The 72,089-nt window shown below is 38.2% G+C and overlaps 1 protein-coding gene across 1 annotated transcript; it reads left to right on the top strand.

Annotated features, from left to right (window-relative positions):
* Positions 1–47,197: 47,197 nt before the first annotated feature.
* parm1 (prostate androgen-regulated mucin-like protein 1) lies at positions 47,198–57,860 on the top strand. The gene is made up of 4 exons (XM_085411197.1): positions 47,198–47,310; positions 50,594–51,214; positions 56,056–56,134; positions 56,534–57,860. Exons 1-4 carry the CDS (start codon positions 47,277–47,279, stop codon positions 56,622–56,624), a joined length of 825 nt encoding a protein of 274 aa, XP_085267323.1. The 5' UTR covers positions 47,198–47,276; the 3' UTR covers positions 56,625–57,860.
* Positions 57,861–72,089: the final 14,229 nt, after the last annotated feature.

Here is a 72,089-nt window from a genome sequence, read left to right as displayed (position 1 = left end):
ATCCATGTCATATATCTCTAAAAATTCATATTTGAATGATAAATTGTCAACACTTGAAGATTCCCCAATCACTTCTGAACAAAACGGTGTAAGAATGACCGCTCTAGCCCCTACAGTTAGGAAATTATGGTCATTTGTTTGAGGGGAGTCCTCACTATGAGAAATAGGCTGCAATAATCCTGTGCCTCTCTGTGCTGCGTGTGTAAAAAGATGCACCTGTTTTGGCGGGAAAACGTAAACAGCCACTCTGATTGGTGGATTTAAATTCGGCAGCTCTCTCCCTCTGTGTGTGTGTGTGTGTGTGTGTGTGTGTGTGTGTGTGTGTGTTTAGTGGGAGAGAGAGGACCCTGCCCTTATTTGGCAGCATGTCATTGAAGGATTTAAATTGAATATAGTTAGACTGGTTGACTGAATTGGATCTTGTGTGTGTGTCTCTCTGTGCATGTGTGTTTCCTCATGTGTACATATTTGTAATTGTGTGGCTGTCATAAAATTTTTTTCAGATTTTTGTCATTTAACAAGTATATTTGAGGGACCCTCAGCATGTTCAGCATTTTTTCAGCTGTCCATTTTGCTTTTCCAATTTTTCTGTTTAACTTATTACTATTGTGCTAAATCATACTATTTCTGCTATTTTATAAGATTTGTGCTTAATATACTACTTCTGCTTTTATAGGATTTGTGCTTAATATAGTATTTCTGCTTTTTATAAGATTTGTGCTTAATATAGTATTTCTGCTAAATGTAGTATTTATGCTTAATCATATTATTTCTGCTTTTCATAGGATTTGTGCTTAATATAGTATTTCTGCTAAATTTAGTATTTCTGATTAATTATAGTTTTTCTACTAAATCATAGTACAGTATTTCTGCTTTTTATGGGATTTGTGCTAAAACAAAGTATTTCTACTAAATGTAGTATTTATGCTTAATCATACCATTTCTGCTTTTTATAGGATTTGTGCTTAATATAGTATTTCTGCTAAATTATAGTATTTCTGCCAAATTATAATATTTGTGCTAAAACATAGTCTCAATTTAAAATTACAATATTCATAGTTCATCACAGTGTCTCTGGTAAATCACAATATTTCTGCTCTGTTGTACTATTTTTCTAAATCATAGTGTTTCTGTAATGTTTAAGTATTTTTGGCTAAATATATTCTTTCTGTTATCTTATACTATTTCTCCTAAATTCTTGTATTTTTGAGAAGTTATCATGTTTCTGGTAAGTTACAATATTTCTGCTAAATTCTGCTATGCTATTGTATTTCTGCCAAGTATTATGTTTCCTCTAAGATATTGCAGTTCTGCTAAGTTATTCCATTTTAGCAAACTTCTTTTGCTTCTGCAAAGTTTTTACAATTTCTGCAACTTTTCAGCTTTTTCAGCTACTTTTTGCATACAGCTTCAGCTTTAAGCATCCACACTGCATTTTCGCAGGAAATGCAAATTTTTCTAGTTATTATTATTATTCTTAGGACTTCCGTACACTTTTCGCCGTAGAACTACTTCCACAATTTTCAGCCGATTTTCACCGTTCAAATTTTAAACTATTCTGCTATTTTTGCTCTTTCCGGCTATGACTTTTGCTATTTTTAACTATTATACTTTTTAAAATATTCCACTTTTTTCCTTTAATTTGTCCCATTGAAATGAATGGGAAACTTCAGCAATTCTGCTAAAATTTGCTTGTTTTTGAAACTTAACTACTTCCTCATACTTTCACCTAGAACAACCATTCAAATTTTAAAATGTTCACAAATTATTGGGCTATTCAGGTATGATTCAGCTTTTTCAAATGTTTTACTGTTTTACTTTTATGCCTCTTAAAGTTTTCAGTTGCAAAATTGTGATTTTTCACAAAATACATGCGTTGTTATGGTTGCTATGCTCTTGGCTTCCAGTGTGCCACTGAAGCTTTTGCAGTCTTCTCTTCATGTCCGAACAACTGTTTGCTACTTGCTCAATATTCACTCAACTTCCACAAATTATACATCAAAACGTAGGTATTTTTTCTGGCTTTCAGAAAATGTCACTATCATTGTTGTGGTATTCATAGAACTTTCGCAAATCTCCTCAGACTAACACAAGGTCAGAAAACTCTCCATATAAAGTCAATGGAGAGTTTGTTCAAAATCACCGCTGCATTTCTGTAATGAGAGGCATATTCGAATCGTCATATCTCCTTAACGAAGCAAAGTTAAGACATGAGGCTTGTCCCGGCATATCTTCAGACACTCCTGACGCTCACAATTCAAGAATTTCTTTCTCAACTATTACCGTTCTGAAATGAGTTGGACTTGTTTGAGGGTAGGAAATTCGTCCTTCGCTCAGATTTCTTCAGATTTCAAAGTCTGGAAATGAACCACTTTTTTCTCTCGTCATAACTTTTTGTTGGATTTCCACAGAGACCTGAAAATTTCCATGATTGTTCACCAAAGCCTGCTGTCTCTTACGGTGAAAGAATGATATCGATACTCCAAATAGATTTCAAGTTACAAAGCGTTGTTTGAGGGCAAGTCAAGGCAGTTTTTGCTTCGCTCTACTCAGTTATGGTGCATTAGAAGTCAAATATCTTTAATAATTCATATTTTAATGATAAATTGTAAACACTGGAAGATTCCCCCATGTCTTCTGAACAAAACGGTGTAAGAATGACCGTTCTAGCCCCTACGGTTAGGAAATTATGGTCATTTGTTTGAGGGGAGTCGTCACTATGAGAAATAGACTGCAATAATCCTGTGCCTCTCTCTGCTGCGTGTGTAAAAAGATGCACCTGTTTTGGCGGGAAAACGTAAACAGCCACTCTGATTGGTGGATTTAAATTCGGCAGCTCTCTCCCTCTGTGTGTGTGTGTGTGTGTGTGTGTGTGTGTGTGTGTGTGTGTGTGTTTAGTGGGAGAGAGAGAACCCTACCCTTATTTGGCAGCATGTCATTGTAGGATTTAAATTGAATATAGTTAGACTGGTTGACTGGATTAGAGCCTGTGTTTGTGTGTCCCTCTCTGCATTTCTGTTTCAATATGCCTCCATATTTGTAATTTTGTAAGTTATTGCTATTCTGCTAAATCATAGTATTTCTGGTACTTTTCGGTACTTGTGCTAAATACAGTATTTCTGCTAAATTATAGTATTTCTGCTTTATTATACTATTTGTGCTAAAACATAGTATTTCTACTAAATGTAGTATTTCTGCTTTTTATACTATTTGTGCTAAATTATAATATTTCTGCTTTTTATACTATTTGTGCTAAAACATAGTATTTCTACTAAATGTAGTATTTATGCTTAATCATACTATTTCTGCTTTTTATAGGATTTGTGCTTAATATAGTATTTCTGCTTTTTATAGAATTTGTGCTTAATATAGTATTTCTGCTAAATTATAGTATTTCTGCTTTTTATAGTATTTGTGCTAAAACATAGTATTTCTACTAAATGTAGTATTTATGCTTAATCATACTATTTCTGCTTTTTATAGGATTTGTGCTTAATATAGTATTTCTGCTTTTTGTAGGATTTGTGCTTAATATAGTATTTCTGCTAAATTATAGTATTTCTGCTTTTTATAGTATTTGTGCTAAAACAATGTATTTCTACTAAATGTAGTATTTATGCTTAATCATAATATTTCTATATATTTCTGCCAGGTCCCCAGGCAGCCAATCCTCTGTGAGGACTGAGACATTCAAATTTTCAAATCAGGGCCTGCACGGCTTCCCAGCCAATCATATATGTGTCCTGAGGCATTCAAATTTGCATATTGGGGCCTTCATGGCTTCTAAGCCAGCCAATCATATCTGAGGGCTGAGGAATTCAAATCCACAAATCAGGGCCTGCACGGCTTCCCAGCCAGCCAATCATATATGTGGTCTGAGGCATTCAAATTTGTATATTTGGGAATTCGTGGCTTCTAAGTCAACAAGTCATCCATGTCATATATCTCTAAAAATTCATATTTTAATGATAAATTGTCAACACTTGAAGATTCCCCCATCTCTTCTGAACAAAACGGTGTAAGAATGACCGTTCTAGCCCCTACGGTTAGGAAATTACGGTCATTTGTTTGAGGGGAGTCGTCACTATGAGAAATAGACTGCAAAAATCCTGTGTCTCTCTGTGCTGCTGCGTGTGTAAACAGATGCACCTGTTTTGGTGGGGAAAAGTGCACAGCCTCTCTGATTGGTGGATTCAAATTCACCAGCTCCCAGGCTGACCTAGAAACTTACTTCTCTCTCCCTGTGTGTGTGTGTGTGTATGTGTGTGTGTGTGTGTGTGTGTGTGTTTGTGTGTGTGTGTGACAGAGAGAGAGAGAGAGAGAGAGAGAGAAAGCCTTTTAATGGGATGATCCCATTGTAAGATTCAAATTCAATATATTTAGACTGGTTGACTGAATTGGATCTTGTGTGTGTGTCTCTCTGTGCATGTGTGTTTCCTCATGTGTACATATTTGTAATTGTGTGGCTGTCATAAATTTTTTTGCTGATTTTTGTCATTTAACAAGTATATTTGAGGGAACCTCAGCATGTTCAGCATTTTTTCAGCTGTCCATTTTGCTTTTCCAATTTTTCTGTTTAACTTATTACTATTGTGCTAAATCATACTATTTCTGCTATTTTATAAGATTTGTGCTTAATATACTATTTCTGCTTTTATAGGATTTGTGCTTAATATAGTATTTCTGCTTTTCATAGGATTTGTGCTTAATATAGTATTTCTGCTAAATTTAGTATTTCTGATTAATTATAGTCTTTCTACTAAATCATAGTACAGTATTTCTGCTTTTTATGGGATTTGTGCTAAAACAAAGTATTTCTACTAAATGTAGTATTTATGCTTAATCATACCATTTCTGCTTTTTATAGGATTTGTGCTTAATATAGTATTTCTGCCAAATTATAATATTTGTGCTAAAACATAGTCTTAATTTAAAATTACAATATTCATAGTTCATCACAGTGTCTCTGGTAAATCACAATATTTCTGCTCTGTTGTACTATTTTTCTAAATCATAGTGTTTCTGTAATGTTTAAGTATTTTTGGCTAAATATATTCTTTCTGTTATCTTATACTATTTCTCCTAAGTTCTTGTATTTTTGAGAAGTTATCATGTTTCTGGTAAGTTACAATATTTCTGCTAAATTCTGCTATGCTATTGTATTTCTGCCAAGTATTATGTTTCCTCTAAGATATTGCAGTTCTGCTAAGTTATTCCATTTTAGCAAACTTCTTTTGCTTCTGCAAAGTTTTTACAATTTCTGCAACTTTTCAGCTTTTTCAGCTACTTTTTGCATACAGCTTCAGCTTTAAGCATCCACACTGCATTTTCGCAGGAAATGCAAATTTTTCTAGTTATTATTATTCTTAGGACTTCCGTACACTTTTCGCCGTAGAACTACTTCCACAATTTTCAGCCGATTTTCACCGTTCAAATTTTAAACTATTCTGCTATTTTTGCTCTTTCCGGCTATGACTTTTGCTATTTTTAACTATTATACTTTTTAAAATATTCCACTTTTTTCCTTTAATTTGTCCCATTGAAATGAATGGGAAACTTCTGCAATTCTGCTAAAATTTGCTTGTTTTTGAAACTTAACTACTTCCTCATACTTTCACCTAGAACAACCATTCAAATTTTAAAATGTTCACAAATTATTGGGCTATTCAGGTATGATTCAGCTTTTTCAAATCTTCTACTGTTTTACTTTTATGCCTCTTAAAGTTTTGAGTTGCAAAATTGTCATTTTTCACAAAATACATGCGTTGTTATGGTTGCTATGCTCTTGGCTTCCAGTGTGACACTGAAGCTTTTGCAGTCTTCTCTTCATGTCCGAACAACTGTTTGCTACTTGCTCAATATTCACTCAACTTCCACAAATTATACATCAAAACGTAGGTATTTTTTCTGGCTTTCAGAAAATGTCACTATCATTGTTGTGGTATTCATAGAACTTTCGCAAATCTCCTCAGACTAACACAAGGTCAGAAAACTCTCCATATAAAGTCAATGGAGAGTTTGTTCAAAATCACCGCTGCATTTCTGTAATGAGAGGCATATTCGAATCGTCATATCTCCTTAACGAAGCAAAGTTAAGACATGAGGCTTGTCCCGGCATATCTTCAGACACTCCTGACGCTCACAATTCAAGAATTTCTTTCTCAACTATTACCGTTCTGAAATGAGTTGGACTTGTTTGAGGGTAGGAAATTCGTCCTTCGCTCAGATTTCTTCAGATTTCAAAGTCTGGAAATGAACCACTTTTTTCTCTCGTCATAACTTTTTGTTGGATTTCCACAGAGACCTGAAAATTTCCATGATTGTTCACCAAAGCCTGCTGTCTCTTACGGTGAAAGAATGATATCGATACTCCAAATAGATTTCAAGTTACAAAGCGTTGTTTGAGGGCAAGTCAAGGCAGTTTTTGCTTCGCTCTACTCAGTTATGGTGCATTAGAAGTCAAATATCTTTAATAATTCATATTTTAATGATAAATTGTAAACACTGGAAGATTCCCCCATGTCTTCTGAACAAAACGGTGTAAGAATGACCATTCTAGCCCCTACGGTTAGGAAATTATGGTCATTTGTTTGAGGGGAGTCGTCACTATGAGAAATAGACTGCAATAATCCTGTGCCTCTCTCTGCTGCGTGTGTAAAAAGATGCACCTTTTTTGGCGGGAAAACGTAAACAGCCACTCTGATTGGTGGATTTAAATTCGGCAGCTCTCTCCCTCTGTGTCTGTCTGTCTGTGTGTGTGTGTGTGTGTGTGTGTGTGTGTGTGTGTGTGTGTGTGTGTGTGTGTGTGTGTGTGTTTAGTGGGAGAGAGAGAACCCTACCCTTATTTGGCAGCATGTCATTGTAGGATTTAAATTGAATATAGTTAGACTGGTTGACTGGATTAGAGCCTGTGTTTGTGTGTCCCTCTCTGCATTTCTGTTTCAATATGCCTCCATATTTGTAATTTTGTAAGTTATTGCTATTCTGCTAAATCATAGTATTTCTGGTACTTTTCGGTACTTGTGCTAAATACAGTATTTCTGCTAAATTATAGTATTTCTGCTTTATTATACTATTTGTGCTAAAACATAGTATTTCTACTAAATGTAGTATTTCTGCTTTTTATACTATTTGTGCTAAATTATAATATTTCTGCTTTTTATACTATTTGTGCTAAATTATAATATTTCTGCTTTTTATACTATTTGTGCTAAATTATAATAATTCTGCTTTTTATACTATTTGTGCTAAAACATAGTATTTCTACTAAATGTAGTATTTATGCTTAATCATACTATTTCTGCTTTTTATAGGATTTGTGCCTAATATAGTATTTCTGCTTTTTATAGGATTTGTGCTTAATATAGTATTTCTGCTAAATTATAGTATTTCTGCTTTTTATAGTATTTGTGCTAAAACATAGTATTTCTACTAAATGTAGTATTTATGCTTAATCATACTATTTCTATATATTTCTGCCAGGTCCCCAGGCAGCCAATCCTCTGTGAGGACTGAGACATTCAAATTTTCAAATCAGGGCCTGGACGGTTTCCCAGCCAATCATATATGTGTCCTGAGGCATTCAAATTTGCATATTGGGGCCTTCATGGCTTCTAAGCCAGCCAATCATATCTGAGGGCTGAGGAATTCAAATCCACAAATCAGGGCCTGCACGGCTTCCCAGGCAGCCAATCATATATGTGTCCTCAGGCATTCAAATTTGCATATTGGGGGAATTCGTGGCTTCTAAGTCAACAAGTCATCCATGTCATATATCTCTAAAAATTCACATTTTAATGATAAATTGTTAACACTGGAAGATTCCCCCATCTCTTTTGAACAAAACGGTGTAAGAATGACCGCTCTAGCCCCTACGGTTTGGAAATTATGGTCATTTGTTTGAGGGGAGTCCTCACTATGAGAAATAGGCTGCAATAATCCTGTGCCTCTCTCTGCTGCGTGTGTAAAAAGATGCACCTGTTTTGGCGGGAAAAAGTACACAGGCTCTCTGATTGGTGGATTCAAATTCAGCAGCTCCCAGGCTGACCTAGAAACTTACTTCTCTCTCCCTGTGCATTTTTTTGCTGATTTTTTCATTTAACAAGTATATTTGAGGGACCCTCAGCATGTTCAGCATTTTTTCAGCTGTCCATTTTGCTTTTCCAATTTTTCTGTTTAACTTATTACTATTGTGCTAAATCATACTGTTTCTGCTATTTCATAAGATTTGTGCTTAATATAGTATTTCTGCTTTTATAGGATTTGTGCTTAATATAGTATTTCTGCTAAATGTAGTATTTATGCTTACTCATACTATTTCTGCTTTTCATAGGATTTGTGCTTAATATAGTATTTCTGCATTTTATAAGATTTGTGCTTAATATAGTATTTCTGCTAAATGTAGTATTTATGCTTACTCATACTATTTCTGCTTTTCATAGGATTTGTGCTTAATATAGTATTTCTGCTATATTTAGTATTTCTGATTAATTATAGTTTTTCTACTAAATCATAGTACAGTATTTCTGCTTTTTATGGGATTTGTGCTAAAACAAAGTATTTCTACTAAATGTAGTATTTGTGCTTAATCATACCATTTCTGCTTTTTATAGTATTTCTGCTAAATTATAATATTTCTGCTTTTTATAGGATTTGTGCCTAACATAGTATTTCTGCTTTTTATACTATTTGTTCTAAATTATAGTATTTCTCCTTTTTATAGGATTTGTGCTTAATATAGTATTTCTGCTAAATTATAGTTTTTCTTCTTTTTATAATATTTGTGCTAAAACATAGTATTTCTACTAAATGTAGTATTTATGCTTAATAATAGTATTTCTATATATTTCTGCCAGGTCCCCAGGCAGCCAATCCTCTGTGAGGACTGAGACATTCAAATTTTCAAATCAGGGCCTGCACAGTTTCCCAGCCAATCAAATAAGTGTCCTGAGGCATTCAAATTTGCATATTGGGGCCTTCGTGGCTTCTAAGCCAGCCAATCATATCTGAGGGCTGAGGAATTCAAATCCACAAATCAGGGCCTGCACGGCTTCCCAGCCAGCCAATCACATATGTGGTCTCAGGCATTCAAATTTGCATATTGGGGAATTCGTGGCTTCTAAGTCAACAAGTCATCCATGTCATATATCTCTAAAAATTCATATTTTAATATTAAATTGTCAACACTTGAAGATTCCCCCATCTCTTCTGAACAAAACGGTGTAAGAATGACCGTTCTAGCCCCTACGGTTAGGAAATTACGGTCATTTGTTTGAGGGGAGTCGTCACTATGAGAAATAGACTGCAAAAATCCTGTGTCTCTCTGTGCTGCTGCGTGTGTAAACAGATGCACCTGTTTTGGTGGGGAAAAGTGCACAGCCTCTCTGATTGGTGGATTCAAATTCAGCAGCTCCCAGGCTGACCTAGAAACTTACTTCTCTCTCCCTGTGTGTGTGTGTGTGTGTGTGTGTGTGTGTGTGTGTGTGTGTGTGTGTGTGTGTGTGTGTGTGTGTGTGTGTGAGACAGAGAGAGAGAGAGAGAGAGAGAGAAAGGCTTTTAATGGGATGATCTCATTCTAAGATTTAAATTCAATATATTTAGACTGGTTGACTGAATTGGATCTTGTGTGTGGGTCTTTCTGTGCATGTGTGTTTCCTCATGTGTACATATTTGTGATTGTGTGGCTGTAATAAATTTTTTTGCAGATTTTTGTCATTTAACAAGTATATTTGAGGGACCCTCAGCATGTTCAGCATTTTTTCAGCTGTCCATTTTGCTTTTCCAATTTTTCTGTTTAACTTATTACTATTGTGCTAAATCATACTATTTCTGCTATTTTATAAGATTTGTGCTTAATATACTATTTCTGCTTTTATAGGATTTGTGCTTAATATAGTATTTCTGCTAAATGTAGTATTTATGCTTAATCATACTATTTCTGCTTTTCATAGTATTTGTGCTTAATATAGTATTTCTGCTAAATTTAGTATTTCTGATTAATTATAGTTTTTCTACTAAATCATAGTACAGTATTTCTGCTTTTTATGGGATTTGTGCTAAAACAAAGTATTTCTACTAAATGTAGTATTTGTGCTTAATCATACCATTTCTGCTTTTTAGAGGATTTGTGCTTAATATAGTATTTCTGCTAAATTATAGTATTTCTGCCAAATTATAATATTTGTGCTAAAACATAGTCTCAATTTAAAATTACAATATTCATAGTTCATCACAGTGTCTCTGGTAAATCACAATATTTCTGCTCTGTTGTACTATTTTTCTAAATCATAGTGTTTCTGTAATGTTTAAGTATTTTTGGCTAAATATATTATTTCTGTTATCTTATACTATTTCTCCTAAATTCTTGTATTTTTGAGAAGTTATCATGTTTCTGGTAAGTTACAATATTTCTGCTAAATTCTGCTATGCTATTGTATTTCTGCCAAGTATTATGTTTCCTCTAAGATATTGCAGTTCTGCTAAGTTATTCCATTTTAGCAAACTTCTTTTGCTTCTGCAAAGTTTTTACAATTTCTGCAACTTTTCAGCTTTTTCAGCTACTTTTTGCATACAGCTTCAGCTTTAAGCATCCACACTGCATTTTCGCAGGAAATGCAAATTTTTCTAGTATGTGTTTAATATCAATAACTAATAAAACTGGCCTCCAATATGTTAAATGATAACTTCAAAAACCATCAACTGCATCAGCATATGACCTTGAATGAATGTTTTTTTTAGACATCTTTGGCCTTTATGTAAGGTTTATTGTTCTAATGTTGTTTGATCCAGAGCCTCTTGTTTGTTGCTCTGAAGCTGGAGAGTTTGAGTTTTCTATAAATTGCTTTTGAGGTTAATATTGTCACATTGATGTTCCTTTTAATATTATTGCCAAACACTGGCAAATGTGGAAGATGTACATTCGCCAGATTAATCTTCAGGTTAATCTTCATCCAGTTGGATGAGGCATCCTGTGTGTGTCCATATGAAAATGAAGGAATGTTATATAAGTCCTGCTGAAAAGAAAGTATACCCTCTGACAGTTGTAAGGCTGTACATATCAGAATATAACAGAAAACTATCCAGTAGTTAGCAGGTCTTAAAACAAGGTAATTACAGCCCAGGTACATCCCATGATTCAATTGCTCCTTGAAGCACTTTGAGCAGTAATAACTGGAAGTAATGGTCTTCCGTATGACTTTATCAGTGTCAGGAATTCTGGCACATTCGTTTTTACAGTGTTTCTTCAGTTCATTCAGGTTTGCAGTCATTCGCCTCTGCACCACTCTCCCCACCTTGATTGTTTTCATCATAAGACATCCTGGTGTAGACTTAGTGCCGTGCTTGGGATCTTTGTCTCGTTGCATGACCTAATTTTGGCCAAGTTTGAGCTTGATTCTATAAGCTGGGGCAATCATATTTAATGAATCTTTTTTAGTTCTCAGAAGCTGAGAAGTAGCTTTTACTTCTCCTTATTTTTAGTAAAAACCTGACTGCAAACCAGTGATCAGAGGTTATTCACAGATCTGTGCCCCACAGACTGGCTTATTTAACTTCCTGAGGGCTACCGGGTGAAGTGGAGTTGCATTTGTTTCCTCTATATTGAGTTCTACATGGTCTTCCTAGGTTAATATAACACCTTTTTTCATTATTCTGTATTTATTGCATTGGATCTTGGAAATCGCAGTTCCATGAGAACATCCATAAAAAGCATTGTGGATCTTGGATATAAAAAACTGGATATCCCAGAGTTTCTTAGAGTGAAACTACAGTTTCCCCCCTCCACTGTTAATTGGGACCTTGAAGGATAAAGTCAATGAAGCAAATATGAAACAAATTAACACTGTGGTCAAGAACAGTTTCTTGTAGCTCGGAATCAATCGCCATCCTTTTTAAAAAGTTCAGGTGTGAAATGGGTTAGGCATGCCTTTGTTACATCTAGTACTTTTAATGGGTGAGCTTAGCTTACACATTAAAGTTGCTTCCAAAGGCCAAAGGAGCTTGCAAAGAAAAGCGTCCAGACGCTTTTCTTTGCAAGCTCCTTTGACTACGATGACCTGGATGACTGAGAACCTTCACAGACATATTGCTTCCAAAGGTTCCAGGGGTGTTGGACTGCAGCTCGCGATCATTACTGTATACAGATCAATCATCATACTGGGTTTATTAAGTGGAGCACTGTTATAAAGTTGAAAGCATATAATTGTTTGAAGATTGCATAAGGATTTGCCTTTTAGTCCAAGTCACCAGAAGCCTTATATGCGCCCAGCTACTTTAGGCCATAAGTAGAAAAAAAGATACTTTAACTGTTTTAGCTGTAATGTTCAGGCAAACTACTTCGATCTATTTCAAGTACTACCGTTTGCCGGGGTGCATTTTTGCGATAGTTGCTGGGAGTGGAGGGCTGAACTTTCTGACTTGCAGCATGTTGTTGGTTTCCCAAAAAGCTCTTTGGCATCATGGAGCTGTCAGAAAGGAGAAGGTCAGACCCATGCTGCGAGCAGTCATACCCACAGATGGCTAAAACCTCCCTAATATTAGCTGATGTTGTCACAGCAAGCTGATGTGTGAAGAGTTCCAGATCACGCCAAATATGTTCAACATTTTTGTTATGTCTACCCAGAGTGGGATTTTTTTGTTGTCAGTCTTGAATTGGAAACAAATTAGGAACACAACATATGGAGGACACAGGTAGGATCATACCTAGTTCCTTGGGTTAAGTAGGTGAAGGTGGAAAATGTGACAAGGACAAGATAGACTAAATGGATGTTTCACTGTGTCAACTGAGTTTACATCTCCCTCCCTGCCCACACATGTATATATGAGCCATTTTCTCCCATTTTTAAGTCAGAACCCAGCTGCTGATCATGAGGCTGTGCTCGGGGGTGGAGAAGGGGGAGGGGGGAAAGCCTGTAGCTTATTTTGCCCTTGGATTATAAACCTGTGGGGACAGCACGGAAAGCCTATGCTTGTCCCTCAAAGGTTCAATCCTGTGCAGAATACATACGGAGAGAAGTGTGGCATTATTTGAAATTCACAGGTCTCTGAAATTCAGTGAAGGCAGAAAAAGCCTTTAGCAACATTACCTGCACTATAAGGTTTCCATGCTCATTGTACTTATGAAAGTACCAAATACTCTTTCAAGCTTAATAGCACTGCAGAGAAAAACAGATAATCTGCTCTGTGAGCAGTGCCCGATGAAATAGTATCGAAAGATTAGATTCCATGGAAATAGTTTCTTTTTTCTTTTTACTTAATTCTTATTGAAATAGATGAGAAGTCGAACAGATGAAGTAGAAATCCTTGAAAGACTGATATTTAAAAATAATTGAATTTCCACAGAAAATTAATAATTATTCTGTGAAAAATTAGGTAAACCATCACCACCTTAAACAGAAGCACCTTTGACTTCTCAAACAAAGAAAACCTCAGTCCATTTACAGCACCAAAAGTGTTACTATTATTTTAATATAATTACTTCTGGCATTTTTGCCTTTATTGGATAGTGAAGCAGTGCAAATTGATAGAAAAGTGGGGCTAAAAAGAGGGAAGAAATGCAGAAATTACTAAAATTACTAAAAAAAAATTACTATTTTTGAGTGGTAAGCACGGTGACGTTAGAAAAAGGCTTCAGATGACTTTTTGTTGTCCTATAAAAAAAAAAAAAAGCACAGCGCATGAGTCATGTAAAGCCACTTTTAGCAGCAATAACTTGAATTAATTGTTTTCTGGATGACTCCATCAGTTTCTCACATGGTTGTGGAGAAATTATGGTCCACACTTTTTTTTTTTACAATATTGCTTAAGTTCAGGATTGCACTTGGACTGGGCCAGACTGGGATCATTGTCTTGCTGCACGATCCATTTTCAACCAAGCTTTAGCTGTCAGGCAGGGCCTCACTTTTGACTCTGGAATGCTTTGGTACACAGAGACATTCAATGACCGCAAGGTGCCCGTGTCCTGTGGCTAAAAAAAGAACCCAAATCACTAGGGCTGCTCAATTAATCGAATTTTAATCACGATTACGATCTGGGCTTTCAACGATCATTAAAAATGACTGAGCCGATTATTAGCCCCTCCCTCGTGCTTTACTCTCGCGCTGCTCCATGTGGCAAATCGAGCGCACCTATCTGCATTTCGAACATGCATCACAACAATTAAGAGTACCCGAGGGAAGCTCGGAAAGCTAAGCAGAAGTTATTTGGAGAGGAGAGTGACTGCCGTTGGTTGAAAAGAGAGGTAAAAAAACTTCAGTGGTGTGGAAACATTATGGGTTCGTGGAGTCAGACGTGGATCAAGTAGACACAGTGTGTAAACTTTGCTACGGTGTCGTAGCTGCACCACAGAGCAACACTGCAAAGTTCACTAAACATAGATGTTTACATTTTTCATTTATTTTTTATATTGCAAACATTTGCACTGTTATCAGTATTTGCACACTATTTTATATTATTTTTTAAAGTCATTATTCAATACATTGTTATTGTTAACTCTTTAAATCCCTGTAGAACCGGAACTGCGTAAGCTAGTGCAATAATTTGTTTTGCATATGAAACCAGAGGAATTGTACTTACATCTTATGCCATCAGCTTGTCCTCGGTCACGGTTTCCTTTCACATATAGCTTTGCAAAAATTGCATAAAAAGCGCTTGCAGGAACAAAAACATAATATTCCAGAAACACGCTTTGCCAATCCGATCAGCTGTTCGTAACACTTCCCACATTGGTCAACGCAAACTATCGCATGTCCACCATTTCCTGTCCGAAACCGGAAGTGACGTCATTTTCGCGGAAAATGTAGTTTTGTACTTGTAGGCCTTAAAAGCCTATACTGGTGTTTTTATAAGTCATGTTTGACCCTATGCTTTTCTGAATAGTTTCTGGGATGCTTAGAACTCGAATTGCACTGCTGGAAATAGTTTATTTTGACGCACATGCTGTTTTCTTTGCAAATTTGCATCATAGGATTGTTTTTTGTTTTTCCTGCAGTATATAAAAATTGCTGTATCTCCAAAATAAAACTATGAAGACACTCAAAATAAATTTCCTGTGGTGGGAAACTATTTTTGCAACCTTTTTGTATTTAAAGTTTTGAGGGATAAACCTCTTAAATTTCTCCAAGTAGAAATATATATGTAAAAAAACAAAAATGATTTTCAATTTTTTTGTAGTTTAATGCACTTTTTGTAATTAATGTAATTACTATGGACTTAATGCATACATATTATTAAAATATGGGCTATAACAGTTGTATTGATGTATAGCAACTTGAGATGCTCCCAAAAATGGCACTACAACATGTAAAAAAATAATATAAGCTCTGGCGGACTTGGTTCTATGGTAGGTCTTAAAGGGTTAAATAAATATCGTCAAATAATCAAGATCTCAATTTCAGTGAAAATAATCGTGATTATCATTTTTGCCATAATCGAGCAGCCCTACAAATCACCACCCTCCACTACAGTGATTGATACTCGGTATACGGCGTTTGTACTGATATGCTGTGTTTGGTATTCATCAAATTTAGCACTGTGTGTTGTAGCCATGCAGCTCTACTTTGGGTTCGTCTGGCCAAAGGACACTGGTCCAGTGGCCTTGTGGTTTGTTCAGATGCAACTTTGCAAACCTAAGCTGAGCTGCCATGTTCCTTTATAGAGAAGAGGCTTTCTTCCAGAAACACTTCCAAAACAATTGTACTGTCATGAAGTATGTCAGTGAAGGTTCTCAGTTATCCAGGTCATCGTAGTCAAAGGAGCTTGCAAAGAAAAGCGTCTGGACTTCTTTAAGTTGCTTGAAAACGTTTCACCTCTCATCAGAGAAGCTTCTTCAATTCTAAGGTCAAATGGTGGAGAGTCCCAGATTTAAACCCAGTGGGAGCATCCCCCCAAAGAGGGACAAAAGGACCCCCTGATGATCCTCTAATCACATGAGCCAAGGTGTGAAAACGGCTGTTGGTCCCAATCAGCCAGGGTTTCGGGTGAGTTCATTGTGAAACCTGGCCCCACCTTATCATGCGATTTCCTGAGGTCAGATGGCCCAGGGTGTGAGTGGGCGTTAAGGCGTCTGGGGAGGGATCTCAAAACTGGATTATAGATGGCAGAGAGTTGGTGTCGTAACCACCGCCTCTGTTCAAAGATGGACACTGTGAGTGACCATCGTCATGAACTTTAACATTTAACATGCTGGTTGTAAACCTGTTCACTGTTATTTTTAATAAATTTGACACCCCAATTTTGTGCATAATCAAGTCACCAAGTGAAGTGATAGTTGACAAAGCGTTTCAGCTGTTTACTCCTACATAAGGAACACGGGGCTCATTCTGGTTACTTTTTGGCTCAGTCACGTCAGAGTCACAAGGAATCACAAACTCCTCGTAACGAAGAAAAATCCGCGGATGACCAGTGATTGTGCAATTTTTATTTTTTATTTTGCATTCAGGAACCGATTGAAGAGAAAGTAGTTGCATCGACCAACTGGTCTCCCAAAAGGTTGCATGTACAATAATCTGAATCTCTGGGTGACCACTTTCAACTGAAAAGGTGACAATAGAGGTCGCATTTTAGGGGGCAACCTGTCTCCAAGCAATCACAGTCAAGCTTGGACAGACTGCAAACTCTCTTGGGCATATTGGCAAAACTTTGCAAATAACTGCCAATCTCATTTATAAACATAAACAAATGACCAAGGCATTGCAATCAATAAGCATCTGTCTGTTTGTCAGCTCTTGGCAGTAGAGTAACAGAGGACTCAACTGGTTGCCGACTGTTATAGCTGCTCATCTTGGCTCCTTGTTGTGTCAAAGGCGAGACATTGAATATTTCATGCCTGCTTCACAATAACACCCAACTTGTGATCTGTTTGTGGTTGTGCCGTTTTCTTGCATCCTTGTTTCTGTTGCTGCCTCCCCAGCGAACTGCAGCATAGAAAAGAACACTTACCACCACAGACTGATTGAACATCAACATGTCACTGCAAATGTCAAGAAATCTTAGTTTTCTTGACAAAAAGAGGCAACTCTGCCCCTTTTTTCTGTCATAATGTAATTTTACTTGTCCAGGGTTGCAGGGGACTGGATAATATCCCAGCTGCCATAGGTTAAGAGGTGGCCAGTCTGTTACAAGTCTAACACAGACCACCAACCATTAACACTTTCACACCTGCAGCCAATTTAGAATCACCAGTGACATCAAGCCCAGTGAACTGGTGAATTCAAACTGAGGATTGTCTTGCTGTCTGGCACTGACTCCACACTCTAATTTTTATTTTGAAAATGAGTGTGGGAACATTTCTTCCAGGCAAATATACAGTAGTCACCAAAAGCCTCTAAGCGTTTGACTTTCTGATGCTAAAATCTTTGCAGAAATCTTTTATTTAGGTGAAGCTGCTGTACCTGTGGCTGGACAAAGATGGTCTAAGACAGGGGTCCCCAATCCCAGTCCACGAGGGCCGGTGTCCCTGCAGGTTTTAGATGTGTCCTTGATCCATCACAGCTGATTTAAATGGATAAATTACCTTCTCAACATGTCCTGAAGTTCTCCAGAGGCCTGGTAATGAACTAATCATGTGATTCAGGTGTGTTGACCCAGGGTGAGATCTAAAACCTGTAGGGACACCGGCCCTCGTGGACTGAGATTGGGGACCCCTGGTCTAAGACCTTGATGGAGGATTCCATGATATATGTTTGATGTTATCTCTCATGTAATCTAAGGAGCTTGTAAAGAAAAGTGACTGAACGTCTTCTTTTTTTTTTCTTTCTTTTTTTTTTTTTTTTTACCATGAACTGGATGACTGAGAATCTACACTGCCATATTTTTGATGTACAAATATCTAATTCTGTCCATCCTGGTCACAACATTGAAAATCTCAGCATCTTGAACACTACGAGCTCTGCCTCTTGTCCCCCCATTAGTGCCACCATCTCAAAACATGCATCACAGCAGGTCTCAATAAGATCTTGTTAAGCTCTTTCCCTCTTGCTGCTATTCTTCCATCTGAAGTGCCCCTGACACTCGTGTCCATCCCACTCCATCCTGCCTGCAAAATGTTTCTTTGAATGGTTGACCCCAGCTATATTTAAACTCTTTCACAGCCACCACCTTTTCTCCTTCCAGCTTCGCTGTTACACCTGTCTCCCTCTCATTTACACATGTTTTGCTGTGTGGCAGGCAGGATGCAGGACCCAAACACACGACTCATATTCAGAGTACACGGAGACAAAAGTAACTAGACGTGGAACACAGGGAAGACGTAGTGACAGAGAACTAACACTCAGAACTAAGCATGCAACACACAGAGACAAATAAGGAGAACAAGAATACAGAACTAAACCTTCACAAGAGACATGACACCAGGAACACAGGGGAGGCACAGAAACAGAACAGAAACCTCGAAACTAGGACCTATAAATATAACACAAGCAGAAAACAATAAAACAAAATTACACATACTGGGTCACAGACCAGGTACCGTGACACATGTATTCTGTCTCGCCCCTACTGACCTCCATTCCTCTTCTCTCCAAAGATTCCACCTTTTCAGGCTCTCTTTTACCTGCCCCCTACCATTACTACAGATTAACAGATGTTGTCTGCAAACATTATTATTATTGGAAACTCTAGCTTGACCTCGTCTGCCAACCTGTCCATCAGCACTACAAAATTTTTCCATCACTGAGGGAAAATGTTGGATCAACATGACATCTGACAAGCATAATATCCTGTAAAGTCCTTGCCACCTACAAAGAAGGCAGCCATACCCAGAAACATACTCTAAGTGCGCTGTACTTTCCACCCTTGTAAACTAAAGAACTATAGCATGAACATGTAGCTCAAACCCATGTACAGGCATCTTCAAATATCACCAAAGCCCTATTTTCTCTAGCATTTTTAAGTGCCTCTAAAGAAACAAAAAGTTATTACCTACCACAAAGTACTGAGTGTAAGAAAGAAAAAGTGACCTCGTCATAATCTCAAAATGCCACAGTTCCTGTATTTCACAGATCCCTGCACATATTTCCCTTCTAGGCATTGCTACAGTGGGAAACAGACTGCAGCACCCACTGCTACCATCTGCCAGTCTGCACTGGCCTGACACGGGTTAGCAGGTTTTCACATTATGAAGAAGCTCGCAAGACTCATCTGCTTCTAAATAGGAAAAAAATCAAACAGGATAAATTACTTGGGTGATCAACTGAAACTACCTTTGGCAGTTTTCATAGACAAAACTTCTATGAATAAAAGGAGAAAAAGTTTTTCTCCAAGTCATTCACAAAACTTATCATGAGGCATGATCACAGCATGTGCCTGTGTGTGAGGGTGTGTGTGAGGGTGTGTGTGGTTATGCTGTGTTCAGATCTTTGGGAAAGAAAATGTCTGTCAATTAAAACAAAGTCACTACAGGTAATTGGTTTAGACTGATGACAGTATGGTATCTCAATTAAATATCTGACATCTCTGATAAAGATAATGATATTCATATGTAATTCCATTACTACAGATAAAACAGATTGCCATTACCTTAATTAATATGCTGCACCAAACCTGAACACAGAAATTCAAGGACAGCTTTGGGGGCTGTTTGTAAAAGTAACCAGAAACAAACATTTCCAATATATGCACCCATGTACGAAAGGAACTAAAACTTTGAACTTTGAATTCTAAGGTTTTATGTATCAGAACATGATGAAAAAATCTCACCTGGTCCTTACCAGGTTCTAAAATTATTTAAATTAAACCTGGGATGAAGAGCAGACAATTTATCAGACCATGTGATTATTTATTTAACAAAAATTCAAACTGCAGAAGCAGCACGTGAAAAGTACACCCTGAGATTCAGTAGCTTGTTGCACCACCTCTAGCAGCAAAACAATTTCAAGCCTCAGTCTCTCACATCGTTGTGGAGGAATTTTGGCCCGCTCTTCTTTATGTTGTTGTTTTAATCCATTGAAATTCACAGGTATTCGTTTATGCACAGCTCTTTTAAGGTCCCCCACATAATTTCCATCAGACTGAGGGCATGTGACATTGTCCTGTCACATGACTCAGTTTGGACAAATTTTAGTTGTCAGACAGTTCCTGTGACTGCGGCAGTTATGCAAGTATGAGGCACATAGTTTGGAAAGGGTTTTATGAGCCTTCCCAGATTGATGGGCAGCAAATATCTTTGATGATGTCTTTTCTCCTTGGGATTGTGTTAACATGCCTGGATGCTCCAAGACTGCACACTGCTAATGTTAGGGTCCCTGGGTAATCGACCCAGAGTTTTCAGTTTTACATTATTATTGAACTTTGATTTTTTTATATTATTTATCATTTCTAGTCTTTTGGTTTCTTAGAGTTCTCTGTCTTATGGTTTATGTCTCTGTGTTCCACAGTTGCTCTGCCTCCCCTGTCAGCTGTATCCCCTTGTCAGGTCCATGTGTCTGTGCTATGTTTCCTGTTTTACTTTGAAAGTCCATGTGTCTTGTTAATGTATCTGGTTTTGCTTCCCTTGTCTCGTTTTCCCTGATTTGTCTTAGCTGTGTTTCCCTCCTGTCTCCCATTCCCTGATTGCTCCCTTTGTGTTTTGAAGCCCTGTGTTTTCTTTGGTCTGTGTCATGATTGTCCTTATCCTATGCTGTGTGTTCTGTCTGGCTGCCTGTGAAAGTTTGTTTTGGTATTTTCAGTTGTGTTACATTTGAGTTGAGCATTAAAGCTGTTTTGAGTTCACATTTCTGCCTCTGAGTGTCTGCACATTTGGTCCACTGTTCCTGCCTGCACACAGCTCATGACAGCTCAAAGATCTGCTCTTACAGAGGTGCCAACACTTGCTCGTGATCAATTAGTCAAGCACATGACTGGCTGCTTCTTACCCTTTTATTACCTAGCAGTAAGGGTAAGCTAGTCTTTGACACACTGATTCTGTATTTTGTCGTAGCCTTGTATTTACCTAATTTTAAGATCTGCTCAAGACCAGATTATTTTTTTATTATGTCCTGATATGTAAAAACTTATAGATGGTGCATTTTCATTCTCACATAACTCTATATTGAGAATGTGTTCAAACTGGAGCTTAAATATATGCACTGTGCATATATTTAGCATAGCTACTGGGACGCTTCAGGTTTATTAAGATCTGTTTGATTTAATGGTTTGATTCCAAGGTCTAATAGTCTAAAGCCAAATGATACAGGGATGGGGCAGGGATAGCTCAGTAGGTAAAGTGGTCGCCCCATGATCGGAAGGTCGGCGGTTCGAATCCACTTAACGGCTACCCTGAGGTACCCCTGAGCAAGGTACCGTCCCTACACACTGCTCCCCGGGCGCCTGCTTAGTGGGCTGCCCACTGCTTCACTGAGTGAATGGGTCAAATGCAGAGAAAAACAAGTAATTTCCCCATGGGGATCAATAAAGTATCCATTATTATTATACAAAACACAGTAAATGTTCATGCTGGGCCAATATTGATTGTTTTATTTAAGCAGTTTGAGGTTTTTAGATGTTATTTTACACTGCAAAATGACACACTTGATGCAGCAATACATAAACAAGAAACAGAAGCCTGAAGCAGCATGCTTTATGTGGAATTTTGCTGTCACACAGGACAAAAATGCCAACAAGTGAAAATTGATAAAAGTCAAAAAGATAGGAGATGAAATCATGTGTCACTCAGATGAGAATTAGAGGTGTCACAAAGTGTTCATTCTTTGACAGACGCTAACTGCCAGAGAAAATCAGTTTAACCATTTCCTGACAGGAGAGTGTGTGAGCATGAGGCTGAAGCTTTAGATGCACTTAAAACAAATGTGGACAAGCTAAACATAGGTGAGATTTACATCTTCCAATTCTCACTTTTATGTGAGAAAATTCTCAAAGTGAAAACCTCAAAGGCAAGCCAAATGTGATGAAGACTAAGGCTTCACTCACACAGGCCTAGAGACAGGTTAGCAAACCCCTATAAATATTGTTTCACAAGAAAAAAGAGTCTAAAATTGCACGATTTTTGGTTCAGCACTAAGTTCAAGTTCAAATTTTATTCGCCACATGCAGTGGACCATGATAGGTTTGTAGCTTGAACCCATCCGCTGGAACGTTGAAGGCAATATAATTACACTGCAAAGCAAGACACAAGTAGGCAAGCTTCTTCATGTTACTCGTGCACGGGAGAGAACCGGACAGGCACCGTTCCTTCGCTTGACCCCAGTAGCTCTCGTCCGTTCTCCCGTATCACTGTCCTTTTATTGAGGTTACATGAATATGCATAAGTTCATTAACATATGACGTCTACATACACAAAGAGTACCTTGCCTGTGTGTGTGTGTGTGTGTGTGTGGACTGCTGATCAAAGGGTCAAACATCCTTGGTCAGGAAGAGGGTAGCCTCCCCCTCACCCTAGATGGTTCATCCTAGATAACACGGTGAGGAAGTCCTGCAGTTCATCTAAACAAAGAGCACTTAGACTAGAACAGACGCAACTACGTTAATCCTACCATAAAATAATAAGACACGGTATGACCTCTCATGCTCCCAAAGTGCTGTCTAATACACACAAAGTTTGCAGACTATCAAGGATCAAAACCTCTACCAATCTACAACTAATTACAAAACTCTAAGCATATATAAGTAAATATTTCTAAGCATAAATGACAATCAACAATACAAATCTAACATTTCCCCCCTTTTTGACCTTTATGCCTGAAAAGTTCCCAGGTATGAATACCTCATGTCTGACAGTTTCAATGCAAACATTTTTATACTCAGCATACGTCAAATCACCCTAAATTACTGAAAAGGTACACAGTTCAACAAATGTATTAGCAGTTATCCCATTCATTGAGCTCATCTCATGGCAAACTGCATCTTACGAGCAAACAAAGAAATTGTTAATTTAATAGTGAAAATAAAAAAGTAACATTTTCAAAAACATCTCAGCTTGGTAATGCTTCCTCCAGGTGTGCACATCACATGTCTCTCTGCAGGGTGGTTTGAGTTCTGCAGGGCGTCATGAATGTCTCTTCCAGTTGTTTCCATCGTTGTCCATAGGACCAGAGTCCAAATGTATGTAGAATAAACATTCAAACATACCAGTTGGTTTTGTTGTTTGTCAACATGGTTCTCAGCTATTTCCAAAGCTGCAGACCTCTCAGCACTCTAGTTTTATGGCCTCCCATTACCTCACTTCAGGCCTTCGTCCTGTGAGGGGGATATTTATGACTCCTTCATTGTCCTTCATTGTCCATACTCTGCAGAAAACACCTCTGTGGAAAGGGTGCAGGGTTGTCTTACTGCTATTATGATCCCAGCAGCCTTCAGAGTGTCATCGTATGCACAGTACAGTGGCACAGCGTTAGGTGATGTTCATAGGAAACTGCTGTTATCACCACCATAGCTTCTGGTTCCTGTGCTTTTCACAGAATCATGATGTCATCCTCGAACTCCTTCTACGCTGTCGATGGAGCTTGGCACGCTCCTCATCCCCTGAGTGTTTATGTTCCAACGCTGCTGAAGGTTTAAGGCAGAGCACGTCGTACACCTTAGTCGTCTTCCTCAGCGTCAATATTGAATCTTTCATTGTATTTAAAATCTTGCTGTGGGAAGTCTCCTCTTGATTTCCTGGAAGCTTAGTAGCACAGCTCTCTGTGTGATGTCTGCTGTGCTGAAGATGATCTCTGATCCTCCTGAAGCCTCTCTCCCATCTTGTGGACGATCCTCTCCTCTATTTTGCAGGCAGTTTCATGGTCCTTGCTGTGGCTCCAAGGTCTGATTTCATGATGGGTCCCAACCAGCTTGATCTTTGACCTCAACCACTGCCTGGTCCTGTCAGCTATGCGCTTCTCACTGGGCCTCTGAAGATTTCTCAGGAGATTACTGCTGCACCTGTATTTCCTTGCTAGGAAGACAAACTATTTGGAGAGTATGTCAACAATCATCAAACCACATTCTTTAGTTCAGTGAACTTCACTTATAGGCCATCAAAGCCTCATCTGAACATGGGTGCACCACTTGCATAGGTTTAATATTTGTAAATAAAACGGCTAATCACACAAATCACTGCAACAATAATAAAAAACATTGTTTAATGTTAATCCTTGCACTCCACCTCTTGACGCATGGACACACCCATGCGTCAACTCACCAAACCTGGATTCCAGTCTTAAAGAAAAAGATTAGCTAGATCATATCCCAGGCAACATCAGGGCATCTCCTCCCCTGGAGCAGCACCACCCTGGACCTATAATCCTGCAATAAAAATGTTAGTGTGTTTTGCATAACACCTGGCTCTGCCAGGAGCCTGCATACACACCATCATGGCCTGGAAAGCAAAATCTGGAAGTGAAATCAAACGTCATACCTGTAAACAATTATATCATAAAAGTAATAAGCATTCAGCACTAGCAAGACAAGTGTCATGTGCAGGTTTTCTCAAATCAGTAAACTACAATTATTACCATAATTTGCCTCAGACATGGATCATCCCATGTACTCAGTCAACAGTAATGTAATCAGTGACTTCTCGTAAGCAAAGTCACTCCACTCATATATTATTTATGGGCTCAAGAGTGGCCAGCAAATGAGCCCATATTAACTATTCCATAACACCGCATCTCTTATTTGTTTGTCTCATGTCACTTGTCCGCTTCTGCTGAATCTTGTACATGCAGTCTCAAAAAACAAACATTAGCAACACACATTGATTATCCTGGTGGGCAGGCGTCGGCCAACCACATTCCAGAGGTGCCATAAAAACACCATAAAGTTAGCCATCCCTAGCTGTAGAAAGAATGTCATACACATATAAACCCAGAAATCCTATAGTAAAAAAAACATTAACTAATCCTCTTATAAATCACATGATCAAACACATGAAAAACTGCAATGCTGTAGAAAAGAAAATGCAAATGTTAGCGCTTGCGCAGGCGTATTGCATACTTTGTCACCATTACCTCTGTAAGCAACACAAGGTAGTGAATAACACACACATAGTAAATTCACAGACAGAGAAAATGGCATTTAAAAGATTAAATCATCATGCAACCTCGAATGTTGCTGTCATCTTTCTGCTCCTGTAACAAAAACACATAAAATCATCCACCCTTTTGTCCTGTCTAGGTGGAGGTTAAACTTGAGTCGTGGTCAAGTCCTGTCAGCTTTTACCAGTCAGTCAGTTTGTTTTTATTCTATTTCCATTCATTCATTCATTCATTCATTCTTTCTTTCTTTGCTGATAGTGGAACCTATCGTCGCATTTAGTTTCCACTCTCAGCAAAATGACGTCATTTCAAAAAGAAAAAGAAGTTTAGATAGGATTACATCGCTGAATCCTTTTTAGGACAGGGACTCTCATTTAATATTGTCCCAATAAGTAGCTTTCTCCTGAGCCCATTTCAATGTGGAGAAAACTCACTTGTAACAGCTTTCTCGACAGGTCGTATAGCACTTTTAATTCCCGACGTGCAGATCTGCTTAAAGAAAAGAAATAGACAAACAAAATCAGTGCCTGTTCAAAAAATAAAAATGAAAAATAACAGAGATTATCAAACCAAACTTTCAGTGCACTGTGAAAGTATCAAAATAAAAAGGCCTTGTTAAGTCATGACACAAACTCCTCATCAACTTCACAACAGGAGAAGAATCATCAGCTAGATTCACTCCAAACCAACCATCAGCTGCACAACTCACAACATAACCCTAATGTCATATTAGCTATGAGTTTAATCACCAGGTCTGTGCTCTTCACTCATTTAGGCCACAGATCTATTTTATTCAGTTTTCCTTTTTTCCCTTCATCATAAAACATGTGACATGCTGTCATGCACTTCACAAAAGAAGTTTGTTCTGACGTATTCAGAGTTGTGTATCTAAATACAGGATTCACTCGCACATCAAAACAGGAAACTCAGTGTTTTAGAGTCTCCACTCAACACACAACAAACTCCAACACATCCCATTCACTCGTACTAGAATTCAGTCACCTTTCATTAATCTAAGAACGATCAACTAATTTGAATCAGCTATTAACCCACTAAGTTGACAGGACGACAGAAAAGCATGTTCAAAATAGTATCACAAAAGACAATTTCCCTCATACAGTAAATTACATGTGCTGCCTCAATCAAGCAGGAAGCTTCTCCCAATTTACCATTTTAACAACTAAATTTATTGTCTGATCACTGGTTGGTCAAACCAGGATCTTTTTTCCCACAAAAGTTAAACTGTTGTCCTGCAACCTGGAGAGTCAATTTTTTGCATTGGATAAATTCAGTATTTAATAACAAGTGTCTGCTAAATTGACACTATTTTAACACTGATGAAAGATAACAAGCTAATTTTCATTGCATGGGTGTTTGTGCCTTTCCTACACATTTCTCTGCTATTATTTAATCATTTCTTAACTAATGTGCTATGAGTCCACTGGTCTTTGCATCACACTAAGTGACTTGGACAAGATGATAAACAGACTCACATGCTGAAGATGTTGTCTAATCTTCATGAGCTCTCTTGTGTTTGTGTTAGTAGGGTTAATGCATGTTCTGCTTGTGTGTGTGATTTTGTATATGATGTATATGTTTTTTATATTTGCATATATCCAGACTCCTTCTCAATTTTCCAACTTAAGCGGTCAGTTTTCTTTTCCCCAGGTTTGCTAACCCAAATTTTGATTTCCCACATTAAATAACAGCATTCCTCTGTGTTCTCACCTAGTCTTCTCACTCTGTTGTCCTCTCACTCTTTTGTCCTCTCCCACTTCAACAGTCCAAACAGCCGGCAGTTCTCCTTCAGCTTTGTCCTGTGTTCCACTGTCTCTTCTTGCCATTTTACTCCACAGGTGGCAAATGTCAAACTCCAACTGTTCAGTTCTCCTCAAACGTTTTCTTCACATGCACAGTGAAGTCACAGCCTGTTGTAAACACAGTGCCATCCATCCGATCAGTCAGGATGATGGGTTTGCTCTTCTTCTCTGATACTGTTTGTCCACATTGCTGCTGCTTTGCTGGGACTCTTTGCTCAGGACTTGCTGCTGTCTCTTTATCATGTTATTGCTTTGGAGCTGCATTCCTTGTCTTCAGGGAGGAGTGAGAGCTTGCTTGCTTGTGAGGTTGAGAGACACATGGCGCTGTAAATAAGTCAGCCAGAAACTTGGCCTGCATGTTTCCAATGATGTTAAACTATAACTTTCTTCCGACTGCTGCATGTGGAAAATTGATTCAGGTCTGCTTTTCACCTGAAAGTGACAAACTAAGACATTTCATTATTATCATCACTGCTTAATCAACACACATCTCTCTCTCTGTGTGTGTTTTTGTGAACAGTCTTTTCTTAAAAGCAGAAAATGAAATTGTAGTTGTTTTTGGCTGATCAACACAAAACCTTTTTCCTATGATTTTTCTTTTTCACTCTTTTTTTTTTCTTTTTTTTCGTTACAATAGCTGGTGACCTGCAGAATCACCGCTCTCACTCACAATCAAAGGCAATTACTTTTACACAGCGCACAAAAACACTGTGACGTCAGACACATTCACACTCACTTTGTCATCTGCAAAAATAAATCACATGGCTGATGATATGTGCCATGGTGATCCGTAAATATGATCACCAGTTTATTTAACTATTTTTCAACCCAACAAACAAATAAACAAAAACATGATGCTGATGTTATGAACACTCTACACACAAGTCAAGATGCAGGAAAACTGCTCATGGAAACGCTGCACACTCCAGTTATCACAGTTATCCTAGCTCTGTTTCCCTCTCTTTGAGTAGTTCTCAGACAGCTCTTGATCTGATAATGTGTAGCTTGCTCATCAGCTCAGAAGAAAAAGAAAAAAACGCAACGCAACATCACACAGTAGTTGCATGCTCGTCCCACAGCGGCAAAGTCTTACACTTTCATATTCAATACAGCTTCTCCATCACATACTTTTAGATGTTTCATATAGGGTTCAGCATATTAGTTGTTTTCACAGGTGTGCTGTATATCTCAACAATGGCTCATAATAAGACGACAGTCTTTCACACAGGTCAAGTGCCTCTATGCACTTCATTAGCTTAAATATTTATCTATAACACTTCACCTCATATGTCATTGTACTGAATTTGAGCAACCACAAGCTTAATGTAGATTACTTTTAACAACTATCCACCTAAATTAAATCTATGGTCTGGCACACAGGCTGTTGTCGATCAGGGCAAGCTAAAGAATAAACATTGTGTCAGCAAGGGGTGGGGGGAAAGCCATTCACCAGAGCATATCTTAAGTGCTGTGGACTGGCCTTCTCCACAGCTCTCCAAGGCTGGTGTGTTTTCTGAAAACTTCTAACATTTGAATCTCTTCCATTTATAAGCCTGCGATTAACCGCACGGCTCAGGTCCGCGTGACCGCGCTCGCGTGAACCCGCGCAGCTAAGGAGCCATCGCTCTCTCTCTTTTTTACATAAATACTTTGTGCTGCCAGGAGCAAAGTCCAGCACAAACGTCTGTCTCCCTCCGACTCACTCTTGGTTGCTTAGAAACCCATGATAACAACAGCAGTCGGTGTCACAGACCACATGTTCTGCTCCGCACACACTCACACAACAACAACAACAACAACAACAACGACGACAATGACAACAACACAAAATAGGCCTACTGTCCAGCACAATCTGGACCCCGCGGAACCTCTCAACGCCTCACAAAGTGGCGGAGAACTCACCTCTCGCTGCACAAAGTAGCGAGGAACCTCTTACCCCACAAAGCGGTAAGGAACCTCTTACCCCACAAAGCGGTAAGGAACCTCTTGCTGCACACAGTAGCAAGGAACCCGGGTTTCGCTCCACAAAGCAGCGAACTTCTCAACGCCTCACAAAGTGGCGGAGACTGCACAACGACACGGTTATAGAGTCGGCCTCTGTAAACTTACTTGGTGTTGCTTAGCGTGTAATATCAGCATCGAATCCCGCCGATCGCCATTCATCGAGGAGAAAAGACAGACAGCGAATCCACAGGAACTTCCTGGCTGACGTCAGTCTTTCAGCGTGTCCCTCCTCCCCTCGGTGAATGCGATTCCAGGGCTCCGGCTCTCGAAGGACCAATTAATGATAGGTTTGTAGCTTGAACCCATCCGCTGGAACGTTGAAGGCAATATAATTACACTGCAAAGCAAGACACAAGTAGGCAAGCTTCTTCATGTTACTCGTGCACGGGAGAGAACCGGACAGGCACCGTTCCTTCGCTTGACCCCAGTAGCTCTCGTCCGTTCTCCCGTATCACTGTCCTTTTATTGAGGTTACATGAATATGCATAAGTTCATTAACATATGACGTCTACATACACAAAGAGTACCTTGCCTGTGTGTGTGTGTGTGTGTGTGTGGACTGCTGATCAAAGGGTCAAACATCCTTGGTCAGGAAGAGGGTAGCCTCCCCCTCACCCTAGATGGTTCATCCTAGATAACACGGTGAGGAAGTCCTGCAGTTCATCTAAACAAAGAGCACTTAGACTAGAACAGACGCAACTACGTTAATCCTACCATAAAATAATAAGACACGGTATGACCTCTCATGCTCCCAAAGTGCTGTCTAATACACACAAAGTTTGCAGACTATCAAGGATCAAAACCTCTACCAATCTACAACTAATTACAAAACTCTAAGCATATATAAGTAAATATTTCTAAGCATAAATGACAATCAACAATACAAATCTAACAGACCAGTTGATCAAATCCATAATTCTCTTTTAGGTTTTAGAGAACAGACTGTGAGAGAGTGTTCCAGGGAAAGTAATACACACGAGACAAGACAAGGACACAAGAGGCTAAGCATGGAAGATAAGGGGAAGGAGGAGAGGAGAAAAGTGCGACTGCCTTCGCCGAGAGCCAAATGACCATATACCTCTTTGCAAACAATTTCACATTAGCAACTACCAGCAAATGCTTGCTAACCTGAATACACACCTTTTCCTAGTAAGTGATGGTTGCCAGGGCATCATTGACGAGTCTTTGGGACAGAGGCACTGGGGTCCCTATGCCATCAATGTTTGAGTCTCTTTTAGCTCAGTTTTTGGTCTTTATCAGTCTCTGAGGAAAATACAGCTATATTTAAACAATTTGTTGCTAATTGCGTGTAGCTGCACATAGGGTACGTTGTATAGTTTGACTGTTAACGATGAGCTGAAACTTTCTATTAGGCTCTGAGATCTGCAGATTTGGGTGCTAATGAGAAACCCGTTTCTCTACTGTCATGCTGCCTTTTGATACAAGAATTACTTGTTTTTTATAGTTGTTTAAAAACTATTTTGTGCTGTTAGAGAATTGAAAGTTTTACTTATGTTCATACTGTGACACCCTTTAAAAAGTATTCTGTTAAGGTTAATTATGTATGTGTGACACTGCTTTCATTGGTTGCTGTGCCACCCATTAATAACATGTTTGTTATTGTCATTAGCAGTTAGAATGAGCAGCAATGTCCCTCTATGTCTTATGTTGATATTGCCTCCCAGCAGCTGCTGATTGATCATCAACACTGACCTCAGTCTACACTGCGACCTCTGGGACCCTCATCAGGACAGCATGTGAAACAGAAATAATATGTTTTGAGTTGGCTGGAGAGACCAAAAGGCCCCTAGATGATACAGTATGTCATTTATCAGCCCCTGTCCAGACTGCAGCCGCTGCAACCGCCAATGCATCAATCACATCACACTCCCAACCCATCAATATAAATGCAAATCACACAATCTGGTATTGCTGTGTAGATTATGACTTTGCAATAGACTGTCTGCAAAATGATGCTGAGAAAGGTCACCAGCTCATTAAGTTCGGGTGATCTCCAAGACCGGTACACAGAGTAGAAGGGGATGAGCTGATTCTTCTGTACACTGTAAAGAGCAACAGTATTGCCGATTTAAGATATGCAGAGCTGGGACTGCTGTATTTGGCAGCAGCTGTATGATGTTTCAAATCATTTTCAGAAAGGTAAACCTGCCCTGGATATCCATGTGACCTTTTGTCATTTGACGCTATGTTTATGCCCACTGGAAATTTCATATATTTTTCCATCTTTTTTTTCCTGTTGCTGAACTTCTCAAGTTGACAAGAGATGATTTATTACCTTTGAGATAATTGTAAAATTTAGATAGAGGCCAAAATGTTGAGAGTTGAGTTAAACCAGGGTCGAATTTCTGTGTGGATTTTAAGTAACACGTGATTTAAATGGCTAATACGTGAAAATCCTCACTGGCCAGAGCAACAAATTACTGTCTCATGACACGAACGTGCTTTGGACTGGCTTCTTGGTGATAAAGCGACACACAAAAGGGCACAAAATGATGACACCAATGGAAATTATATTTTATTTTTAATGGAAAAAAAGTCGGTATTCATCCTACAGCATTGCAAAGTGATCAATCTGCACTCTGAAAAAATTTATTTTGCACAAACATTTCTACTTTAGGCAAGAAATATCCATCAACTGCTGGATGCACTTCCTTGAAACTTTGTGCATTTATTTTCCCCTTGTGGATGAAATGAAATAACTTTTACATTTTAGTCACTGCTGTTTGTTTTTCAAAATTTAGAGCTTATTAAAAGATATCGACATGACAACACAGGAAATTAAGATGGTGAAAACTGCAAAAGCATTCTGCCCTAAATTCACTGGTTGCCACCAGTCAATGGACAGTAGTCCACCTCACTAGTACTAGATTTGCCTTTTGCCTTCATCACTTCAGTCACATCCTGATTGCTACCCTGAGGTGGACACCACAAGGAAAATGATAAAAATGATGTGTCTTTGTCCAAAAACTTACAGCCTTAACTGCATGGACTGGGACAAATAAGCTTCCTCTGTTACCACATGAACAACATGTTTGGGGATAGCTTTTTTTGAATTTCTGGCTGCCCTATAAGCCTGTTTGCTCCCATGTCTGTGCCCTACTGCCCCTTCCTCTTTCTCATTTTCTTGCCTACTTTTGCTGGTACGAGGGAGATCCTCACTAAGACCTTCCCCAAACTGCTTCAAACATTGTCTAATTGTATATGACGTTGTTGTCCCTTCTAGTGAAATGATAGTAAAAATCTAGTAGGTAGATTCCACATGACATTAACTAAGCACATTCAGTTCTATCTGGAGGATGACTGCTTTCCAGTAAAATGACCATGTACCTCTATTTCAAACTTCATGAGAAGCATGATCAGCAAATATGATTGGAGGATGCTGTGTTGGTTCTGTTACATGCACAGAGAAAACAGACACCTCCGCACTGGACTTAATCTAGTGATGGCTAAACTCCAGCCTCAAACAGTCCATTTAAATTGCAGACCTTTCTCCACTCGAGGGATAATTACCCCCATTATTCTATTGATCAAGTGGCACCTGAAAATCCCTTTAATGTCTTACCCGCTTTGTATTTAGCAGCAGCAACACACCTCCTGTGATGTATAAGCAAAAAGTTCTTTTTCAAAAAGGGCTAAAATGGCTCTGTGGGCACCAGTTCAACCTCCAGATAAACCAAATGTCCACCTGTGTTGAACTGTGGTGGAGGAACATTAAACCCCTCCTGTTGCTCCTTTGTGCTTGTAAATCGTTGTTCTTTTATCAGTGGAATAAAGCCCCTGGACTATCGGTATAAAACACAACGAAATAGAAATTATTCCTCAAATGTGAAAGAAGTATGGGTCTTGTTGTTCATTCATGACAGCACCTCCTTCACTGCCCATCCCCACAGAGGTTTCAGTGGTGCAGCAGCCACCCTCATTTGTTTTGCAAACTAATTCAAATCAAATTCAAATTTTAAATCAAATATTATTAATAATTCAGAGCTATCAGCCGCCAGGCCCATTAATTAGGCAATTGGTCGGAGAGCAGAGGGAGTTTTTCCCAGCAAGGTCATTGGGTGAGGCGTCCGTTATTCTCATCTCCCTCTGAGGTCTATGTAATCTAGGATTTTAATGCAGATCGTATTTACATTGGCTACAGTTACTTCAGAATCAGAATCAGAATCAGAATCAGAATACTTTATTGATCCCTGGGGGAAATTATTTTTTTACTTCATTAGTTTTGGGAAGAAACAAAAATAGATTGATTTTTTTTTTAAATCCAAAGGAGGTTAGGTCTTGTTTGTTAACTGATCAGTCCAATCTGATGGCAAGTCCTGCTTGCTTAAATGCAGGGTGCCTCCAGAATTGTTTACACAGGAGTGGCCATATGGGTGCCACTAAAAATATTGGGGTGGCACACCAAATACAGAATTTTCATTTTTATTATGCTGGGAGAATAAAGCTGGTGCTGTATCTATATATCTTTTAGAAACACTAAAAATGGAACAGCTTCTTGTTCATGATGTCCATCCATGAGATTGAGGATAATCCTGGCCTTGTACTCTCTAGCCACTGTGAACACAGAAAGTTGCAGACATGTACGAGTAGCTCCTTTAATGCCACATTCTAATCAGTTTGAAGGATGCATGTACAGACAAGACTATGGAGACAAGCTGAAGCAGTCACAATAAACTAGAGGGGACGTAGATGTCTGCAAAGAGTCCAGCCTCTAATGATCAATTTTGCATCACTCTGAGCCAAGCATACCTTTGCATATTTGCAAATGCACACAGTGGTGTACAGTGGTTTGTTTCTACAATTTGTATCCATGATTGAATAATTTGAGTTTCTGGACTATGTCAAAAACCCATGCACCTTATAAAAACTGAACACAAATTATTAGATTCAATTTCCTGGCTGCTTCAGCCTGTGTTGTCATGATTGCATGTTAGCAGTTAACAGCGCTCAGACTGAAAAGTCATGGTGGCCCGTAGCACATGAGTGCATCAAAAACTGGGGAGATGTGCTGCAAAATTATTATTTAGTGTGAATAACATGTGCATATATTATTCTGTGTCTATTATAAAATGATGCCCACAGACTTCCTTAGAGATATTATATTTTTAAAAAAAATTTCCTGCAGGAGATCTTTATCCTTCAAGTTCAGGTCCTCTACTGGTGGCTTGGGAGCTTGAGGGTCCTGCACAGAATCTGTCCAGTTCCTAGGACTGTGTTCTTCTGGACATAGATCTCAGATGTTGTTCCTGGGATCTGCTGGAGCCACAATTGCTATACATTATTAAAATAAAAAAATAAAATAAAAAAAGATTTATCAAACAACTTGATTCATTCCACAGTGGACATTATACCATTTGTAAACATACCTTGAAGCCCCAGGAATCTGGCTTTTTCATGATCCTGTGTCATTTGACCCATCATTTTGAGTTTTTAAATGTTTTGATGGTTTATGGTTTATGTTTAAGTTCATTTAGTTATCTTAAGCTCCTAGATTTCCAAGTTATAGTTCACTGTTTATTAGATTCTGTGTGTTTCTGTGTGATAATGAGGCTGCAGCATGGATACGGACATATGATCACAATGATCATGTTTTCCTTTGTGATAATCCAGAATCTGCTATAATTTTTAAAGAATTAAAGAAAACACAGGCCTTGTTATAAATAACTATACTGCTCTCTACTGGTGTATGATTTAACTGCCAATATATTTTAAAAACAGCTTGAAAGTGTAATCTATGAACTTGGCAAATAAGTATCCGCAAGGATAACCACAAATCCTTAAAATTCTGTTAACAATCTTCTGAAACTGAAATATGCACAAGGAATACAAACTCCAAGTCCCAGAGTTTGCACACTTAAACATAACACCAATGTGTGGGTGGTGCTATTATACTGATTTTTGCTACTACTGTTTCTACGACTACTAATACTGCACATAATAGAAGTCACAGACTGATGCAACATATGATTAGGCAATGTGTTACTGCTCAGAATACATGATGGAAAAATGTAGAAATTACATTTCCTGTTAATCCCCTTCTCAAAATAACAGATTCAGAGCTTTAGGTCCGTTTACTTTTTTCAAATTACTTAAATTACTTGTGTTTATGCTTGAGTGTCGCTTCCATTTTCACTTCCCCCTTTTTGGGTTGCAGACAAATTTCAGTTTTATTTTGAGTCATTAAAGCAAAGGTGTGACACATGCAGCCCAGCTCGCCAAAGGTTCGCCTGCAGCCCACTGCGTAGAGCTGAAATGTGAAATCTGCAGTTATTTTCTTTTTTTTTGTAAACCTCACTGCCACACCTGCTATACCTGACAGTGAGGTTTAAATGTATCTTCTCTGTAAAGGCCACCAGAGGGAAAGTCCTCTGTTTGCAAAGATTCAAAATTAGGTACTAATGAGATCACAAAGAGGTATTTAAGGTGTGGTGCATCTTCAAAGTACTGTGGGAAAAGAAGCTGTTCAACATCCTTTAAGTCTTGCAATGTGTGCCATAGGGCAGCAGTTCAAAGAGGGTTGCGGTCTCCAATAATATTAGAGGCCCTTCACTGGCCCTTCTCTCTAGAAAAGCTGTGTGCCTATGATGTTCTCTGCAGTTCTGATAAAAAGCCATGCCATCAGGTGCTGTCAGCACACTCTCCCCTGTGCATTTGGTAGAAGTTGATGTCTGATTCTCCTCAGCCTTCTCAAAGGGGTTGTTGTGTCATGTTACTGGTGACAGTGGAAGTCGAAGAAAAGACCTTACTGATGATCACTCCCAGAAATTTGAACTGGGACAGTGCTATCCAGCTCCACATGGTTTGATCAGCTCATGCCAAACTTTAAAAACGGCCTGGAAAGAAAGAAATTATTCAAGGACCAACTTATTCTTCTCTGTCCATTTTATTTTCAGTTCACATTCATGGCAGTAAGATCTTCATCATTTATGTGATGCCAAAAGCTGAACAACCCTTCTCTGTTACTTCTTCCATAACAGAATAGCTGACTGTCTTTGTGTAAAGCCAACACACAGCTTATTATACATGCACTCTGAATTTACCTACAAAGCTACTTTCAGCTGCTCCTTTATTTAGTCGGGGTCACCACAGGAGGTAGCTCCACGTTTGATTTGGCAAATTTTTACATCAAATGATCTCCCTTACACAACAACAAAGGATTTGTATGTCCTTCCAAAATCAAACCAGGAGTCTGTCGCTTAATCTGTCGCTTGAATGTGTAATTCACAACATTAAAGCCACTCTGACTTCACCTAACAAGCTTAATTCATTTCTTTCTTCCTTTCAGAACTACAGTGGAGTAATTTCTCCCCTTTAAGGAAAGCTGAAACTGATGTCCTTTCAACCACTGCACTGAGCCTGAACTGATGGTTGGACATTCGTCTTCAGGATTTTTTATTAGAGAGCAGAATATATCAATTACAGTGAGGCATCCAGGCCCTGAAGCAGCAAAGCAGCCCCACACTATGTTACTACCACTGCTATTTTTGAATATTCTCATGATGTTCATTTTATGAAATACTGTGTTAGTTTTATGCCAAATGTAATGGGAATCAAAACTTCCACATAGTTCAGCGTTTGTCTTGTACGTCTGTGGTTTTTGCTTTGAAGCTCTCCCATGGATGCTGTTTTAGGCCAGTCTGTGTAATTTTAAAACTGTACATACTGTATATTCTGTGTATTTATTATTTCACTCCTATTGCCTGTTCTTATTGTCTTTATCTTCAACTTATGCTGCTCGGTTGTTTGTTAATTGCTCCTTGGGGATAAATAAAGTCTTCTGATTCTGATTCTCTTTCTTCTTGTCGACTCATGAAGTCTAACCATAACGGAAACGAGATAAGCCTTAAGTTCTGTAGCTGTTGTGGGTTTTGTTGTGACCTAATGGTTTAGTCATTGATGCACTGTTGTAGAAGGTTTGGGTGGCCAGCCACTCCTGAGAAAGTTCACCACTGTTCCAAGTTTTCGCCTTTTGTGGATATTGATTTTCACTGTGGGTCACCGGAGTCATAAATCCTTGGAAATGGCCTTGTAACTCTTCCCAGACTGATAGATGTTGTTTTTCAACTGCTTCTTTAGATCCTGTTTTGATGTGTTGCTTTTTGACCTCTCTTAGTCTACTTCACTTTGTCAGACAGGTTGTATTTAGGTGGTTTATTTATTCAAGCATATGGCAGTAATCAGACCTGGGTGTGAATACTGAAACTGATCTTTGAAGCTTTCCAAAAAAAGTGGTCAAGTACACGACTTAAGGCCAGGTACATTAAGATACCTTTTTTCTCTTCATAGAAAAACATGAACTCATCATTTTTTTTAAAAAAACAGCATTTTGTATTTACTTATGTTACTTTTGACAAATATTAAAATTTGTTAGATGTTCTGAAATGTGTAAATGTGACAAATATTAAAAAAAAAATAACACAAAAAAATTAGGAATAAGGCAAGTACTCATACAGAGTTGTTCTCATCTTCTGTCTTTGTGTTTTAGTTTTGACTTCACTATCTTCACTTTGCAAAAGTGCTGTTAAACTTGCCAGCCCCTGGCAAAGCAACACATCCTTAATTCCTGAGAAACACATCCAGTTCTCTTTCTCTGTGGCCTCACCCATACTAATCTTATCAGTCACCTACAGTCACACTCCAGGCACACACGTCTATCCACAGCGCTGCGCACGGCACAAGATGTCTACAGTCTAGGGAGATGTACTGGCTCACTGTGATGAGGATAAGCCAGCACACTTTGAACACATGAAAGTGAAGTTTTTCATCACCGCATTAGAATGTTTGAGTTGGTGCCCAGTCTAAATTTAAATGTTAAAAAAACCAAAGAAAAAATTTTAAATGCTCAGAACAAGAGGAGAAATGTGAGAATGAATGATATTTACGACGAAGAGTCTTTATAACTGGTGGAAATAATGTTGGGAGAATATTTTGTGCTATAATGCAACTGATCCCCTTTGATATATCAACATGAATGTAAATGAAGAAAATGCTGGAAACCTATGACACACTATGTTAAACAATGATTTAATTATAAGCTTTAAAATAAAAAACCCCACTAAAATACAATTACACTCCACAGTAGATGGAGTAGTAGATGGTATTACTAGTAAGTATTTGTAAGTATAAAATCATACAGATCTTTTAAGAATCATTTTCTTCATGGTCAGTATAATCAGTTACTAGTTCAAATTATCATCCTTTTAAATGAACAAGTAATGCTGGATCTGCATTATCTTGTTTCACCAACACTACTAAAAAATGAAATTGGCACGCCGGTGTAGACACAGGCAGTCAATCAACAGTTTCAGTTCAAGTTTTTGAACCATTTTCAGGGAAACCGAAACCTTTTCCAGAGAATCGCACAGCCAAACCTTTGAACCTGAGTAAGCTGGTTCAAGAGAGATTGATTTAGATAACTGCACATCTAATCAGATACCGCCTTAGTGGCACTTTTAATGTGAAAATATTCTATGTTTATGATTGTATTTGATTTTAATTATATCTGAATACTTTTAAACTCCACACTAAATATTTCACATTACAAACCCTTAGTGAGCTACATTTATGATTGCTAATTTTATTTTTAACTTGATATCAGACTTGTACTACATTTCAGCTATTCTAGTACAGCTACTGTTGTTAGATTTGTATTGTTGATTGTCATTTATGCTTAGAAATATTTAACCATATATGCTTAGAAGTGTATAATCATTTGTAGATTGAAAGAATGTCTCATCCTAGGAGGTCTGTAACAGCTCTGTGTAGCATGAAGGGGGAGGGCGTTCACTCCCTCTACAGAGTGTTCTGGCATAGATCACACACCTCCTAGGAGAGGTCGTATCTTCTCTTGCTGATATATGGTATAGCAAACACACGTATATCTGTTTAAGTATAAGAGCCCTTTGTTCAGATAGATCTGCTAGACGCCTGGCACCAGCTAGCACCAGAGTCTTCACAGGGTCACACCTTGAACTCACACACACACACACACACACACACACACACACACACACACACACACACACACACACACACAGTATTCTTTGTTCACATGTATACCTATGGAAGATGTTATATGTTAATGACCCTATGCATATTCATGTAACCACAATAAAAGGAGGGCTATGGGGAGCCTAGCTGAGAGTCTGATGGAGGCTAGGTGGTGGGACGACACTTGGCCCCAGCCAGATTTCCCTCATGCATGAGTAAACCAGCCTGCTTGTGTCTTGCTTTGCAGTGTAATTATATTGTCTTCAACGTTCCAGCGGATAGGTACAAGCTACAAACCTATCAACTGTGGTACTGCAGCTAGTGTAGTACCCACTTTAGAGTGCCCAACACCTATCTCCCACATCTTTACAAAAACAAATTGCTCATGGATGCCTTTCTCCACCCAAACTGTCTTTCATGCCATTTCAATTTAATTCAACATAAGTCAAGTGCTAAGTTTACACAAATGATTGCTGAGACAGAAGTAGGCTACCCATGTAATTGTTACTCAGCTGTCAAAGAAACTGCAGGAGCAGCTTTCGTGCCAAGTGAAGGCATATATGAGCTAAAGGTGATTATGTATATTCAGATCTTTTCCAGTGTTGTGTTTGGACTACAAAGATTTAAATTCAAATTGATTCACTTTCTGGGGCTCGAAGATACAGAAGCGGTATGTGTTCATTAGTTCAAAAGAACAAATTAATTAGACTTCCTCAGAAAATGTTACATTTTTCTGATAGGGTTTTTTCTTTGTTTGTTTGTTTGTTTGTTTTAAATAAAATGTTCTTTGACTTTCCAAGATAACTGTATCTGATATATTTCTGGGAGGCAAAGAATATAAAAATCAAAGGAAGTCTCTTTAAGGAGGAAGTCTCCTTTGCTTTATTAGGTTAAACAGTCAGAAGAAAAACGAAATTGAAAATTGTTATTTCATGTCAAATTGCATGTTAGTGATAACATGTAACCCACATGCTACTATTTTAAGCACACAAAAAACCCTGCAGCTAACATTTGCATTAATGTTAGCTCATTTACACAGCTGGCTCGGTCTTAATTTGAGTTACTGGGAACATCTGATGGGTCTCTAATTTGCCTGAGCACTCACTCGATTTACTATTCATGGAATTACATTTTTCTTACGCTGTGTCTACATCAAACTAATAGTGTCATGGTCCTGAGTCTGAGGACTCGGTGTATTGTGTTTCTTTATATTATTCTTTGTTCTCGTTTATTCTGTTTTGTCTTTTGTTTAGGTTTGCTATGTGTTAGTGTTTTTGTTTCATGCCTGCCCGTGTTCTCTCTGTCTGTCCATGGTGTTATTGTGTCTGCTCATGAGTCTGCCTGTCAAGTTCAGTGTCCTGTCTGGTTCTCTGTGTCTGTTAGTTTCCTGTTTTATTCTGAAAGTTCATGTCTCATGTCAGTGTGTTCAGTTTTACCTCTCCCCTGTCTCGTTAGCCTAATTGCTCCCAGCTGTGTCTCCCTCCTGTGGCCCATTCCCTGATTACTCCCTGTGTATTTAAGCCCTGTGTTTCCTTGCGCTCTCTATTGTGTCGTCTGGTTAATGCCATGTCCGGCTGCATTACTCTGTGTAACCCGGTGTTCAGTCTGCGTCTCTCTGCCATCTTTCTTTGTGCATTTTGTTCCTCCTCCCGTGCGTGTTTGGTTTAAGTTGAGTTCTTTAGTTTTCCCCAGTTTAGGTTTGTTTACTCCCCGCTCTGCTCCTCCTGTTTTTGTCACCTTATCACCTCTGTAAATAAACACTCACTCGCACCCCAGCCAGTGCCTGCATTTTGGATCCTTTTCTCAATTCACCACACGACTGCTGCCCAGCCGTGACAAATAGTAACTAATATACAGTGTTGGGAAGGTTACTTTTAAAATGTATTCCATTACAGAATACAGAATACATGCCCCAAAATGTATTCTGTAACGTATTCCGTTACGTTACTCAATGACAGTAACGTATTCTGAATACTTTGGATTACTTAATATATTATCATGCTTTTTACAACAACGTGAATGTACTATTGCTGTGTGATTTATTACTATTACTGAAGGTCCGCGTCTCCGAACTGTAGTAAAGGGACCTCTGACTAATACGGCGGGGTCCCTGTCGGCTCGTAGCCGAAAAATAGCTTTACTTTGTTGTGTGGGTCAAGTTTGCTAGCGAGAGACAGAGAGAGGCGTTGAAAGGCTGCTCCAACGGAACTTATTGTTTTCGGAGGAAAACATGAACACGGTGTACAGTCGAGTCTTAATAGCTTACTTACAGCTGGGCTCGTCAGGCACTCTTCTTGGCTGAAGTGGTTATTATTATATTTACATGCTTCCAGCTCCTGTTTTTCCTCGATGACAACTCATACCTTTCCACTCCCCTTTTTCTCCCTCCTCGCGCTCACAGACCCATAACGTGTATGGCAGTCCATTCTCCCTGCAACACGGACTACACTGCCCATGATGCTACATTCTTGTAGCATTCTGCCTGTTAGCTTAGCACAACAACAACAACAACAACGAAAATGCGCTCTCTCACCCAGGAAACACACAGTCACAGAGAGAGAGAGAGAGCGTCGCCCTGTAACCCTGGCAACCGTAACGCTGCCGCCTGGAACAACAGAACGTAGCTGTCAAACAAAACCCAAACAGTCCTGACCCGCGACAAAATGAAACAGGAAAGTACCGCAGTGTAATCCATTTATTTCAACAAAGTAACTGCATTCTGAATACCACCTTTTTAAACGGTAACTGTAACGGAATACAGTTACTCATATTTTGTATTTTAAATACGTAACGGCGGTACATGTATTCCGTTACTCCCCAACACTGCTAATATATTAGTTGGCTCTCAAAGGCTCATGGCAAGCTCTTTGTCATATATCTTATATCTTTATTTCTCAATGACTGGAACGTGACTCAAAACCTGTCCAATCAGTTTTTGCTAAGTGTCCACAATGTTCTGATGTTACAGCTCTAAACCTGTCATTGATTTACTCTCCTCCACCCTCCACATCACCTTGAAATGCTGAAATAAAGGTACATGTGGGGAACAATGTGTACAGCCCATATCTGGTTTTATGCCTCAGATAGTTTTTTCTAAAATAAAAAACATAAATATAAATTTCCTATAATACCATATTACTAGGTAGTATATTACTGACTAGATATGCCAAACTAAAGGAATGTAGAAACATATAAATGGTTTCTATATTAAAAATAGACCATGAAAAGCACAGACAGTGGCTGATGCAGACATTTTTCATTGTTTATAATGCTTGGTTTCACACTTAGTGTGTTACAACTTCACTCTTCTCCAAGACTAGCTGATGGACAAACACCAGCATGTAAAATGTTAACTGGTTGTACCACACATTTTTGATACTGTCAACATCTGATAACAGACGCTCACTTTAGGTAGGCGGGGTACATAATTTCCCTATAAGATTGCATTTCTGCTTCCTGGTCTCAGCTCTGGATAGTCATGGTTTGGGAGTTTGATAAATTTGGCCAAAGTTGTAGAAATGAGAGATGCAACAAGACAATATTCTCCACAGAAAATTTTCAAATTATCAATAAATCCTTTATTATTTTCGGGACACTACCTAGTCAGGCAGAGGTTGAAGGACGACAAGTGGGTATACCTGTCCTCGCTGCTGATATTGGGTTTTTTGCTCAATATTATTGACAAATAAATGAGGCCAAGTAATAACTAAACAGCACAATGACCTGGTCCCATGACATTCTGCCTATTAGCTTAGCACAACAAAAAGGCGCTCTCTCACCCAGGAAACACACAGTCGCAGAGAGGGCGCGCGTCACCCTGTAATCATGGCAACTGTAACGCTGCCGCCTGGAACAACAGAACAAAACCCAAACAGTCCTGACCCGCCACAATATGAAACAAGAAAATACCGCCGTGTAATCCATTTATTTCAACAAAGTAACTGTATTCTAAATACCACCTTTTTAAACTGTAACTGTAACGGAATACATTTACTCATATTTTGTATTTTAAATACGTAACGGCGGTACATGTACTCCGTTACTCCCCAACACTGACTACCAGCAATACTACCACAATACACATAAGACCAAAAGGTTCAACTCTTCTTTGATTCCCAAATTCAAACACTGTGGTATCACTGAGAGTTAAAAATGGCCCAAATTCTTTCAACTTCAATAAAATGTTCAGTGTGTCTGATCTCCCACATGTTACAATAAAGTAATAAAAAAGAGGATTTATGAAATTTAACGAGTTAGCTTGGAATGGAAAGTTAGCTTGCTCGTTGTAATCTATACACTCTGACTGAGGGATTGTTAAAACACTAAAAATTAAAACATGCAGCTCTATCATTTCAGACGTAAATGAAGGCAGAAAACTAAACAGCAGTAATGTTACTATGGTTACATTAGTTGGGGTAGCTAGCATATAATGGTGTGCTACCTGATGGCTAGCTACAGAGCTAAGGAAAGCACTTTGGGTTCCTTGAAAAGCGCTATATAAATGCAATCCATTATTATTATTATAAGTGGGGGGTGAATGTTAGCTTTCTTCCTGTCAAAAAAAAGTTAATTTGAGAGTCCCCAATGGACAGAGACAAATGCAATCATATGGCAGGGAAAAGAATGGACCAAAGTTCAGTTAAGAGAACACCTGAGACAGTGTTGGGTGTAACGCGTTACTAAGTAACGCATTACTGTAATTACTTTTCCACTGAAAAAGTAGAGTAACTGATTACTGTTCATTTTTAGGCATTTTAATTACAGTTACTTACAATGTACTTGCGTTACATTGTAAAATAATTAAACTCGCTGAAGATCATTATTTAATTTCAATAATTTATCTTCTAAGATGTCGGACTCGGCTGAAGCGAGTGGCTGTTTTATGAAATGGACATACTCTTCACTTTTCTGAAACAAGCAGACAAGAATATTACAGTAATATGTAAGCTATCTCTTGGGGAGAAAAAACTATCGGCCGTTGTTAATAGCACGAGTAATCTACTGAAGCGCCTGACACAAGAGCATAGACGAACACTTGATCCTTGTTCATCATCCATGGATAACACCGCGGCAACTCGTGCTAAGCAGGCAAAACTAGATTTTACTTCAGCAGCACAGAAAGAGTCTGAAGGTGAGCTTAAAAAAATGATTGCATGCTACGTTATGGAAGAGATGCTACCGCTGCGTACAAAAAAGGTTAGGGACCGCTGCTGTAGAGTCTCCGTCTTTTAAAAAAAAATATTTATTATTCGAAGAGTTTAATTTCTATTGTTTGTCCACTCAAGGTTTATAGGGATTTTAAAAAGTATTTAGTTAAATTACTTATTGAGTAATTAAGTTGCTTTTCAGACACACTAATTAGATAAGTATTTTAAATACAATATTGATTAGTAATTAGTAATTAATTACTTTTTAAAAGTAACTTACCCAACACTGACCTGAGATGATCCGTTCCCAGCATGAGGTTAGTCAGTAATATCCTGCTGCATGGTCTGGATGACTGGCTATGAAAAAATCCTGATTCTCAGCGTCACCTACCCATACAAATATTATTGAATCCAAATCTTGATTATTCAAAACATCATAAATATTTAGTGCCTGGCAATCCATGAGCCTGTGGGCTGTAGTTAGACCATGAGGTTTTAAAAACTGAGATTAAAGATGCACGGCCCATTAACAGTGTTAATAAAAATCCAGAGAGGCCTACAGTGATCACAAATTATGTTTAAGGTCTTGTTTATATTAAACAAAACAAGATACAAAGCATTAGAAAACTTGTTAATAAATTCAGTGGGAGACTTGGACTTGAAATTTAAACATTTCTTTTCTTGACTATCTCACATGCACATATTATGAAACCATAGGGGAAGTTCTGAGTCATACTAGTTCTCTGACAGATTATATCTAAATCTAATGTGTCAGTCATCTAAAATTCTACAGGCCTTTATATTGAACATCACAGATGGCTCAGCTTATGGTGACCTTTTAGACTGATGCTGGGATATTGAAGTGTGGAATTCAGTAAGACATACAGTATTATGCAAACAATAGTATGCAATCCTAGACATACTTGCAAGAATGATGCTGATAAAAAAGACAAAAGGCTGACAGCATAGCTGGGCAGTATAAAAATTACAGACAACAGGATAATTAACAGTTGCACAACTTTACCTCTTTTGTGTAGAGCAATGCAGTACTATAAAAAAGTATTGAGTCACCCTTCATTTCTTTACATTTTGCTGGGAAAATAGGAAACATGTGCAGTGATTTATTGAAATGTAAAAATCAATAAATAACAATGTGGAATAACAGTTTACAAGGGGGAGTGGCCACAAGTCCATCTGACTTGTGCCCACTGGATTTTCAGTCCAGTTCTTGTTTAATCTGGCGTACCTCAAAATTTCTTTTCTGTCTTCTTGACGGTGCCTTCCTTCCATCGATACAGAACTGTATCACCTGAAGGCCCAGATGCATCTTTCATAGATAGTAGATAGGTTATTTTTTAGGCCTGCCACTTCGTCTTTTGACCCACGTTGCACATTATGCAAGGCATGCCAAATTTTCAGCAAACATCTCTTTGAGACTCACCTTGTTAGTACAAAATTATAAATGTATGTTCTTCAGACTGTGATATCTTTATCTGTTTTTCATAGATTCAACCAGTGGCAGATGTAGAAAATTTTAGATGGGGGAGGGGTGAAGGAGGGGCAAGAGGTCTAGGCAGGGTGGCACATACCTGTTCAGTGAAGTATGGGAAAAGCCCCTATATGTAAACGGAGTCAATTATCCACAAAAACACTTTAGGAGAGACCATGATACAATAAATAGTTTTAAGCTACAGATATCCGGTTGTTCAGTGATGACGCGACGAATCCTACTTCCGGGTCTAAAGTAGTCTGCGTTTAATATGGCTTTTGTGTTGTTAACATGTTTAATGTTATGTATTTTCTTCTATTTGATCTCAAAAAGCTCCTAAAACAGTCAGTGATCACTGTTGACCTCCCTCGGCTTTTATTACCGCTAATCATTTATTTAAGCTCAGTTTTTAAAACCTTAGGATGTAACTACAGCCCAGCCCATGCAGCAGTATATGAATGACTAACCTCGTATTGTGGATGGATTATCTCAGTTGTTCTCCTGGCTGAAGTTTGGTCCTTTTACAGCATCCTGCCATGCGATTACATTTGTTCCTGACCACCGAGAACACTCACGGTAACTTTTATCGAGTGGAAAAAAAAGTTAGCTTGTTTATATTATGCTAACGTAGCTGTGTCGCTAGCGGTCACGCAGCACATCATTATATACCAGCTAGCCCAACTTCAGTAACCCTACAAACGTTACTGCTGTTTAGTTTTCTGTCTTCATTTATGCTGGAAGTGATAACAGAGCTGTACGTTTTAATTTGTTTCCAAAACCCCGCAGTCAGGACATGCTATATTGTATTTAGATAGAAGCTAGCGAGCTAACTCCCTGCTAACTTCTAACTCCGTTAAATGTCATAAATTCCGTTTTCATGGATGCCTGGATGTTAAACTCAATTGTTACACCTGGTAGAGCAGAACGCTGATCATTTTATTAAAGATGAAAGACTTTAGACAGTTTTTCAACTCTCAGTAATGCCACAGTGATCGTTTGATATATGGACCTGCAGCGGAGTTTAGACCCAGACACGGCTAGTGACATTAGACTGAACAACCGGATTGGAACAAATGATGTCCTATAGTAACAACATCCTGAAGATACAATTAAAAACTGGTTCAGTCTTATTAAGTGGCTGAACAAAAACAAAATCAGCCAACGTCCAAACCTGGAGAACTATTACTCAGGACCACTTTTTAAAAAACATTACAAGTCTGACTCCTTGGAAGCATTGAGAGGTGGACGAAGACTTTCACACAGTATTTATTTGTTTTCACTGTTATTTCACACCTTTGAGTCTATAAGTATATCAACGCTGTTGTATATTATAAGCTTATCTGCTGGTTGAGAAGGCCTGAGCCATGTTTTAAATGTTTGTGCTGCTCTCTGCTGGTACAAAATAATAATTACAATTATCAATGGTTTAAGGTTTGATTAATTATTTACATATACACTAGCCCCAAATAAGATAGAATAAATGACACAGATATTCAAAACACAAGATTACAGCTAAGGCTTATTTTGTAATATACTAAAGTGACAAAACTTCATCTCCGAATTGTTACAGGCGTATCTTAGATCAAAAATGAAGATGAAGTCATTATAAAAAATCAAATAGAGATGAATTTTGCAATTTCTAGTCAGACTTCCTGTCTTCGCTTGTTCATATTTTGATGAACACAGCCTCATGAGGTTTGAAAAGTGAAGTGACATCACGAAGCCTCGCCCCCCCAGGCTTTTATAATTAGTCACCTACAGTCACAAGCAGCCGTACACACTACAGCTTTCTACAGGGAGCAGAGAGCACAAAGCTACAGCCACAAAAGTGTTTGTGAAGACATACAGCTAAAGGAAAACTATGACGAGGGTCAGTCGTCAAACTCTGATAACATGTAAGTAAACATCAAAACAGGCTCCTTTCTGATTTACCTATCTGTTTTTAAGATAAAGGTCTTTAGTAAGTGATTGAAGAGCCATGTGAACTATCATGTTTATTGTTAGTATTTTTTTAGATTATAAGTGCAGAAATTACTCCCTTCAGTAGCTGATCTGTAAATTATTTGAACTGAAGGTTCTTTGGTGAAATCAGCCTTTGCAGTGTTTTTAAAATGCCTCTTTTCACTGGTTCAAATAGCTTGTTAGAAGTGAACTTTCAGTGTAAGAAGGTTAAACTCAGACCTGCTAGAAGTTACACAACACAATGCTTTTTCAGTGTTTGATTTGTTAAGGAAGTAAATGACACATTTCTACCGGTCTAAACTGAGTGATGATGACATGTGGTGCTAAAGCTCTCAGACAGGAAATGTGTTGTTTTTTTTCTTTTTTTGACTCAACACTATTTTGGAACCTTTGGGTTGAATCTTTATCACAAAGTACTGCATCATCACTTTAATGTTTCTTTCTCCCACTGGTGATAAGTAGATAGTTTATTTTCATTAGATTCTCTTTTTTAAATTAAACTTTTAAAATTGTGATCAAACAACTATAATCGAAGGAGGAAAGAAATAATACATTCGTCATACTAGATCCCTGCTCTGACTTCCTTTACGTTGACAGAAACGCTGATGGCAAGACTGTGTCTGTGATGAAATATGTACTACACAGACTGTAAACGTTCAGCCTTTCTGGTCTTTTATTCATGTTAAATTTCAAATCAAAAGATGGGGAGAGCTTTTTTTTTTCATGGTTCTGCCAGATAAATTATCATGACTAACCATGACCAACTACATTCTGATTGCACAATGGTAGTGGTCAAAGAGGTATGAAATATACAGTCCCGGTCAAAAGTTTAAGATCATATTTTGCATGGTTGGATCTTAACAAGGTTCCAAGTAGAGCTTCAACATGCAACAAGAAGAAATGGTAGTGAGACAAAACATTTTTTGAGCATGCAATTTATTGAAAATAATGCTTAAACCGAAACAGTCTGTTTTACAGCTGATCAATAGTTTAGGACCACATCCCTTTAAAAGGCCAAATCTGTGCAAATGTGGATTCATTGTCATTTTCTGTCAGGTAGTCACACTGTCATGACGTACTGATGGCAAAGGCAAAAAAACTTTCCCTTTTTGAATGTGGTGTTATTGTTGAACTGCATAAGCAGGGTCTCTCGCAGCGCACAATCCCTGCTGATGTGGGACGCAATAAGAAAGTCATTTGGGACTTCTTAAATGATCCTGAGGGTTATGGAACAAAGTCAAGTGGAAGACCCCAAAAAATTTCACTAGCACTGAGCCAGAGGATCCAACTGGCTGTCTGTCAAGACACTGGACAATCCCCAAACCAAATTAAGGCAGTTACTGGTGCAGACTGCAGCCCCATAACCATCAGACGGCATCGGAGACTGAAGGGCTTCAAAAACAAAAAACGTCTACAAAGGCCTCGTCTCCTTGAACGCCACAGAACCGATCATTTAGACTTTGCAAGAGTGCACCAAACATGGGACAATGAAAGATGGAAGAAAGTTTTATTCTCTTATGAGAAAAATTTAACCTTCATGGCCCTGATGGTTTCCAGTGTTACTGGCAAGACAAGCAGATCCCACCTGAGATGTTTTCTACATGCCACAACAGAGCTTCAGGAGGTGCAGGGGCATCAAACGGCTGCTGGCTATGTCCAAATGTTGCAGAGAGCATTCCTCATGACTGATGGCCCTCATCTGTGCAGTAACGAATGGGGCTTTTCAACAGGACAACGCTACAGTACACAGAACAAGGGACTATATCCAGGAGAATAACATTGCTCTTTTGGACCATCCTGCATGTTCCCCTGATCTAAATCCAATTGAGAACCTTTGGGGATAACAGGGTTTTTTTTAGGTGTGGTCCTAAACTTTTGATCAGCTGTAAAACGGACTGTTTTGGTTTAAGCGTTGTATTCAATAAATTGCATGCTCAGAAAAATATTTTGTCTCACTCCCATTTCTTCTTCTTGCATGTTGAAGCTCTATATGGAACCTTGTTGAGATCCAACCATGCAAAGTATGATTTTGTGCCATTTTTCAAGTGGTCTTAAACTTTTGATGGGGACTGTATATATAAAAGCTGGAGTTGTGCAAAATTAATTGACTTCAATCCGACTAAGCAAGTGAGATACTGTTCATACCTAAGTGACATTAGAACTACCTTAAATTTAAAAAAGTGCAGTCTGACAGTTTTGCGATCAGTTTTAGCCTACAGGACATTAGAAAGAATGTAAGGTCTTCCCCCTTTAGCTTCAGACCTGGAGGCCTAAATTCATCTTTTATATGTAGTTAATGGGTTTATTATATAATTAACATAGTTTAGTGCATGCAAACTCACCGTCTTTAGTCCTTGAAAACAGCTCAGTGTTGTATTTGCCAAAACACCCAAACTGTTTCACAAAAAAGATCAATACTTTCAGTAATAGATGCTTTCAACTTCTCTCTAATTTTCCAAGAGGTCACCAAAGATGAAGCTACACATTTGATTTGTCACTGATGTTACACCAGATCCCCTTCCTGATGCAACCCTACTATATAGCCAGGGTTGGGACCAGTACTGTTAGTATGAGCCTGTAAACAAATAAAAACAGCTTCCAAAATGTACCTTTAATTGGCACGAGTTCAATAAACTCCAAATAAAGCTGCACACTATATTTTTTTAACTAAATATCAGTCAGAGAAGTAAATAAAATCAATAACCTATAAAACTATATACAACCTAAATCAGATTGCATGAATTCCAAAAGCAGAAGACTTTCCAGGAAGCACACATGTTGCAAATTTAAATGTTAGAGATCCTGCAACTGGCGTTTGGGCTGTGTAGGGGTCTCTCTCTTCCGGAAGATGATTGAATAAAAAGAAATATAAATGTTTTAACACACTATGAGTCAGTTTTCTCTGTTCCATCACGGGGACACAAGAATCGGGGTTAATACTACCTAACTCTAATTTCTATTTGGAAATTCATTTAACACCAAGAACTTTCAGTGTGACACTCTACTTATCAGCTAAAACATTCTCAATCCTACCTGGTACATATGGAAGGGGTCCACGTTACTATCGATTTCTAAAGCTCCGAAATACTAGTTTACCATCATTTTAAGAGAGAAAAGAAAGGACAGGAAAATTCCAAAGTCTACATTCGAAAGCAGGAGGAATGTCATATATCACATTCTCACCACCTTACAAAAATCTCCTGTCTTGAATTGCAGGTCTGCTGTTATTCTGTGCAGTAACAAAACAGATAGTAACCTCCACAGCACCACCTTCAACTTCTGCAAGCCTTAACGAGACATCAACAGCAGGTGTCACTGAAAACACCAGCACCACTGACCTCACCCAAAGCACCAACACAGCCACTACTCCCACAAGCACCACCACCCAAACAAACAGCACCACTGACATCGCCCAAAACACCAGCACAGCCATTACTCCCACAAGCGCCACCCAAACAAACAGCACCACTGACATCGCCCAAAACACCAGCACAGCCATTACTCCCACAAGCGCCACCCAAACAAACAGCACCACTGACATCGCTCAAAGCACCAGCACAGCCATTACTCCCACGAGCGCCACCCAAACAAACAGCACCACTGACATTGCCCAAAACACCAGCACAGCCATTACTCCCACGAGCGCCACCCAAACATACAGCACCACCGACATCGCCCAAACCACCAACACAACAATCACCTTAAGCACTTTAAATGCAAGTATTCAAACAATCCGAGAAACTACTACCACTCCTGGATTCACCACCCCTCCAAGATCCACCACGAAGGGTACCACTGTGGGGCAAGATGAACACAAGCCCAAAGGTCTAAGCTCAGGTATGGAGTATTGCTCAGATATAGTTATCCTTTCTGTTTCATGCATTTCCTTTCCTTTCCTGATCGATCCCACAACAATTCTGCTACATGACAGTAAGTCGGAAACCAGTGTATCTTCACTGACAAGAGGACATCAAGACTGAAAAATGTCATCTAACATCAAAAGCCTGAATGCAAAAATGGTATCAATAACCAGAGCTTGACTAGACAGTATCATGTAGATTTTTATCATAGTTTAGCATAGAAGCATTACATTATTACTAATTAGTTATAAATAGAAATCTGATCTAAAAAAAATGTATAGTTTATCCTCTTGGCACCATGAAAGCTGACAAACTGCCAGTTAGTTGAGTTGAGTTACTGTTGCCTTCCTTTTCACTTGATGCAGTCTTGCTATTTTCTTCTGACCTCTGGGATTAACAAGGTATTTTCACCTAGAGTTACTGCTCACTGGGCCATTTTTGGACCATTCTCTGTAAACCTTTGAACAGATGGTTGTGTGGGAAAATCCCAACAGATCAGCAGTTTCTGAGATTCTCAGATCAGCCCATCTGCCACCAACAACCATGCTACATTCAAATCACTAAAATCCTCTTTCTTCACCCTGCTTATGCTCAGTTTGAACTTCTGCATGTCGTCTTGACCATGTCTACATATTGAAATGCATTGAGCTCCCATCATATGATAGATTAGATGATTTGTGTTAGTGAGCAGTTGAACAGGTCTACCTAATAAGTGCCCAGTGTTAAAAATGGTATACCCAAACTCATAACTCCTAAAATGTCAAACTCAGTAGGATTAAAGGTAACACTTTATAAAAATGACCCAAGAGCAAGGCCTCAATGCTCATATAATTAAATGGAATTTCAATGTATTGTGTTTAAAATTATGTAATTATATTTAACTAAAAATACAGGTAGCTACACTCAAATAAGGGGGAAAGCAAGGAAAAATTATAATGTAATTTAAAAAAATGGATAACAGAATATATATTGTGCACATAAAATAATGAATATTAAATAAAGATGTTAAAAAATAAGGATAAAAAATGGAAAGATTAAGGCCTGCACCCCTCCAAAAATACAGCAAAGGATGACAGATGGAAAATATTATTTGTTTCCTTAAAATTTCCTCCAAAATACCATAAACATAGCATTTAAAACTACTTACAATGTAATTTATGTCTCCTTTCCAGTAAAATACATGAAATTATGCACTTAAAATTACTTACACACCTCTGAAATTTACTTATAGTGTAGGGTTTTTGTTTGTTTGTTTCTTGCAAAACTTGTTCTTATTCAAGTGTCTCCAAGTAGCTGGTAATTAATCAGACATATCACGTAAAGTAAAGTAAGGAAGTATACTCAATGTTTATCATATATAATTTATTACTTCTTCTTCTTTTTTTGATAACACTAACCTGTAGTTTGGATGCTACAACATTTACCTGAGACACTGCCACATATTTGATCAGATAGTACCACATTACACTGCACCAAAACTTGTTACCCAAGTACCTGCCCTTTCTAGACAACTCTGTGTTTATTGCAGATGCTCTGTCAAGACACCCACTGTGTGTTCCCTTGAAATGATAAATTATTTTCTTATCTTTATTGTACTCCTTCAGATATCTCTAGTATGCAAGTCACTCATTAACTTTTGGTTTTAATCAAAGAATAGTTACAGTATACTGCCAGTAAAGGGCACGTACTCTAACAAAATGACTGGTGTCTGACCTGAATCTGATGTAAACCAGCTGTCTGTCTATAACACCCGAATGTAAATATCAGCGAATGTGTTGAACATAGGATTTACAAACACAGTGGCACAGGTACTCATAGTTCTTTTGTTAAATGAGCAAAGTGAAAGCATGCAATACTCATGCACTACCCCAGCCCTTCTGTTGCCTGTCTGTGACTGACCTCTTTTCAGCGTGGTTTAGTCTGTGGTTAATATGTGAACAGTTTCCTTTCACGCTTCCTTGTTTACTTCATAGTAAAGTCCTTACCAGCTAAATAAATGCTAGTTCTTTCTCTGCTCATTCTTTACGTTACTTCATGGGCATTTGGACCATCTAATCTCATTAAAGCCAAAATAACTTTAAGAGATTTATAGCAAAGAAAAATAGTTTTCCACAAATGGGAACCTACTGCTTATTTCCCGTTATCATTGGCTAGTGCACCTGATAATGTATGTCATTTCATGTCATTCCCTTTGGTTCATTTCATATGAATCATCTGGTTACTTAAAAAGGCCCAGAAAGTATGGTGATCATTTATGAGCAGTTACACATTTTTCAACACCAATAACACCTAAACTAAAAGTTTGTATTTAAAAAATAAATAAATAAAAATTTGCAGGTCATGATCAGTTCCAAATGGTGATTTGTGTTGTCAAAGAATCTTCACTGCTCAGTTACAGTCCATTCTTTGGAAAATAACAAATGCATTTTCAGTGTCTATTTCCAAAGCGTGCCACCTATCAAAGGTTTAAAGACTCAGTTCAAAGATCAGACAGCTTTCTGATAAACTGAGGCACATAGTCAGCAATAAGCAGGTCATTTAATGTTGAAATTAAGGCTAGTAAGAGTATTAAGAGCAGCCTTGTTTATCAAGGAAGTGTTTATTGATTATCGCTGAATATTTTTCTAGGCTGTGCCGCCAACAAATAGAAACATAAGATCCTTGAGGTGGGCTGATTTCATCCAGTTTCTCACATGGAGATTACTTATCAAAACTAAAGCTCAAAGATCAGTTACTTTAGACATTGGGAATTATCTTAAGAATTATCTTAAGTTCATAGTACACTGTGCCACAAAATGGCCACCACCTCTCGAGACTTTTAGCTTATCTCTGCATAGTCAGTACAGTCGGCTGAGGCCACTGACATACTTAAACATCAGGTGTGTTCAGTTGATGGGAAAAACACATTTTATGAATCCCAAATGAAGAATCATTCAATAAAGTTTTCAATACACTTTAGACTGATTGATTTTAGCTTGTTGGCGGTGTGGCTCTTTGGTTAGTGCTTTCCTGATACATCAGTCGATTGAGTTCGGGTTGATTTCAACTGTAATTTACAGAGTCCTTTAACCTTTTGTTGATTGCTATTTTTAAAACAGCTGCCCAGTTGTTTAGTTTATGACCAAACACATGCACAAAAAGCCTATATATTTAGGCTGTATTCACATTAAGTAATTTATACTTAGCTGAAGAATCTGAACAGTAAACATAACTCTGACCACCAGTTTTTTCAAATTTAGTGTGATTACTGCATATTATGTGTGCGCACGGTTAACCCTACTTTGTCCTGGCCCATTGAAAAGGTCAGACCAGGCAGGGTTTGGTTTGACTTAAGAACAGTGCACATGTAGTGTGATTGCTAACCACTCCATTGAACTCTTTCAAACCAATATAAAAAGTAAACTAATAAACTGGAGTGAACTAAAGAAGGAACTCACAATCTAGTTACTAGGAACCATAAAGCAGAAGGGGAAAAAAAGAACATTTACAACTTTGAGTTTACAAGCAAACCATGATACACAAGGACGCACACAGCAAATGGGGACGATGCGACAATAAGAAGAGGAAGACTGAGGATAACGAGTGGATGGGAAACAGGGGGAAACACACCTAGAACTAACCAGTTAGCAAATGTACAAGTAGAAGTACAACTACTACATCTAAAAATACTCCAGTAATAGTTGAAGTACTGATCTAACTTATTTCTCAGGTAAAAGTAAAAAAGTACAGGCTCTGGAATTTACTCCAAGCAAGAAAGTAAAAAGCGTTTTTTATTTTTATTTTTGTGCAATGCTAACTGAACCTTCAGCTAGATTTAACATAATGAATAAATAATATCAGTAGATGAGAAAACAAAATTTAGTCTAACTTTTTAAAATTCTAACTATACTCAATTTGAATCTAAAGAAAAAGAAGGAAAAAAAAATCTATATATTCTGTTGCCTACATTGTAGAGGGTGACTTTGCCTCTAAACAGGCAAATGTGTATAATCAGGGGTTTAATTGGGTCACACACTGTTCTTTACTTTAAACCCATCACAGTAGAGCAAACTAACCGGTTTATCCTCCACTAACCTGCAGAGAATTTTCATGCAGCCTTTAAATAACAGTTAGTCTACTTCAGTTTAATTTAAAAGCATGTTTTACAAAATAAAATAAAAAACAACCAAAAACCATAATGTCACATGTACTGATTTAAAAACATGAGGACTTATGAAACTGACCTTTGTGGATTACAGTGTTGGACCCAAATCCGCCACAAACTTCACAAAGGAACACACACTAAAGTACACATGCACTTCAACAAAGGGAAGACAGGACTATTTATACACAGAATTGACTGGGAGTGACAAACAGGTGAGGAAAGAGATACAGGTGACAAAAAGTGAATGCACATCAGGGAAGGGCCGACAGGAAGAAAAACTAACACAGAACATTAAAGAAACTAACCTTCAAAGTAAAACAGGAAATGACGGAAAGAGACGAACAAAAAAGAATTTCAAGGAAACACAAATGGGTTGAGGCTTAAGGACAGAGTGAGACAGATGGAGGCACAACTAGAAACAGGAGTCAGGAGTGTACTAAGATAATAAAATAAGAAACACAAAATAGAAAAAACAAACAAACAGTTAAACACCATTAAAAAAAGAAAAAAAGAGACTCAATAACAAGAATGATCAAAACAGGAAATGACAAACCCAAGTGAAACCAAACAGGAAACAATAAAAACCTGAAGGCAAGTCAAACTCCTGGACTCAAACCACAGACTATAAGAGGAACCCTTAGACTTATTGTCTATTTCTTTGTTCTTTTCTCCAGGAAGTATTGCAGCCATCGTTTCTTTATTCATTGTATTGGTTCTCGTTGTGTTGGGAGGGCTCTACTACTACAAGATCAGGTGAGTCAACTTGTGTTATAGAAGCTGAATGCTCATAGTTCATAGCCAAATTTGATTGTACCAGTCAGATGATTTCATTTCTCCAAGCAGCCCCCATATGTGTCACCAAAAGGATAGTTCCCAGGGGATTGATCCTTTGTCAGTCGTGCTCTAAAATTATTTTTTTTTCCATTGATGGTATAAAAGATGGCTTCCAGATCTAAATAGTAAAGCTAACCTAGAAGTGTGTCTGTGGTTGAGAAATGAACTCAGTCATTAGATTCAGGTCACATTAAGTAGCAAAATAACTGCCCTTAGAAATTTCTGATCACTGTAAGAGTGAGAAAGGTCAACCCCTCACTGAAGTGTTTGGAACACTGCTTCTCTCACTCCGTTTCGTCTTTGTATTTTCTGTTTCAGACGGACAAACTACGGCCGTCTCCTGGACAGCCAAGATTACGGCATGACAGGAAACTTCAACAACCCAATGTATGACCCCTATGATGCTTGACCTCTGATCCCAGAGAAATCCAAAGTCCTGCAGGCAGAGCCAGTCTGATCAGAATGTGCTAACAGTATGTGAATGATGACTTCACGATGGTCAGATTTTTCAAGTGTTAGCTAGACATCGAGCCAGTCACGCCACTGCTCGAATGCACTGAATTTCTCGAACTGCTATTGTATTTCCAATGTGACAAAAAAGTATTTATTTCAAATAATAGCAGCTACTAGCATTTTCTCAGGTACCTTTTCAAAGAGCTTTAGCTTCATGAACTCTCATATATGATCACATTTCTAAGAGTGGAAAGTCACAGGTTATCTAGTGTGTTTGTACAGGTGTTATGACTTTTCTCAGTGAAGATCAGCTCCAGTGTAACATTACAAGAGACACTGAAAAAACACGGACGGTAGCAAATAATAAAGAGCCAGCAGAGAAACCTTTCCAATGTGCCAATGAAGTGATGAGAAAAGCTTTTGATCATTATACAATTTTCATAATAATTTTGATTTATAGAAAAGTGAGATATATCGCAAATCTAAGATGGAGACACGTTTTAACAACTCCAGGTGTCCATGTTAAGTGAAGTAAATATAGTCATTTAGATAAAATGTTTTAGCTTTATTAGTTTTTCTTATTGTGTGTGTAAAAGTGTCAAACTGAATGATGTAAAGGAAGAGAGTGACCAGCCTTTGAAAGGAGGGTACAAGGTTTAATTCTTTAATTGTATTCAAAAAGCTAAAAGATGCATTTTTTGTATTAAACATCTTGTGTGCCCTCAGTAAAACACATAATAAGGTGTTACCTCTCTCTCAAACCTGATCAGCTGCATCTGCCATATTTGAGTGACATTTTAATTACTAGATTCTGTGTTGAGATGTGGTTTGTTTTCATATTTCTGGGATATTTCTGTCGTCAGCCAGGCTGCTGTTTTGACTGTTTGTATATTTTAATGAGCTCGATAGATGTGTGTTTGTGAATAAATTGGTGAATAAAGGTGATTAAAGTCAGTGTTATCACCATTATGGCAACAGCAATCTGAGTGATGTTGTGGAAAATGTAGAAGCTAAACCCAGCGCACTTTAATGCTTCAGACTTTTCAGCTGTGGAGTATACAGAAGAAGTACTGCAGCTATCTAAACACAAAAGCATGATGGCAGTAATTATCTGAAACCAATAAAATGGCACGACAACACAGCATGTGTAGCACACGCACACAAATGCTGACATTCGGTGTGATGTCTTCATCTCTTTGCCCAGCAGACTGCAGAGCATTTATTAGTGGAAGCTTTAATAATAGTCCTGCCATCACTGCCATCCCATCCAAACTGCTTCCATGCTTCCTCTTTCTCTCATGGTTTCCCATGAAATCCTCCTCCCACACCCACACACAGCTTGTCTGTGTCATTTCGTTAGTCCATCTTCTTCTTTAATAATTTCCACAGAAGCTCTGAAAAGGTCAAATTCTGTCCATTATAAATGTTTATTTCTGCTGTAAATCTAGTTATTTTAAGAGAGGAGTCTGTGGGGATTGATTCAAATGGCCACTAAAGGAAATGCAGTTTTGGGCATCACAGCACTGACCGCATTTTTTAGCCCCAGAGATTGCCTCTTCGCTCAAAATAGAGTACTTGCGACTATTCTGTTTCCTTTGCTACATGACACCCATTTTCCCGAAATGCTGTACAGGGCTGTCTAGAGGAAAGACTGGAGGAAATCTGGTGGAAAGAAGGCCTGTGATTCACAAATTCGAGTAATGGAGCATTTTGCAGGGAAATCATTCCGATTTTACTTTAAACAATTCTAATCTAAAGCTGCAAAGTTACAAGTAGTTGCAGATGAAGGAATATTTCTTCCCAACCCAATAAATAAAGCAACATAAAATGGAATTCTTGAGTACATGAAGTATTTTTTTAACGTTTTTTCTTTAAATGTGAAACTAATAATAGAACAGGACGAGAGAAGGGAAAACAGTGTATGCAAAATAAACAAAAGACAGGTTAGTTGAATGTGTGTGATGTGTGATTTGTAACTGGATTGGCTACATATGTGTGTGATAAAGAAAAATGAATTCAAATGAATAATAATTTTAACTTTAATCATCATTATTATTATCATCCTCCTCCATTGTTGTGATCATAACAACACCAACCTGATCATGTGTGTATTATCATATAAATGGATATTTATATTTTGAAGTGATATATTTATGTATGAGGTTCTAGAAAGTATATGAAAGTAAAGCTTATATAGATATTTTATATTGTAAAGATAGAGGAAAAAGAAAAAACTGAAGTACAGCATTTGAAATGTATTTTATTATACCACCTCTCTGTCATCATTGCCGGGCAGCAGCAGTAATAATAGAGGGAGCAGAGTCCTGTGCTGCACTGTTATTATCAGGCTCTAAATACTCCAGGCAGTGTGTATATGTGTGTGTCCTTTATAATTACCATTATTTACATTAGAAATCAGAAACATCTGGATAAGAAGTAAGAACTACAACGACTTAAACTTACCATTTGAATATGAGCCACAGCGTATCACTCACACTAATCATTCAGACATGTAATTTGAGCAGTTCAGTGTCAGTACACAGCAAATACTGAGCTGTTGATTTGTCCTGGATATTAAGATGGTTTAGGTTCATTTACCGCCTTCATCAAACATAGAAAGTGCCAGGCTCTGACAACAGGAAGTAACCCTTTGCTCTCTCACGCTTCATTGCAACAGTTTGGAAACCACAGGCTGATAAACTGCAAAATGAACAATAACAGGGAGGCTATGGATGAAACAGAGATTACGTCTTTCCTTCCTATTAAATTCTGCATTACAAAGTTTGACAAATAAGAATTAAATGGGCGAAATTTAAAGATCGGAATTTAAAAAATCCTGTAACAATATTGAGCTTTGAATAGAAAAACCTGTTTATTATTTCTGACATACTTGAGTCCTTAAAAGGACCAAATCCAGAATGAAAAGCATGAGGAACATGAACCTGCAGGCATCATTTTTGAGAAAAACAGTACATTTTAACTTCAAAACCACCAAAAAGCTGCATTCGCCCACTCACTCATAAGAGATGCGCTAACAACTAAGAACAGAAAACCACGGTTTGAACTTTAGTTTCATTTAAGAGGAAAAACAGGAGGAGGTTTCATTTTCGACCTAACTGGAGCACTTTTGCCCACTGAAGCTTCACTGCATCTGGTTTCAGCAGTTTTAACTTCAGGACCATGAGCTCAGTTTGGTGTCTGAAAAACAGGTGGGTGTATAAAAATGTGTTTCATTCATATAAACTAAACTGTGGTGATGCTAGAAAAGGAGCAAATCGTGCAAAGTTTTAAATTTGTATGATTTTAAGATTCTCTGTGTAAAGCTGACTTTGCTGAATGGAAGTAACCGTATTATCACGTTTCGTCTCCATATAATCTTTTAACACAAGATATACTCAAATGTAGTGCGCAAGTTATCTTTTGCATGGAATGTCCTGACTATAATATGTGGCCATGAGTGCACATGTGCCCTATAGTTGTTTGACCCCATTTGCAAAGGCAAATGAAAACCTCACAAAGACAACCTGTTTGTGTGTAAATCAGTTTATTTCAGTTATCCAGGACAAACTAGAGCCAGACAATGATTAACACCCAGGTTTAACCTACAACATTTGGTTAACTGTCGACATTTAAAAAAGCAGAAGTGGAAAATACCTTTGGGGATTTTTCTAATCTGGCTTTGGTTTGATGTTAAAAGTTCATATGTTTTGACTAAACTCCATTTACAAAGCTATGCAGCGAATCTGTGTTTTTCTATGAAAACCGATTTTATTGCCCCTTAAATTGTTAGTGTTTTCATAAAAAAAAAATCACTTGAGAAAAGAAAACATAATCATTTCTTTTTTCTTTTTTCATAGTATTGTCACGTACCACCGTAGGAATGTTTTGGACTTTGAACTTTGTTTCATTTAAGAGGAAAAACAGGAGGAGCTTTCATTTTTGACCAAACTGGGACACTTTTGCCCACTGATGCGTCACGGCATCTGGTTTCAATAGTTTTAACTTCCAACTTCCAAAGTGCAGGAGGAGACAGGATGTGAAAGCACTTTAACTTGAAGTACTGGCAACTTACAGAGAGGACAAAAATAAGCACAGAGCCTGGTCAGAGCAGAGCAAGGAATCGTAAAGCTGAGGGTTACACAGCAATGAATACAGACAAACAAAGGGTTTAGAAGAAGTCAAAATATTCAACACAAAGCACTGGGGCAAAGCCCAGGACCATGACAGAATTACTAGAAATATCAAATAAAACACAACCAGAAGGTCTCTAACTCAAATAATATCAATATCATCTTTATTTGTAAAGTACTTAAAAAAATCACTCCTACTAGGCTGTACATAAAACTATACACATAATCAATAAAAACAGTAAAAAAAAAAAAAAAACACCCCAAAAATAGCCCATAATTAAAAAGATTAGTTTTAAAACTGGACAATGTAAGTGACTGTCGAATGTGCAAACTGAGAATGCTCTGTGCCCTCTGAATTTCAGCTTATAAAGCCTGCAAAATACACATTTATCCAGTTGAATAACTAAGTTAATGTAAACAATTTTGTTTTTAACTACTATATTCACTTAATATTGTTTTTAACTACTATATTCACTTAATAGAGGTGGTTTGTTCCACCCCCTCACAGGACAACAGTGTGTAACACAGAACTGTTTGACCTCAAAGTAATGTAAGTAAAATTCTCTGAACGTCACAGCTGTGGTTAAAGCCAACACCATACGAAGCAGGCAGCTGAATATCAAAATACACAACATGTTGTACATGTATATGTTCCAAAATAACATGCCAAACTAATCAGCAGTTGAATGAGTCTTCTAAACTCCCACATGGTGGCACTTGAAGGAACACTGCAGTATTATGCAAGTTGGGATGGAAATTATGCACGGGCATAAATCATGCTATTTTATGCAGAAAAGGAAATAGAAACAAAAAACTGTCAGAGATTTGCACAATATGCTAACAAAAGCAAATGTAAGAAATAATTCGAATGGACATTGGAAAATGACCAAATACTTTATTTATTTATGTAGTTTTATCTTATTTCAGTACCTTTTTTTTACTTCAGCTCGTTTCACTTAATGTGAATAAGGGTGTTCAATAAGGAGAGATCATTAAAAGGAATTGAGCACGATTTATTGATATACAGGACTCTTTGGAGATTAGACCCCAATCGCGCATCACAGTCCCAGCAGTGACAGGGATTAGGGCAGGATCCCCTTGGAGACATCTAGACGCTGGTGGTGGAGAAGAAGATGGAGGCTTGAATGGAGCCTGAGTAAAAAGGAAGAGGCGGAGATGGGGGAGAGGTGGGTTGCACAAGGGAGAATGACAGATGAGCGGTGAGATTTTGAGTACGCAGAGTTGAGGTTGATTGGCCTGAAGAAGGTGGGCAGAAAGATGATTGGACTAGAGCAGTGATGTCAGCAATAAGCTTGACTGCGTGGGAAAGTGAAAGTGAAGTAAAACTTAGATTAGCCACTAAAGAACTGTGGAGCAGAGAGATGTGTGACTGCTGATCTTCCTCAATGAACTTATACATAAGCTTCATTATTGGTACATTTATAGTGCTGCATTTTGTCCAAATTGGAACCCAGAAATTCAACAATACACTAGAAGGATATTGTAATAAAACAATATATATATTAAAAAAAAAAAACTTTCCCTGCACAGTAGACAGTAGACTAATAAAGGTCATCTTATCTTATCTTATAAAATATTTCTTCATGAGATACTGTGAGGTTTTTGTTCTTCATCTAGAGTCTCAATGGGATTACTTGTATAAATTTTAGTTTAAAAAAATAATATGTCACTTCAACGCAGATGCCTCACTGAGCATATGACACGCATTTCACATCTTCACCTCTTAAACTGCGGCATCAGTCACACATACTACAGTGAGCCGTGTGGTGATGTGTTTGTCAGCGTAACTAGTGAATGGAAAGTCATGAAATATTTGTTGGTGGTCTGCCACATGTTAACAATTTCATGTATTCCCATAAAATTTGTTGCAGATATTTATGAGTTCCCTTGGTCATGAAGTCCACTGTTTACCTTAGTGACACTAATTTATGGACTCATGGCTCATTAATTTCAGTTTAAACATTTGTAATGTGGCACCACATAATGTATAACAATGGCATCTGTTGGACAGAGAGTATGTTACGTGAATGTAAAAATGCATACTCATATTCTTTTAACGGGATGTTGGGAGTAAAGTGCAGGACATGAAGCTGTAATGCAATTGATAATATAAAAGAAATAATGTAACTGAGTTATTATATGGAAAGTGTGGGAATAGTATGGATGTTGATGTAGTATTTTTAATTTAAGTGTCCTTTTATAAGGTGGTGATTTTTTTTTTAAATTATAATTTATTTGATTTTCGGTTGTTACAGACGGGGCAGACATGACTGGGGGATAGGACAGGGAGAAAGAATGAAAGAAAGAGAGGGAGAGAGAGAAAAATAGAGGGGAGAAGAGATGGTGAGAAAGGGGGGAAGAAAAATAAAAGGAAAAACAAACACAACACCTGGATCACCTGTATGGAGATAAGAAAAAACAGAAGAGAAAACAAACAAGAAAGAGCAACATAATAAATACAACATCATCACAATAAACTAGCTAACAGTAGACGCTAAATATTACATGTTATTGTGCAGTACGCAAGATCGAGAGCGCACAATGTGCTTTGAGGTAGCAGCCAAGAAAGGTGTAGTTTGTGTCTGTGAACACCCGTGTGTACACCTGTGTGGATCAGCACGCTTGTTCCTCCATGTAACAATCTGCTAGGGAGTGTGGGGAGCCATAGCCCTGTCCACCAGGGCATGAAGCAGGAGATCCAGGCCCCAGACATCCAGAGGCCCCAGAATACGAGGACCCAAGGAGGACCACCAGGTGGAGCAACCGTGCCACCCTCCTGGGAAGAGCTGAGGAGAGCCCCAGACGAGAGGTCACCCAGCAGCCACGGAGCAGAGGCCAGAGGGGGTTGCAGTGACGTGCCTGCGGGCTCTGCCGGCAGCCAGCTGTGCCAGAGAGGACCGGGCCTCAGGCCCAGAGGCCAGAGGCCTGAGGGCACCCCAGCCCCCAGAAGGGGCTCAGCTGGGCCACAGGGCATCTGAGGGCATCAGCCACTGGCAGGGAGTGTGGTGAGGGGAGATAGGCCTCCATACCTCAGAGAGCCTGAGATGTTCCCAGAGAGGTGGAGTCTAAGACCCAAGCTGACATATAGACACAGACGAACGCAGACACAAACGTGCATTCCTACCCCCATATACACAAACAAATACTCTGCAATATATAAGGTGATTTTTAATATTCTTTTCTTCTAATATCGAATTTCAGTGACATCTGTATGAGATGAGCTTACTTGTTTGTCTTTGAATGTAGATTGTACGTGTGTGCGTGCGCGTGTGTTGGTACATATATACATATATATACATATATTTTAATTCCCCTCTTGTCCCTGTGGGCCTCTCCCAGAGGCCTGGGAGCATGAGGGTCCTGCACAGTATCTTAGGGTAAATTAGAATAGTGTAAGTGTTTTTGAATTAATAATGGGTTATAGCTCATGATAACATCATATAAAACCATCAGGTGAGTTGAATATCAGGTAGGAAAACAAACATTGGGTCTGTTTTCTATTACGATTATAGTGCAAATGGTGACTCTAATCTAAGTCAGAGCCAAAACTCTTGGAGTTCTAGTCACAAATAATAGTTGCACATGAATTTTTTTTTATTACCACTAGATGTCAGTAGTCATAAGATTTTGTAAAATGGAAAAAACAAAGGATGGAGTGGAACAGATTGAAAACTGCTAAATATCTTTCTTTATAAGCAGGCCTAACATTTCCTGTTTTAAAGTATACACGAAAGATTAGGACATTCTGTTACACTAGGGGCATGTAAAACATGCAGAGAGTAATTTGTCAAGCTGAAATGATTACTTAAATTAAAGCAATGCTTTAAATACTATTTAAGAGATTGCAATAAATGGTTAAAAATGAACTACCAGCATTGAGTAGAAAATAACTAATAATAATAATAATAATAATAATAATAATCATCATCATCATCATCATCATCATCAGCTTCTTTCCTTAAAAATCATGTAATCATTCTAAACATGTTGAAGTGCAGCCGCACTCTGAAAGATTATGACTGTGCTTAAGCTCTTAAGCTTGAGGACTGTTGGACACCACAATCACCTAAAACAAACGTCAGTAAAGAACCGCTGTGGTCTCGACCCATATCAGTTCAAACTGTAGGAGCCAGTTCAAGTAATGCCCAATGGTGTACAGACGTCTTCATGGCTAAGGAAATACAAAAGTTAAAGAGGAGCCAGTCAGGTCCAGGGAGCATTTCTGAATCATATCAGGGTCTCAGTTTAAAGATTTAAGTCCAGTGGTTGTTCTACAAAATAACTGTTTTCAAAAAATAACTCCAAGATTTTCAGAATCAAATGTAAGAGGCTTCCAGTCAAAGATGGCAGCTCAGCACAGGGACCTGATGAGAAGATAAGTCTCACAATTGTTCTGTGTGTCGAGCTGAACTGCCCTTCTCAGGCTCAAGATTTTTTTAAAGCCGTAGATATGATCCTGATGTGTGAATTTTCAGGGGGGATTTTTTTTTTAATAAATTGCATTTCTGATAGAAGTCTCAGCATTATCTCTAATGTGTTTCATCATATTGCAGTCAAATAATTTACACCTCATAAATATATATATGCATTTATTTGAAAAAAACAAACAAAAAAACAACAACATCCGGTTACATTTTTAATGGGGATTTCCTTATTTTAAGATACTGAAAGTTTCGTGGACTGAGCAGTTAAATAATCAGGAGAAGGTTTGGATTGTCATGGAAACCTGCTTGAATGAGCCAGCAAGGTTTATTTATTCTTATGACCAGACATCCACTGCTGTGTTTAACAGCTCCTCTCAGGCATTACATTTTATGTCTTGGTTGATCTTTTAAGGTGTTATAAAGTATTAAAGTAATCACACACATAGACTGACAGATCAGAAGAACATCAGGTTCAAAAACCATCAAACCACTAATGACACTTAATGAGAACATTCCATTACGACATATTTCATACACGTTTCCCTCGTTTTTTAATTTTATCAACAAGTCCCGACTGCATAGTTTCTTCATCCTCCAAGTTCTAGTTAGATTCAAGACCTTCTGTTTTGCAGTCTTCTAAAACAACACATCCAAACAAGTGAGTGCTGATCAGGTAAAGCAATGACTCTCACATCAAACATCCAGCTTATTGGTCCAAACAGAAGGGTGGTGCTGACACTGACATGTTTAATATTTCCCTTAAATCATTCCTTAATCTGAACTGACAGCCAGCTCTAGCCATTGTGGTGCCTACAATAGATGAAATTATAATTTGGTGATCAAACACATAGCTGCACAGGAGGACGTGACTGTTTCTTACAGATATGTATATACAAGAACTTCTCTGTACTATTGGAATTTTGTACAAACAATTCCTTTTGAATCCACAGTTTGACAGATAATGACAGGCTATCCTTCACACCCAATCCCAAGAATATTGTCTTTTTAACAAAAAATGTTCAAAGAATTGAAAATGTTTTCACCTTACATCATGAGCAGTATGATCATTTGGCCCCCAATCCTAGGTGGTCCTTACCTGAAAGTCTTGATTAGTATTTCATCTAATAGAAGGTCACAAGTTCACCTGTGCTGCATTAAGCTCACATTAACCATGTCCCAGCAAAGTGCTAATTATACCCTGCTGTAACATGACATCTGGAGTCACTATGGTCGAGGAAAGAGTCCTGCTATACTCATTTGAAGTCTGCTTCAGGTTCACCGCCTGGGGATCATTTTGTAAGAGTCTGTGGACAAGCAGGTAACCGAATGTCAAACTCTTGCACTCGTGATCTGATGACAAAATGTATGTAACTTGGACCAGAGTAGGTTCATGGATTCATAAATTATAATCATGGCCTAAACTATGACTTAAACCCATGTGCACAATAGAACCTGGAAGCTTCAGCTGGCTCACATATCACTTGCTTTGTTTTTTGGCGTATTGAAAGGTGCAAAAGCAATTAAACAATGTCCAAAATTTCAGAGGACTTAAGCAAAAAGGATCAGAACAGATCAGAGCAGAATGTGATATATCATCTGTTGTAATCCAAGTATTATTTTTCCTTGTGAAGCCTTACAACTTTGCCCACAGTGCAACTTGATCACTAGCTTATTATCAATTATTGATACACCGGCAGGGGAGGAGGTAGTGGAAGAGACCTTGATTTAAGAGGACCTTGACAGTGGGTGCGCAAGCAGGCGAACGAGGGGCAGTTCCAGAAAACAGCAGGTGAGCCACAGGTGAATGGTGAGCCAAGGTGACAGGAGATTAGTGGCGTCTGAGGTGGGTGGGTGCACATGAGACTAAATCCAAGGTGGGCTGGGTAAAAACTGGAAACAAGGAGAAGATTTGTTAATGGACAGTAAAAAAATTTAGCTGGACTGCCATATATACCACACTGAGTAAACTGATAATCTGGAGAAGACTGGATGGCCACACTGGTCCTTTTCAACAGCGGTTGAGTGTATCCGATGACTTGAAGATGATCTGCAGTGGAGACACAACCTCCAGCTAAGGTATGCAGAAAAGCAGTAGCAGAAGACCACACCAGGTGTCACTTCTGTCACTGAGTACACGAACCTAGGGTCAAGTTCACACGGTCTCACCAAAACTGGACAAGAAAAAAGGAAAAACAATGCCTGGTTTTACGAGTCTTGATTTCTCCTGTAATGTTTGGATGGTAGGGTCACAATTTGATGCAAGAAACATGAAAGCTCAATTCATCTCAAAGCGGTTTCCTGAAACATGACAGTGAGTTCACTGGACTTAAATGGCCTCCACAGTCACAAAAGAGCACCTTTGGGATGTGGTGGAACAGATTTGGATGTACAGCTGACAAAATTGCAGCAATTGTGTCGATGCTAAAACCTCTGAGGAATGGTCCAGTACCTTGTTGAGTCTATGCCATGAAGAAATAAGGCAGTTCTAAGCAAGCAGGTAGTACCACAGTATACCTAACATAGTGGCACAGGGCCTCGGGTTGGAGTCGCTCCATTTAGCCCTCTCCATTTAGCCCTCCACCTGTTTAACCTGTTAGCTGAACCTTCAGCCAGGCCAGTGAGTGTTAGTCACAAGAATTTGTGTTTGAGAGGTGAGGTGGGGAGAATGAGCACCCTGGTCCCAAACACATGAATAAAATCCAGACAGCAGAGCCCTTTCTTCCAGTTTCCCACAGTTTTCCCTCCATAATGTAAACAATGACATTCTCTTATGGAATGTTTGTGATTTTCCATTGTCCTGTTTGGCGAGCCGGATCTTGACTGTGTTGCTAAAATGCCTTCCAGCGTGATGACTGAACGAAACTAATTATCTGTGAATCATTATGCTTTTTTAGTCACAATATCATTAGAAAAGCACACTCCCATTTGCTGTAAAGGTTGGGCTGGCATTCTGGTGTTTAATGTTTAATAGATGGACAGAGCAACTCCTTACTACTTGTTTTCAAAACGACAGTTCTATCTATAACAATAAAGCACAGTTTCCCAGGAAACCTTTTTATTTATGTTGTAAAAATAAACAATAATAGACTACGATCAGTAGGGATCTATGACCCAGATTTGTACCCTGTTATCAGCCAACTAAAGGATTTGTAATGGCATTTCTATTCACATCTTACAATCCAGACTGACATGGACTATTACATCTATTTTATTTTAAACTGTTTGTAAAGATGAAAAAACAACCTTGGAAATAAGCAAAGTTAAAACACGAGATTCTACGTGTCATAATTTGTCATAGATGCATTACTGCTGGATATTGGTAGTAGAATTTTCAATCAAACATTGATTTTATTCATTTTAAATAAAGTTCGATCATCAACAAATACCATAAAGCAATTGTCAGAATCAATACTCTAAACTGTTGCTTCTACATTCAACATGCTTTAAGACAAAATTGTGCAAAGGCTACACTATACATTTTTCAGGAATAAAAATTGGGGTCTTGGGAAAACGCAGAAACCTAGAATAATATTATATCATTGTATTGCTTGTTGTCCCGCAGAAAGCACTGGACTACAACTATTTGCAATTGACATCAATATCATATCTCACCTGGATGTGTTCAACAGAGTTAAACTACAAGGCATAAAAAAAACAACCATGTGCAAGACATTTGTGAAAGTGCTTACAATCTTGTACTTCTGTCCTGATGGTGATAACATAGATGCAACATGAACAGGGCGTGATACATCTCTGAGGATGTCTCGCCCCTTTCCCACCACTCGGGGCTTCCAAAGTGGCATCATTGTATTTAATAATGACTACTTATGTTTGCTCGAGTTAACAACAGACAGTGAAAAATAGTAGGTGCAAGCACATTTGCTTTACAAAAAAGAGAAATATGAAAGAAAATAATTTTTCTAATGTTTTTCCAAAACAACAAAGGGAATATAATAAGACTCTGTACATGAATACATATCGAATGTCACTACAGCTGCTACAATAGAGACCTCCTCTGTTACAATCTGCACACTAGTGATGGTAAATTCGATTCTTTTTACTGAATCAAGTTTGAATGAGTCACTCACCAAAGTGAATCAGATTTCTGAGTCATTTCAGTCACTGAGTCAGTTGACCAGAGAGTGCAAAAAATGTACATTTTCACTCAAACTTAATTTGTTTCTCTTTCCGTGTAAATCCTACTGCTAAGATGAATGATTGAAAAAGAAAAACAACTATTTTTATAGAGCAATATTTCTAAAGGAAACATTTATTTTATTTATTTTTATTTTATTAGTATTTTCCTCAAATGTGTCAAATGTATATTTTCTCATCTAAATGTCCACTGAGCTGTGAGCCAGGGGGCGGTGATGCTCCTTAACATTGGTTGCCAACCAAGAAGAAGAAGAAGAAGCTGTGAGCAAGGAGGGAGGGGGTGAGTGAGTCCTGAGTGATTCGTTCATGCTATGATTCAGCACAGGAGGGAGGGGGTGAGTAACTCAAATGTGCTGTTAGCATGTTAGCAGAGCAATGCTACTGTGAACTGAGGAGCTATTGTCTATTGTCTACCCTGTCTACTCTAAAAAAAAAAAAAGAAAAAAAAAGGGTTTTTTGTTCCAGTTCAGAGCAGAAATGTTTTTGTTAAGAAACTGGCTTGTCTGCTTTCATGTCACGGTGCTAGTAAAGTGCCTAAAGATACAACTTCAGAGTATCTCTTGGTGAAGTTGTTTCTTCTGTGTAGACACAACAACAAGACCCTTGAATAAGGTGTCCTTTTTATGCTTGAATGATTCGTAGGTCTGTGTTAAGTGGTTCAACAAGAAAAAAGCAGAAAAGATTTAAAGATAATCTTTGAAAAATCATTAGAAAAGCTGGAGGAATATTGCTCAAGACCACTTTAAAAATAAGACAAAAGTCTGGCTCCTCGGTAGCAAAATATAGAGAAGAGTGGAGTGACTCAAGACTTTTGCTCAGCAAATTTCTCATTGCGAAATTTTGTCACCAGGTTTTCTGTACCTCATACAGGATTTCATGTAATATTGGAAATTGTTTAACACCAACCTTGATCAAGGAGAATATGAGCAACAACAACAAAAGGCCACAACACTACCTTCATTTTACTTTACATACTGACCAAGTAAAAACTCCATTTATGAAAGCAGAGACAGTCTTTGTGGAGTTTTTTTCAGTGAATACTTTTACAGTTTAAATAAAGAAATGCTTAACTTTACTAATATAGGAAAGCTGTTTACTCCCCCACCCCCACCCCCAAAAGTGTCTAATTACAAAACTTTATTGAGAGCTTCTGGTACCTAATCATTGGCCAGAAGAAGGATGTGAATGTGTTATTTTCTCTGCCTGCTGACTCAGACAAATACACTAAATTTGTCCATGAGTGAGTATTTAGGTAGTTGGTTAGTGTCTCATGACTCTGAAGGTACCCAGTGTCTGTCTATCTGTGGTAATGATTATGCCCTGATAAATAATTTAACTGTATTGATGTCAGGAAGTCAAAATGAATAAGCTCTAAAAGACCACATAACACCCATTAGTTAGTGGTTTCCTAACTGGCTTGTGTCTATGTGGTAACATTTAAACAGGTATGAATTCATGCATCATTTCATGACAAGGATAATGACTCTTACTTTAAGCCCTAAGACCCTTTAACATTGTAAAATGTCACAAAATGCTTACATGGGCTGAGCAAGCAAAAGTTACAAAGTAAAATTTTATGATTTTGAATATTCCTTTAGTAGTTACACAAGCTAAAAGACAAAGTGAAGAGAAGTTTAATGTTTTCTTGCCACAGCTATGGTTTAAACAGAAATACCAAAAACTGCAGTTTCTCTCATTTTATCTGTAAGAAGCAGAGGTGGGACCAAGTCATTGTTTTGCAAGTCTCAAGTAAGTCTCAAGTCTTTATCCTCAAGTCTCAAGTCAAGTCTCAAGTAATGTCAGGCAAGTCAGAGTCGAGTCTCAAGTCACTGGTGTAAAAGTCCAAGTAAAGTCACAAGTCTGAAATTTTGAATTTCAAGTCCTTTCGAGTCTTTAAAAAAAAAACGAAAAAAGCATGTTGCAGTTATGCTAAATGTAAATATTAGACCATGTAATTTTTAAATCTGTGGTTTTCTCAACACATGACAAAATAGTGAACTTAGAAAATATACACAAATTGTGAAATTGCACCTCTTTAAAATGCAGCTCAATTAAACCTAGCTCCAAGAATAATTTTCACCGACAGTTCTGAGATAAGCTGCATGTTATTCTTGGATGCGGTTGTAGGACCGGCTTTAAAATCGCATGACAAAAATATCATACACATTAAAAAAAAACTGCATCACCAACGTAGCCTGGACAACATTTGCTAGTTAGATGAAGTCAGCTATCTCATCGTAGCATATTTATATGCATATTTACAATTATACGCTTCTTGGAGTGAGTGCATACACTCATGAAGTTTAGTAACTTCCGGTCACTGCAACAAGCCCAGGTACCGTTTACCGACGGATGGGTACAGGACCTTGAAATGCACCGTGTAGAACGAAAGACCATCGTACGTATCATAAGTTTACCAGTCTCACAAATCGTCGTCATAAATACACATACGTTAACCGTTTATTAATAGGACCTTTGAGCTCAACGGTAATTAATTAGTAGTGGAAATAATTTCTGGTACGCATTACAGAAATGTAGCAGTGACAATAATATTGTATGCTGTAATCGTACTGGGCAATTAGTGATACAAAACAACTGTTTTATTCTGTAAATAAAAGTATATGTTTTTGTCAATGTACCATAATAACAGAAGCGAAACGCAATATTGTGTCAGGACAATTCACTATTTAT

Source organism: Rhamphochromis longiceps, linkage group LG7 (assembly GCF_057381845.1).
Source record: "Rhamphochromis longiceps isolate RC_006_pf linkage group LG7, R_longiceps_female_GT1.1, whole genome shotgun sequence".
NCBI lineage: Eukaryota > Metazoa > Chordata > Actinopteri > Cichliformes > Cichlidae > Rhamphochromis > Rhamphochromis longiceps.
The sequence above is the reverse complement of the archived record's forward strand: the minus strand, read 5'-3'. Positions and strand labels throughout refer to the sequence as shown.

Excerpts from the sequence above, each read along its gene's own strand:
- parm1 (XM_085411197.1), top strand. The coding sequence starts at position 47,277 with ATGACGAGGGTCAGTCGTCAAACTCTGATAACAT. Across the intron at positions 47,311-50,593 it reads TCGTCAAACTCTGATAACAT|GTCTGCTGTTATTCTGTGCA; the intron begins GTAAGTAAACAT and ends CTTGAATTGCAG. Across the intron at positions 56,135-56,533 it reads CTCTACTACTACAAGATCAG|ACGGACAAACTACGGCCGTC; the intron begins GTGAGTCAACTT and ends TTTCTGTTTCAG.